The following is a 72089-nucleotide window of genomic DNA, read 5'->3' as shown; positions in this document are numbered from 1 at the left end:
CATATCTACCTCATTCAATGTTATTAAATACTCTACTAATTGCAAAGGCCAGCCTTGTTTCAGTCCTGTAAGCCATTCTTGCACATTTATAATGTTATTGGTAGAATGTGACGAAGCAATTTAAAATCAGATACTGGTTAAAATGCCTGACCACATACTGGGAATATTATTAGTTAGCACAAAGTTTTTTCTACTATGAATCCTTCTGTAGAACTGACTACCTGAAGGTTAGCTGTAGTACATTTTTTTTATCCCAGGCCACCAAAAATGAACTGCAGATGCATTTTCAATCTGTGAATTAATTATCTTGTGGAGACCAGTCAGTTAGTGCTAGAACACGCTATTTAACAACCTTTGGGGAATTGGATCCTTTTTCAAATTCACATTGGCTCTTTATTAACAGGGAGTTTGCAGGGAGGGAGTTTTTATGATAAAGGTCAGAGCTGCTCATTAGAAATCTAAGTGAAAATATGGTTGATTTTTATAGAATTACCACTTATGAAAGGGAAAAAATGCTAACATATATCTACATGGTAGTGAGAGCAGTTGTACAGTATTGTGACTTCATGTTACTTTTAAGAGAATATTTATAAAAATACTCTGGAACAGGCCTTCCAGTAATATCTGTATACCTTGTACCACATGTGGGTTCTCTTCCTCAGACTGGTTTAACTAACCGAAAGAAAATTTTAATTTCTTTCCCCCAAGAAAGCGGGTTCAGACTAGATACTTGATCCAAAGCTATTAGATGAGAAGATATACTTTCCACTCTCAGTGTAAGAACCAGGAAACCATTTGCTCTGAAACATGCTTGAGGAGTGCAGGAAAGAGCAAAGTCAAATAATGCTGATGTATGTATATGTGTGTATATAGACAGATTACATAAACACAGAGTTTCTCAGAGTCCAGGCTGTTACAGCCTTTGAGGACGGGGAGGTAAAAGTTATCAGTGAAATTAGCATTCATAAAAATAATTATTTCTCTGTATTAATTCTGGAGTCCATGAGGATCCAAGTTAGTCTGTTCTGTGTGCTTTCTGGCTATGGATGTAGTTTTGAATATAAAGTCTCTGAAACTGGCTTCACCTGCACAGTAGAGCCTGGACCATAGCACAAGTGGTGCTCAGACTCTGCTCAGAGGAAATTTAGTGTAGTTCTTGACAATAGCTCCAGCCTTCTGTGGTAAAAAGTTAAATTGCTTCTTATATCAGTTTACAGGTTTATGAGGATGTGGCTCATCACTATTTTGCAAGGAAAATGAAGTATTTTATGAGCGGAACACTCTTCCAGATAGGAGTCCTAATAGAGTACCAGGTGAATGCTATTGCAGAGTAGCCACCACCATCTTCTTCCCAATCCCGCCTCTATCAGAAGTATAGACAGTCTCAGTGAAAATATGAAAAAAGAAATACTAAAATATTACAGACATGGAAGACAGGCACATGGAAAATTCAGGGATTTTCAGAATAGAACAATGCCAAAGGAACAAGGGCAAATCCCTGGAAACCCTAGTCATGTGGGTAGCTGTGCTTGGAGGACTGGCTTGAGTGATGGCAATAGAATTCCTCCAAGAAAGATGTATTCACGTATGTAAGAGCTGTGAGAAACAGTCCATTTTGCAGTGCTGATTCTAGTTCTATATACCAGCCCTTCAACCTCTGCTCCCTCTAATTTGTATCAGCATTTGACAGCTTGTTGACAGCTCATTAGGAAAAAAAAATGCATGTGACCAAAGCACTCAGTGCAAGCAGACTGATCTGCTCTCTAATTGTGAACTATCTTGACATCCGAACCAGGTGTGGAAGTACAGGTTGGAAACCAGCACAATTATCATGTTTATTAAAATATTTTAAACTGTATTTCATTAGTAACTAGCATAAGACATAATAGATGTAGCTGGTATTCTGAGAGGCTAAACTATCAAAAGTGGCAGATCTGAGGAAACAGGGCAGGCATTTGGAATTACTTTTTCCTGAAAGAAGATATGGTATTATATCAATGGCTTTAAAACATGTCAGCTCTCATTGAACAGGAGCCATTTGGGGGCAAGGGTCTCCATTCAGTGCCTTCTCATTGCATTTTGCCATCAGCACTGATGTGACTCATTAACCCTTTGCAACAACAACAGCAGACCTTTGCTAAGCACCATTATATTCAGCCACATTCAGGTTTTCGATTTTGTTTTAAGACTGATTAAATTTAAACTTACATTTTAGTTTCATATTTCTAGGTCAGGATTGACAAATCTTTTCATAAATCTCGATCCTCAAAGAGACCTCTTGCATTAAGGATGTCATGGGTCTTCTTAATACAATGCAGAGACTACAAATCTCAAAAAAATCTGACTACAAATCAAAAAAAGTGAAGATTTGAAACTTCTCTGAGGGACTAATGCCTCCATATTCTAAAGGCTTTTTCTGAATTACTTTGCAATATCTGATAATGAGAAAGCTGGGCAGCTCTTTATACAGAGAAAAATTCTCTCCTTTTTTGTTGTTTTACTTTTTGAACTCTTGATGCCCTTACAGTTTATGAGAGTGATAACCTGAACAAAGTCATTCATAACAGGTTACATCCATCTAAGTAAGATGCCATTGGGAGAATCTCCTCACAGTAAAGTATAATATTTTATCAAAACAGCTAACAGCTTTGGATGTGCATACACTATTAGTTTCTTGAATCCAAAATAATAAGTTTGAAATGGATAATCATTTCCTCTGCATCTCATTCTTTTAATCTTTTTACTAGTTCTTGAGTATTATTTTCTTTTCCATTGTAGAATGACTGTAAATGTTCTCATTACGAGTTCTTCAGCTAAAAGCACACTATAAAAACATAGTTTTGTTGCCTCCAGGGTAATTGATTTGTATGGAGCACCTTTCATAAAACGGACTTGAAAAAAATATTCCTACGGCAATTGCATTTATGCTAACAGCCCATGCATTTGGAAAGGTGGGGAATCTTTGCACTTTATTGCTGGCACTTCAGGCTAAACTTGTTGTTCTGTAGATCTATCCCTGCCAGTCTGCCTATAATGAGATGTGGTGTGTTGTTTCCCAGTAACACATACTCAGGTGGCGTTTGAGTGTTTGATTCTCTGAAGCTGCTGTGGCACTTGGCAAAAAAGAGTAACAAGCCCCGAGTGCTCCCAATTACTGAAAGGGAAATGCTCATTACATTTCACTGTCATAGAAGTACTTTCTCTCTGGGCCCCTTTGGAAAAACACCAAAGCCAACAATTTAGGGATGACTCGGAGTTCTCTGTAGCCAGCAGAGTTCTTTTGACATCCCTTGGTGAGCTTTGCAGGTGTCAAGTTCAGAGCTTTACACCTCAGTCTTATTTTAGTTCAGGATTGTCTAGGGTTTTGCTAGGCTTGGATTAAGTCTTTCATTTCTCTGTCTTTCAGGCACCAGCTGCCTCCATTTCTGTACATTTTCAGCTCTGAAATTGTTGCTTATCAGATGACTTTCAGGTATTTGTTGTTAGCAGTGTATAAATGCAAAGATGAGGAGCTATCTTCACATGATGTCTTCTGATTATACAAACACATAAAAAATGTGATGAACTGCACAAAATCTATCTTAATTTTAGAAACTCTGATAATAGACATGTTTTTGCCCTTTGACAAGGATAGCTGAGGAAGGGGAGTGGTGTCCTTTTGTGCTTAGGAGGCTTCACAGTTGCAGCATGGTTGTGGTCAGTATTAGCCTCAGCCTTTTAAGCGGAGCACTTCATTATTTTATTTCATCAATTGGGGTAACAGCCTCATTGTTGCTGCCCAATTATATTCAGTCATTATAACAATCTTAGTTTTATATAAAATTCTTAATTTAATGGTACTCTTCAGATTTGCTAAAGTCCTACTTTTTTCCAGATAGCTCTTGTAGGTATAAGACATCTCTAAGAAGTTGACTTGCTCTCCTAAATGAGTTGAGTGCTTTAGAAAATGTACTAAATGCTGTTCATTCCATTTGATTAATTACTATCCTCGCAATCAACTTTTTGCTTTTTTAACTGGTTTATCTCCATTCCACTATGATGTCTTTGTGTTCTGTTCCCTTTTTTTTTGAACCTCATATTTCTGAGGTTTATTTGTTTCAGTATTTGTTGTGAACAATTAAGCCCCAAATCAGCAGGAAACTTTTGAACAGTTTACTGTCCTGTAATTATAGATATAGTAAGATAAGAATCCTATATGAAATACTATGTAGTGGAATTTTTAACAGTTTTTAAACAATATGCTTGATGCTATGACGATTTTTCTGCTTGGCATTGTAACGGGATAGTCCCCTTGCAGGCTGTGGCCAGTGCTATTGGGTCATAACCCAGTGTTCCTGCACCCTTATTTCTTTTTCTTATCCATAGCATCTTATGAAAGATTTTGTACACTGGTCCAAAGGTACATTATCACGATAATAATGCAAAATACAAATCAGATGTTTATATTGACAAGAAACACCACATGTATATGCTCATACATTGTCTTAATGAGATTTCTTAAGAGATAACTTAGTGAGATGACTTAAACAGACTTATGAATGACCTAACCCAACATGCCAAAGGCCTCGTGTTGTATTCGCTACTGATTAAGATGCCCGAAATCTTCCCTGCACAAAAATTCTACAAAGCTTGGGCGAAAAGGTGAGTTATCAGGGAATCTCTCTGTATTCCCAACAAATGGCAGAGGTCCGGGCAGGCGCTTGAATTTATACCAGATGTGTGGTAGAGCATCCTCAAAAAACTCCATCCTTTCTGAAAGGTACCTCTTAGCCAGACTTTCAGACCGTGCTGAGCTTTCTCCCTTTGAAGCTCCCTGCTCCAGCAGCTTTCGGGGACTGTTTTCTCTACATTCAATTGCTTACCTAAATTGATGGATATTTTTTGCTTGTCAGTAATGTTAAATCAAAGTAGCCCATTTGGATTTTGTCTTAAAAAATAATTTAAAGGAATGGGCTCTCCTGAGACCATAACAAGCATGTCAGAGCAGTAAGCAGAGGTGGTGCCACTTGCAACCAGTATCTTCCCTTTGAAATTTTCATGCCCAGGAACCACATTCCAGACTGTTTTAGTGACAGCGGGGGCGCTTTCACATTTCAGCATGTTCAAAAGTTCAATCAAGAACAGTTTTGAAATTTTAATTGAAACTGAAAATAGAAAGGAGCCCAGCTGCCCTCTGTTGATCACGGCAACAGGGAAGATAAAAGAGAAAAATGATGCTATGAAACAAAAGCAAGCATTGCAGGCATTTTCACTGAACATCTTGCTTTTGCTGCTGCTAAGTGACTACTTTCAATGATAAGCATGATAAGCTGATAGGGTTTAAAGGGGAACTTTAAGTTGAAATTTCCCAGAAATTTTGGGGGTTCCTCACCATCTTTCAATCACTTACATTGCAGGTGCATGGATTTTTATTCACTAAACAGAATCTGGAGGTAAGTTCACCCATGTCACCAAGATACACAGAATACTGGTGGAACCTGAGGGAGATGAAAACTTTGGCTATCAAAGCTAAACTCCTTAGAGTCATGAAGTGACATAAAACTGATGAACTTCACAGGGCTGGGAGAGGGCAAAACCCGCTTTATGAATGAAGATAGGCTTTCAGCCCGCACAAGACTTTTTCATCTCTCATTACATATTACATATTTCGGCTTTTTCTTTTCAAAGTAGTCTTGAAACTAGTGTTACTCAGTCATCAAGATTAAAAGACTCTTTTGCTGGATTCCACTTATGCAACAGGATACTATGGGCACAAACATATTTTTAGGTAGAGAGTCCATTAAAGGGTATTTTAAAAATAAAATTATAATTAGCCACCCGTGAAATATTCAAGATATCTCTGTGCTAGACGTGTTTTTCTTCTCCTTCTGCAAACACATTAGTAAGAAATACCGATAACAAATGGTTCAAAAACAAGAGTCTTGATTATAACAGAATTTGTTAATTGAATGTTGTGATTAAAAACATACTAAAGTTAATGAGAAACTTACTGGAATAGCATGTAGCATAGATAAGATAAATATGCATCAAAATGAGTGCTGATTGACAGCAAAAGATTATATATATACTACCAGTGTAAGCACATTGACTAACAGAAATAAGCACCTTATTTAAGGCTAATGCTAATTTTAAATACAACACAGAGTCATCTCCATGCTTTCATCCCATCTGTTGCCAACAGCAAAATATAAATTATGAATGGCATATTTTTTTCTTTTATTCACTACTTTGCAAATCCAGCAGAAGTTTCATTGAAGACTTTTGTGCCACTGGCAGGTAAAGATGCCTGTGCACAACCAATTACCTCACTCGCTTTCCTTCCATATGGTGAAGCCAAGCAAACTAAGGACAAGACCCCTTACATTCTCATTAAAAAGCCCATAGAGATGCCACATAGTATTTTTACAGTTGATGCTTCATATTTCTCTTCTGGAATGAAGACAAGATTGTATATTGTATTTCTACAGCAGAATTTTCTGAAGTGCCACAACTGAAGCAGTCTGACCTCCACAGCTATGCTAGCCAGCAACTAGTTTTGAACTTCCTTGGATTCCCCTATGCCTGTAAGGAGTCTTGCCTGCAGCTGCAGCCCTGTTCCCCACACCGATGTGACAACAGCAGCTTTGCTAAATCGCCTCCAAGCAGGAGAGAAGGCATTTGACTCCAGGTAATGTTAGCTGCCGGAGCTGCTGTTTCCTTTCTTCTCTGAGAAAAAAAAAGGCAAAAGTTTGACAGAATTTGACATCCGTCAGATGCCGGCCAATCAGCCAACATTTCTTTCATTATATCATGAGGAAATATACAGTATTATCAAAGACACCACATAGTTCTTTGGAGACGTAGACCAGTGCTGTAGCTGGATAAGAAGCATGATGTGGTGATCTCCTGCACTCCCATTAGAGCTAGTGGCTTTGGTTCTGTCTAAAGAAAGCCAAACTCAGCTGTCCAAGCTGAGCTGGTTATGAGATAAGCCTCTTAGCTAGGAGGCTGGCTGGCTTCACAACATAAGTCCTTGGGATATTGGACTCAGTGGGAATTTCTGGTTAAAAAATGTGGTGTATCTTCCAAACTATTTTATTGAAAAAAATCTTTAGATTGGATCTGTTTTGAGAATACATCCTCTTAGTGGTCACGTAAGAGATCCAAAAACTGAAGTCCAGAGCTTTTCTCAACTGTCATTTCTTAGTTCGTCTCCACAAACAGGCTAGCACCCAAAATAAATCCATTTGCATACACCCTAACACATATCAGTAAATCAAGAAGATTCCAATATGTCAATTAGGGTGTTCAGTGCTGTGTTGGTTGCTATATAGTGGAAAAAAATATATTTTTTTTCTTTTGACAGTTCATCTTGTCAGTTCAGCCTGTTGACTTTACCAGCCAGAAACTTTGACATTCTTTAATTTTAAAGTACTATGGCTCTTCTCTGCCTTTGACTATTTCACTGAGTGGGATCAATCTCTGATTCTGCCTCCTCCGCTGATGTGAGGTGCAACAGTTTTCTGTCCCTTTCATCAAATCTGTTTGAGAAGAATGACGGCTATAAACCATCAACCTAATTTTAGGGCAATTGAAAAACATGTCATTCAACATCATCTCAATACTACAGGCTTTTCCACAGTCATTTATATCTGCTGTTTAATTAACATATGTATAGAGTAATTGAAAATAGACGAATGTTATTCTATCAATGTAGTAGCCAACTTTGTGCGCTACGTGACTGCCTTACCACTTATTCCTGGAAAAGAACAATTTTTTTTTTCTATATGAGAATTTTATTTGATTAAATTTTCTGATTCCAGGCTGAAATCTGAGGTGAAAGTTATGCTGAGTAACCCCTGAGGTAGCAGAGAATCCTTCCAAACAGCTGATCAGAAATACAGAGCTAATCTAAACCCCTTTAGGACTAATACAGTCTTTCTAGCACTTTGAACTCACTGAGAATCAAGCCCACGAGCTGCAATCTACATTCCAGGTGCATAAATGCAAACTAAAGCAAGGTAGTGTAAATTCATTGAACTCCTTTCAATTATTTGTTGAAAATGTGCAATTTTAGTGACTCATTTCATGATTTGAAGCCAAGGGAAAGGACTGAATTCTTTCTGCATATGTTTTCATAAAGAGAACAACATATTCCTTTCCTGGCAACAAGATAAAGGTGTTCAGCCAAGAATATTTACAAGTATTTCAATGCCTGTATGCTTCATGAAGATGAAAAGCTCACACCAAATTGTCCAATGAAAGGTATTCTATGCCATGATTTTGATTTTACATGCCTGGATTGTCTTAATGCCACAAAATGTCACTCATGGTGAACTTCTGAAACTAGACACCACTAGAACTAGCAGGATGGAGTACGTGTTCCAGTATGTTCAATGAATATTCTTTACGTAGCATGTATGTGCAACACGCATAGTTCAGGCTAGCTCAGAAAAAAGAGTCTGATTCTGAAGATAAAATTAGATAACAGTGACCATTTAAACTTCCAACTGTTATCACGTTAAATTAAGGCTTTTTTTAATTTAAAATAAAACTCATCAGAAGCACTATTTCTACAAGGAACATCTTCCACATGTCACATTAAATTTGTCCAAGTAACATAGGCAAATTTTAAATCCTGTTCTGAAAATCACAAGATTTCCTCGCATCTAAATCTTCATTTCTTTTTGAGAAATACTGATGATAAAGCTCAGCAATAAAAGGCAAATTCACCATTTTAATCCACACTGAGGATAGCAAAAAAATCTCACTTTAGATGTGTCAGTTTCCAAAACAATAATTCATGACAGACACTGGATTGGAGCAATTTAATTTGGGAAAGTATTACAGAGAAATATTATTATTAGCTTTTTCATTTATTTTTCTTCTCATTCTCTGTGTATACAATATATGTATCAAATTTATCTGCAGAAAGTATATCTTCTTTTCCATATTATCGCCTCATCCCAAATGACCGTTTTGTTGTTTTGTGTTTTTGAAAGTGTTAGTCATGCGAAATGGCACTAAAATAATTTTGCCTTTCCTGACAAAGGAAATGAAAACAAAAAGTAAATTATTTTGCAAGTTGTAAAATTGTATTAATATTGACAGGAAAAAGTTAAAGCAGTAACTCTTTATGATGTAGTAATAAATAATATATACTTTTATATATATAGGGCCACTCCTCCTTTTGCATCACTTTAATCCTGGAGTAGTTTCACTATAGATAACATTTATAAATAAAAGGAGAATCTGGGCTATTATGTGTCTATGAATTATTTATTACAATCAAGCAAAATTTATTCTTTTTGCATACCTCACTGCTCCAGCCTGAGTATGAATGAATAACAGTGAAATGTCACAAAATGAGTATTCTTATTCTTAGAATAATGATAGAACACTTTCTGTGCCAGTCTGAGCCCTGGTACAGTCAGATCCTCCATGACCATGAACGGTGCTGAAGCCAGTAAAGTATTACTTTACCAATTCCAACCACAATTTCTTTCTCGTTTAAGAGATTTGTACAGATTGGAAATGCATCTGAATGCTCTCTCTTTCCTTGAATCTCTTCTTAAGCTAAGAAGTTCATGAGAATAACATAGTTAAGATATGTTAGTATTATGGCCAGCATCATATTCTGATCCATTTGATTTCCTAGCCTGATGAAAATGTATTCAGGCATAGACGTGTTATGATGAACATAACATAGATGACATAGATGTCTAGGGTACGTTTGGTGCTCATGCAGAGTCAGACTCAGATTCAAGAATCTGAATCTTCAAATCATGCAGTTTTTGAATGTTCTCTGCTGGTCCTTCAGGATAGAGGCACCTTCTCCAAACAGGTAGCAACAAAAGTGAGCAGACAGACTTAAGTCTTACCAGTAGTTCTTGCCACCTGGAAAGGTGGTGACTGCTAAAAGAAACCTGAAGATAATGCTATGATGGAGGGCTGGAGCTCCTGAGGAATGGAAGAGGACATCCCAAAGTTGGAAGAAGCCTTGGAGTGGACACCAAAGTGTCACTGAATACTGTAGCTACACCAGAGCAAATAGTATTAGCACTGAATCTATTCTGGCCTAAAAAAAATAGTCAATCAAAAATTCAAGTGTTGTTTCCTGAAGGCAGTTTGTATCTTTAGGTGGATCTTTGAGGATTTGTGTTTACCTTCAGATAATTAAAAACAGTAAGCAAAAAAATACTGCATGCATTGTACTGGCAGTGACCTACCTTTTCTTAAGCCTAAAAGGAATTATGACGTGAAGGTAAGGCAATGAATATAGTAATATTACACAGTTCTTGTTCTGAACTTCTTATGTTTTATTTACAAGCAACAGTTAATTTCTATTAAGGCAATGTATGAACTAAATGCAGCTGCTGTTGCTGAATCTCCCTCAAGAATATCTATATGTGGGCTTGTGCAAGAATAGTTATACATGGATAATTCCAGAGATACAAGCCAGAGTAGAGGGAAATCAAATGGAAGGAAAATTACTTTTTGTTTACTTGCCTTTTCAATTTTTATCTTAAGTAAATTAAATGTTATGTAATTACTTGAAAATCAGACCTCTGATTAACTTTCTTGCTAGTAGAGCATGACAACTGAGTGTATCCAGTAGACCATTATAAAATAGGTAGTTTGCATGAAATATTAAACTCTGAACATTGCTGAGTTCTAATGAACAGTTTTACCAGGTTCCAACTTGGATTATATGAACAGGAATTTGTACTCAGTCTATCATTTCAGAGCTCCTCCGGATTTGCATCCATTTGGTCTAATCCTGCCCTGATTAACACACAAATGATGTAGCTCGCCCCTACAGTCTGCAGTTGTAAACAGCATCTTTTTCTACTTAGATCAAAAAGTTCTGAGTTCATTTTGTCCCTGCTGCAGGCTAGTTTAAGAGTTGAATTTTTGTGCTCTCATTCTTCAACTCTTCCTTCCATTGTTTTTTGCACACACACACACATGCATGCATGCACACACAAAAACAACATTGGGCAACTTTTGTGTTTGCTGATATAAAAGAAAATGTTCCCCGGTAGTCAGGACGCACAATTGCTCATTGATTTACTTCTATGTAATAAGGAATTTTCCATAAGTGCCAGGATAACTGATCTGATTTGCGCATTACAAATCGATCTATTCAGAGCTAGTTTGATTGCTAAGAACTAGTGTAAGGCAAAACTTTCTAAAGTGCACAGGGAGCATTTCACCAGGTTGACACTTCCTATTCCTCACAAATTCTGTGAGACTCCACTTCTTGAATCTAAGTAGCCTAACAAAAACCGGAAAAAAATAGAACAGTGGTTTTAAAATCAAGCAGGAAACAGAGAATCAAGGGATACAGCATTTCCTCCTCTCAGATCTCCCTGATTCAGAACCTGCAAAAATCAATGTGGAAAAATATATTTGTTGTGCATATAAATTTCACATTAATGATGTAAAAAGAGTTACAAAAATTATGCAACTAGATTTTAGACTCTCTCTAAAGGTAAGGTTGGAAAATTGCTATCTAATTAATAGTTAATCCAGCATAAGTCTTTATAGCAGGCACAGGATTTTATGTGCCTGCTCAGGATCCAGCACTACGGTATCACTTACTAAATAATAAGGAAAAGCGTTTTAGAATTTGGATCAAATTTTGAATAATGCCATAAGCTATGTTATAAGTACTACTAAGCACCTCAGACAAACTGAATTTTACATATTAATCTGAAAGGATAAAGAAAGGAAAGAAGATATCATTATCTCCATTTCCAGACAAGGCAACTCAGGCACTGAGCAGATGAATAGTTATATAAAGTTTAAAAGAGCAGAGTAATGGCAGATTCGGAGAAAATTTAGCTCTCCAGCTGTAGCAGAGTAGCCTATCTGTTGGATCACCCTGAAGCCATGGGTTCTCACGGTGTTTTCGTGTTGAGCTATAAACCCCACGTCTCTGGTGCAAGTCTACACAATTTCGTCCTGGAGGAATTGAGAAGAAGATGCAGTAATTTATCAGCAACTCTTCCAGGGGGCTATAAGAGGGAACAAAGCAGGCTGGATAAGCTCTTCAGACAGCCCTTCAAAAATCTCAGGAATTTAAAAATTCTTCAAACACTCAAAAATCTGCATGAGAATCTGTGTTTACTAGGAAGCCCATATCATCCAATTAACTTGTTCTCTCTTTTTATAAAGCCCAATAGTTGCACAAAGCAAGTTACAGCGTCTGGCAGAAATCCTGACTTCTCAGAAGCCGTCTCTGGGGCAGGCAGTCACCAGCTGTAGAAAAGCATCAGGCAAAGCGCAGCTGACAGCCCCAAATCCCACCCTAGCAGCCGATCCATGTGAGGAAGGGGCTGAAGTTCTGCCTGCGTGCCATGGACTGTGCACAGCAGAGAAACAGGGGGGTTATAGCTGATGGAAGAGCCTGCAGCAGACAGGGGAGCCTCCTGTTGAAACCTACCCTCGTTACTGAAAGAGGAAAGAAGGGAAACGTCAAGAAGAAGGCGAGGAGAAAGACGGTAGAAGGATGAGAAAATGTCAGAAATTAGAAAGGGGAAAAAGAAAGAGCCTTTTTATTACATTTTTAATCATCATGCCCTCAAGCAATGCCAAAGTCCAGGATGAGTGGCATTTTTTGGTTCAGCGGGTGTTATTCCAAATGCTGTTTAGTCTGCCACTTTCAAAAATTTCATTTGGGTAACGACTGTAGAGTCGGTAGTAGCTAATACTCAAAAAATGACATAAATCATGTGAGATCCTGAGGTTCTTTGGAGGTATGTGTCTCCCCTGGCATATCCTTTGGGAGTTCAGCAAAACTCAGCACATGTCAGGATTGCTAGCTCATGTGATATTATTGTAGCTCACCCTATTTGACATATTTTTTCCTAGAGCCCAGACTCTTAGAATTATTTGATTATTTTCGATCTTTAGCTTATATCTCAGAAAAACAAATATATTGTCAGCTAGATCCTCTATTTGTATAATATATATTGGAATCAAATACACTCTTCAGTCCTGGAAAGCAAAAAATAAAGGGAGAGGTGTTGGCAACAGAGGAGATAAAACTGTAAATTGAGGGAAAAGAAACAAATTCAAAACCACTGATTCCTAAGCAAATCTCATTACCTTTGCTGGCTTGAATCATGGTTTCTGTAAACCACGAGCTGACAAGACTGAAGCTTGCTTTTTTGTTTTATCTTTAAATTTTTTAATCCCAGTTTTTGAGTCCCGTGGACTTTTCCGACCTTTGACCACAGCTGCTGTTGTCCCGATGGCAGTTCTCCCGCGGTGCTCGGGGAAAGACTCTGGCCCTCTGCGTGGGGACACCGGCTGGCACCACTACCCAGGAAAAGGAAAGAATGGAGGGAACCAGTGATAATCCCTTCTCCCTAGCCCGCAGGGCTGCTCCTACTTCGTATACAGAATAAGCTTTTGTATATGTGCGTGTATGTGTGTGCGTGTTTTGGGTTTGGTTCTGTTTGAGTCCTTAAAGGCTGAGAAAGGAGAGATGTTTGTCTTTTAGGATAAAGGAAGAAAACAACTTGTGGATTTTTCCAAAATCCCTGTGCTTTAGAGCTGCCCACACAAGCTTGGAATAAGCCTGAAAAGCAGAGCGGCTTCAGAGACGGATCAGCTCCACAGAAATGCTGCATTTCTTCCCAACTAATTTAACCGGTGCGTCTCTACTCACGTCCCAACCTACGCAGCACCGGCTATATGTGAGCAAAGGCTCTGTGTGTCTAATATTCCTGCAGCCGGGACAAGTACTGACTAACCTCATTAGCTGCCCTTAGGCATTTTCCTCGGGCGGAGTTCATTATCCCAGTCTTCATCACTCAAAGACAGAGGCTTTTGCGAGGGAGCTTACAGGACCGGCTATGAGAAGCGATAGATAAGGTCAAAGAAAGCCTTCTCAAGCTGTTCCTTCTCTAGCTTAGTGTGTAAGGGTTGCTTCCACTCAATTAATGACCAGTGGGTTTTTTATTAACAACTTTTTTTTCCTAGGCAATAACAGGAATTTTTCTTTACTTACGGTTCTCCTGGTGCTATTTTAGAATATTCCTCTCACCCGCAGGCACATACTGCCACCACCAGATCAAATGAATCCTTATAATAAGTTTTTTTTTTTTTTTTCTTCTTTAAGGCAGGGTTAAGCTGTCAGGTTCACATGATATTTAACAAAATGACAGTTTCTAGGATGCTGCACTATGGTGCTTGCAAAAACTTAACTAGACGTGATTGGGATTTTTCTGTCAAAATGATTTTTTGAGTAAAAATGCAGATATTCAGAGAAAATTCTGATTTTACTGTACCTAACTTTCTGCCAGGAAAATATTTAGAAGGATTTTCATTTGGTCAGGGATATTCTTTTGTTTTTATTTTGTTAAGAGTTGGAATATTTTATTTTGTTGAATTCAATCCACCCAATCTGTTTTAAATTAAGATTATTAGTATATAGAACTGTTTTTCTTTGTCAGAACAAAGATTTACAGGAATTCAAGACCACTTCTGTTTGTGACTGTTCTCTACAGAGGGGTATATCTATGATACCACCTCTAATATGCACTAGCTTTTCATCTTGTCAGGCTATGATGATGCAAAAGAGATGCAGTTCAGTCAGGAAGCCTGACTGCTGTGGAGAAAACAAGCATCAGACCTCTGAAATTTGTGCTCTGATGCTTTTGATAGACTTATTATAGTTACCATGAGATAATATGTTATTATGGAAAAACAACCGTTCAGTATTTAGTCCTCTAGTTAAATATATGGAAATAAAGATTTTCACAATTCCTAAATATGCATATTTATGAATAAATATGAAATTTTTATCTTGTTTTGGAATTAAAAAACAAAAACAAAACTTGGTGAGGTGAAATGCATTTCCAGAAAAAAGGCTAGCCTACCTAAAGGATCATGTCTGGCACTATCTTAGATATTCAACTACTGGATATCAAAAGATGATATATTCCATATATTTATCATAATTAGTCACTGGTCCTATAAGTTAAAGGAAATACAAAGTAGGCAGAACATTCGTCATCTAAGTTCACATGTGAACAATATTCATGCATTTTAGTTGGTTGAGTGTGTTTTCTATTAGAATCATGACTACAGTTGTGGTAAAAACATAATAAACAGTTATTACATTTTTAGCAGATATTAAGAATAACCAATTAGCATGGATCTGGAAAGAAAGCAGTAATTACCAGAAAGCTTAATGTAGTTTTCTAAGTTTCTTATAGAGGAATGTCAGATATAAGGCAGAATGAGGAATAAGGAAATTAAAAGAATTCTGCTCTAGCTCCCAAAACCAAAACACTCAAAGCCTTCTATCGATACAGAGCTGTGAAAGTATGGAAGAATATGACAAGTAGCTGCTTTGGAAGCAGCAAAATTACACCGTACTATTATCCACAGCCTTTCATATAAAGACTTGTTTATGAAAGCAAATTAAATACTATTGTTTTCCAACATTTCCCCACAGCTAAAACGATGCCTCTTGATAGGATAAAAGAATCACGTATTTCCAAAAGCATATTAGAACTCCTTTCAGCTGAGAAAACAACTAAAGGCTTGCTTGAAAAGGGGATTTTTTCAAGTCGTACAAGCTGCAAAGTATTTCTCACTGCTGTTACTTGCTGTGCAATTGAAGAGAGAATCATTCATCACATTCTTGATTATTTTAAAGAAAGAAATTCAGTTGTTTTAGGAATATTTAAGTGTGCTACAGTCAAATTGTTTGAACTTGGACAATGAATCACAATTTCCTGCTGACAGCGTAATGTTAACAATAATAAACGGTACTATATCTACATAGGTATTTGCTTTATTAGTTGGTATGTTCATAATCTTCACAGTATAGTAATACACGCCAAAAGTTATCAATTTATTTTGAAGACTACAAAATTAAAGATTTCCGTCTTTTTCTTTAATCCACTTCAGAATTACAGGAGCTACTTCATTTTGTCAACTTCAAATAGATGAGAATGTTGGACATATCCTTACACTATGTCCAGACTGCCCTGGAAAGAATCTTTGGACATTTTTTGACTATTAACAAATCCTCTATATACTAGGAATGGGCTACCCAGATAAAAGGTTTAAGTTCCTTAAAACTGGGCATGAGGAATCACTTTTCAGTGACTGAATACTATCTATACTTCACAATATGCTAAAGATTTCTATGGCAGTGTCTTAAAATAACAACTCATCTTTTATGTAATGAAATTTATGATGTAAGACATTCACTGATGGATAAAATACGACAAAGAATTGATGACAAATTATCTGGCCGTAAATATGACCCTTACCTGAAAGCATACCTTGGCAACGCAGAACAGACAGGGATGTCATTCAGTGTGGTATGCTTTGGTTCTCAAATACCTGAATTCACATTTTACTTCACCAAAAAAAAAAAAAAAAAAAAAAAAAAAAAAAAAAAAACTGATTCAGATACTTTCAGATAAAAATAAAATAGAACAAAACCTTTTCAGGAAGTCTTAGACCTTTCTAAAGAGTTGGAATTTAGGGAAAAAATCTGAATGTGGGCCGCATAACTTTGTACCTGGGGAACAAGAGACTGAGTAGGGTCTAAACAGATATTTCAGATGTTTGATAACGGAAATGATTTAATATTTTAGTTTCAAGTCCTCGTTTTCTCAGCCTTTAACCTGTGAAAATCAGTGTCAAATCTTTTCTCCAAAACAACACTAAAAGTAACATTTTCTTTGTATCTACAGGACACCTCAAGAATTGGCAAGAATTTACTAATTGCTGATTCTATTAAGACTAAAACTCAAGTTAAAGTCCATTTCAGTTGTCCATTTTAGAATGAGCTGAGTTGAAAACATTAAAGACAGACTAGAATTATGGAACCTGGCCATAAACGTTTTGAACAAGGAATACAAATTAATGACTTTTAGTACTCTATTTGAGCACAGAAGAAACAGAAAATTGAGAATATACTCTTGTGTTTTATTTTGTTGTCTCTTCATCTCAGGCCACCCCTAAGCACAAGGGAGTTGTTGGAGACAGCAACCTTCTAGGGCTGACAAAAAGAGCAAGCCCCAATGCTTGCCTATGCTAGAGACATGCAAGCCTGTTTCTGAATGAGAATGGTATGGGACAGGTATGTCCTGACCGTGAAACCTGGCTTTCTCTCAGCTCTGTCCTTTTCCCCCTCCCTCTCCTTCCCCTGATAGGTGTACAGCAACAGTTCAATTTTATCCATCGTGTAGAGAAGACTTGAACTGACTCTCTTTACTTTTATCCTTTCACTGTATTATTCAAAGACATCTTGAGCAGCAGGATAACATGGATTATAACCTTAGACCCGAGTGTTATGGATCGTGTAGTGAACAACTCAGCCTCTTTTGAAAAGTCTGTCCTGATTGCCTTGTATTAGGAAGCAGAGCAATAACAGTTCTTTTCTTCTGCAAACAACATAATTGAGTGTGTCACAAATTCACTTAGGCAGCACCATTAATACAGCTGCCTCTGAAATTACCAGGCCACGTGCCATGTGCAGAGACACTCTCTTTCAGACCGCGTGTGTCAGATGAGCTTGATGATGTGCTCTGCAACCATCAGCTCATGGAGCCCAGGAATCTGGATTTCTGATCTTCTGCAGCTAACAAATATGTAAATTAGCAAAGTATATCATGAATCTCTTCATGGCATGGTTCACAGAGATGGTGTCCAATATGCTAGATATTAGAGAGCTCTTGGTATCCTGTGTTTGGCAGCCTACAGAGTCCATGTTACAGAAAGACCTTGATCTTGGTGTGTACTTTCTCCCACCCTACATCTTTCTATGGGAAGTCAGAGATCTTGTCCCTGCTCTGTCCATGTCCTTGATCTGAGTAGCTGGGAGACTGAGCCTCCAGGAAGCATTGCAGTGCTTAACCTTCATGCACTAACATGCAACAAGTTCTGCCTTCTACTGCTAATATTTACTACCTTAATGTATGAAACTGATATAAAAAGTGTGCTCTGATCCTAGGGGTTATCATTAGTTTTAAATAGTAACATTTTTCCCCACTTAAATTTTTGTATTTATGTTTCTATTAAAAAAATCAACATGAGAAGAACACCAGGGTTTCAAAGACAAACACTCTAGTGTTAGGAAACATCATATTTAATACTGTCCATGCAACATTAATTTATAGCCTTATGCACATGCATTCTGTTACAGTCTCTAATTATATAATAATTGCCTCATTCTATGTTTTATAGGAATAGTGAGAAGAAAGAAAGTACTACAGGTAGGCTTGCTAAGTTGGAACTTGAGAGAGACTTGAGGCTAAGAATCATTATGTGCTATTGTATAAACTCCATATTAATTCATACATCTGAAATACTGGTGGCAGAGGACATTATCCTCTTGACATTTCCTAACATTTAAATTCTTGACATTGTGCAAGATCCATTGACCAGGGCAGTATGCAAATCAAGTTTGTAGAAATCAGTTACCTCTACCTATTATATGCAGTAAGATAGGCCTGCTAAGTTAAAGTTCTTCTTTTTAGCTTTAGGGTTTTTTTTTTAGTTTTTATTTTTAGTCTTTCCTTTTTTTGTCACTGAGTCTTCCCTTACAACTTTATCATCTTTTTTTTTTCTTTTATTTCAACTGGATGTTTGGCTTTGATCATAGATGATAGAGTTTTTTATGGTTGGAATTACATTTGTCATTGTTGTATCATCACTACCATGTCTCTTAGGACTGGTGTACACTTGTTTTTAAGTGAAAGTACCTGTCTTATAGTCACCCTGACTTAAATTTATGACTGCAAGTATTGAATTGCTTGTGTGTCTCTATTTTATTCACTAGCCTGACTCCCAAAGATCGTGCAACTATTTTTTTCCTACATTCTCAGATCTTTACTTCTGCTTGGGCTTTCTCTATTCTGTTCTCCTACAGTAACCCTAAAGTTATCATGTAACGTAAAGCTTGGAATTAAGGATCAAACGTAGGCCTTTCAAATATATGCCAATACTTTAACAACATCTGTTACATGCAAAGCTGCAATTAGATTTACAGCTCATTGCCCTGCCATCTTCCTTCCGAGAACATTTGGTCAATGGTACTTTTGTGGCAGGGCTCTGGCTGAAAAGGCAATAGCAGTTTTGGCCGCAGGAGAACTTTGGAGCTGCAGTGCCCTGCGGTGGTAATGTGTTTGCTCTTCCATCTGTGGGTGGGTTTCAGGCGTAGGTGGGCTTTGATTTTATATCTGGAGACAGAAAAGAGGAAGGACTGAATCTGTAAATGTTCTATTATAATGTCCAAGTTAATTGGTGTTAGAGAGATATTATGGCTGGAGAGGTGTCCCCAGTACCTCTCACCCATACTCCAGTCCCTGCTTACAGTCCCAGAACTCCTGGTGTTTGAACATGAGGGATGAGTTTCCTACATTTAACCTGCTGTCTTTTGTTTAGAGTTGGCGCTTCCTAACCTGAATTGCCTCTTCTCTGTATGGTAACACATGAAAAGAGGAAGGCTATTTTTATATTTGAGGAGAACTGGTACTGTTGAACCACTGATGAACTTGACCATATTATTTTCAAAATACAAATTTACAGAATTTGATTGCACGCCATACTTATGCTGTGAGATTACCAGCTATTTACAGGCTACAAAGGATATACAGAGTAGTATTTAATGTTAACTACTGCACATGGCAAATGGTACAGTAAATCCTTCATAAAGTCATTAAAACAGCTATTTCTACTTCCCTCAGCCTCCCCACCCCTCAGCATCCTGGGTACACAAATCAGAGCACTCTGCAGAGCTCTGTCATGTCTGCTCTGCAGGGAGAACAGCAAACAGGAGCCATCACACACGTTTAGGAGGCAGGGAACTTCTTAAAAAAAACTGCATGCTCAGGACACTGACTGCTTGTGTCAATAAACCACAAAAAAAAAGAACAGGCCATTGCCTGCCCATCTGGGCCTATACCCCCAAAATACATTCGCTCGCATCCTCTAAAGTAACAAGGGTTATAACAGCAGTGATCTCTTTTTTATCATACTGAGTGTATTGGTCAGGTTGAACCTGAAAAACCTCTCCTCTGGCATTGCATCACCAAGCGATATTTTGATTTTAAATGGCAAGTTTTAAGATCATCTGTTCTGTGCTTTTTCCACTACATAGACAGGAGATATTTGGGTATGAGTAGATTTTGTAGTAGGAGCCAATTCTTCAAAGGTTTTCAGTGCAAAGCTTTAATTCCCTGTTCGCATTCTGCGAGATAATAGAAGCCTCTCACACAACTGTGTGATATACTCAAAAACCACTGAAGATGGCATATTCTCTAATCAACAAGGTTTTAGCTGCACCATTCTTGTCAGTTATAATGGGATACGTGCAGTTAAAATCCCAGGCAATGAATGAGAATACTTCCCCATGTATTATCCTGTTCATGAAAACCTCCAAGCCTAAGAAATAAGATGATAATGGTCCCAGAGAATAACACAGAAGAAAAAGCAGAGATGGAAAGTCTTCTCTGCACAGTTAAATCTATCCTGCTTGGATTACATGTGAAAAATGTTGCTATGTTAACCCACATGTATAGCATTTCAGACCCAATATATCAGTTTAACAGCAGAAAAAAAGTTATTTTGTGTATGCTCAGTAGTTTTTAACCATTTGGAAGTACTTCTAAAGGATGCAGCAAGAACTGAGGCATCTTCTAAGCTTCATTCTGTGCAATTTTCCTTGAAAATGTCCTACAGTTTTGGTGCACTTACATTTGAGGTGTAGTAAAAAGTCGCACTGAGCAATTTGACATAGTTGAAAGTAAGGGATTTGAGAAGTCATTGTGGAGTGGACTGTTTCTGTGAAATAGGAAACAAGAAGTTCTGAACTATTGTTATCCTCAGTTTCTGCTGTAAAAGGCATGGATATTTCAAAAATCAAATATTCTTGCCTTCACTTCATTGGCTTTGGTTGCTATTGTTGTATTTGTTGTTCATAACAAGATCTCCTGGAGAATCAAGGATGTCAGGCACTTTATCCTGCTGTGTCCCACCATGCTTTTGTTTAACAATAGGCAATAGGAGGCATCTCTTTCCCACACATGGTACAGCCTAGTACACCAACTCTTAAACTGGCTTACACAGCTTAAAGGAGCATCTTATTATATTTTGGGCTGATGGCCTCTCCTAGAATGAGCCAATTGCCAGGTTTTAGGTATACGTCACACTAGTAGAATTGAAATGTCCTGTTGTTTGATAGCAATCTTTAGTACAATGTAAGGTAGAAATAGACACAAATACCTAATCATTAGTTCTGGGAGCCTTAAACTCACAGCACAGAGTTTAGGTTTTTCTTGGGAAAGTGTATCTGTATGCTTATTTGGTTTTCCTAGTCTTTTCTAGCCTTTTGTTTTGATCACTGTTCTTATCTGGTTCTTCATAAAGAATTGGCAAAGATTTACTTTTAGGGAAAAATGCAATTAAAAAACAAATTTTCACCAGAATAGTAGACAAGGGTACCACAACTTGGGCCAAAAATGGAAAAAGGATAAGAATCAAAAGGATCAAACAGATTATAAAACTTATTACGAGGGAACTGGAGTGAAGACAAAGCAGAGCACCTCCTGAGGCATATAATTTCTTTGCAGGTATGCACAGAGCTGACAGACTCTGTACTTTGCCCTCCGATGTGAATGTATGAAGGACTGGAAAAAAAGCCGTCCTTGGAAAGCCCCTCTACCAAGCTTCCTCCTGCTCCTGCTGTGAATGGCTAACTTCAGAAGGGCCAGTTGGATGAGGAGCAGGAGATCTTAAGACTTCTCTAAGGCCTGGGGTATAAATAAAAAGGCAAGGAGAAAAGAGACTAGGACCTCGGAGTGAGATAAAGACAACTAGCAGCAGATGAAGTCCTCTCTGTGTGCCTGCTGCAGAAAGGTGAAGTACCAGTGAACTTATGAACTGCGCCATGACAGCCCATACTCACATCTCTTTGACGGCTCTTTGTAAAGACCAGATACAACAGAGGTAACAGGCCCAGATGGCCTGTGCAATTATGCAAATTATGTGCAATTATTACCTTCAGGGTATCCTACCCTGGTAGGATGCAAAGAAGTCCCAGAAGAAAAAAAAAAAAAAAAAGGGGGGGGCAGTATTGTGCTGCAGCATTCAGAAAAGCCTGTGGAGCAGAGAGATCTGGAGGAGACAACCCACAAAAGCAGGAAGGGGATAGAGCTGGCTTCCTAGAGGCATTGCCTACTGCCTGTTGTCAGAGTCAGGATACTGAGCCAAGGCGATGCTATATCAGACCCAGTAGAGCTATTCTTTAGTTCTTATCTTAGGAAAATGCTTATGCTCACACACACATTCTGAATATAGATCATAAAGTTACAATGGCTTTCAAGGCAGTTCTGTGCAAAAATTAAAGAAAATCAGTTACATCTACCTATGCTTACACCAGCTCAGGTTTCTCACTCTCTGGATCAATCAGTTGTCAAGCTGTCAGTGCAATTTACCTCAGGCTGGGGACAAATTTCTGTTTCATGGTCCTCAAGTTTACCTTCATGTAAGAGAATCTAGATCTGGGGATTTATGTTCCCTTTCATAGCCAAGCATCCCAAGGCTTCTGTTAATATTCACACTTTCCCCTGCTCCCTTCTTCAAGGATTTCTTGACAATTAAATTAATCAGGAGACTGGTTTTTAACTCTACTCATAACAGACTGGTATTGAATGCATTTTGTCTTAAGGAATGCCAACAGTTTAGCATAACTTAAAAAAGTAATTTCCTATTCAGACTGAAAATAGATCCTGTTACTGACTGTGCCACAACTTGAGTAATTACAAAAAATTAGAGTCACATAATCAAATATGTTTCAGAGCTTTGGCTCACCATCCCTCACTCAAAACAGGCCAAATTTTGAAGTAACCTCCAGCTTTGGAACTAGATTAGAGCCTTGTCTGCTTCAGATCTGAATAGCTCAAGATGGACTTTACATAACCTCTGTGAGAAACTTGTTCTAGTGTTTGTCCATCCTCATATTCATTTTTTTTCCTAATAATTAACTGAAATTTCACTCTCTACAACTGCTGTCCACTACCTCTTTCCCTTTTGAAGTGCACCTCTAAGAAGCATTTGGTCTCATCTTCTTTAAACCCCACCATTAGGCAGTTGAAGACTATTCAAGGTTATTCAAGACCCTTCGAGTTATCTCCTTTGGATTTTATAAACTAGTTCTTTCAGGCTTTCCTTGTATGTTACACTTTCCATTCCCCTGACCATCTTTGTGGTCCTCCACTGGACTTTGATATAGCAAAATTTTTTTGGTTAGAAAACTCAAAAACAGATACAATACTCCAGGTGAGGTCTCACTGGTGCCGAACAGGGGGAATAATCGTTCACCTCAAGTTGCTCGCTACACTCCTATTAATTCACCTTGATATGTGTTTAACCTTCACTGGTGCAAAGGCACGCTGCTGACTCATATTGTCCAACATTTGTAATAAACGCTTGTTATCTATTAGTACTATCAGGTCCTTTTCTGCAAAACCACTTTCTAGCCATTCTGATCCCCATGCGATTCCAACACTGGTATAGGACTTCACACATGCTTTACTGAACTTCTAGTAGTCCGTTTCTCCAGCCTGAAAAGACTCTTTTGAATGAAATACGTATTCCTGTAATTTGGTGTCACCTGAGATTTTGCTAAGAATGCATCCTGCCTCATCCTCCAAGCTGTTCTTGAAGACTTTACACAATATTAATCAGCATTCAGCCTCTGAGGAGCACTGCTCACAGCTAGCTATCTGCAAGTTGAACTTGGCACTGCTCATCACAACCCTTTCAGCCAGTTTTGCCTTCACTTTGAGGTCCATCCTCCCAGTCTCTATTTCTCCATTTTGCCTATAACGATAGTTAGCAGAAGACTATATTGAAAGCCTTACTAAAATCAAAGAACACAACAACTACTGTCCTCTGTCATCTACCAAGCCAGCCAACTCATCAATCAGATTGGATAGGCATGATCTCCCCTTGGTAAAGTTATGTTATATGTTCCCAAATATGCACCTGTTCTCTGTCTGGTTCTTCATACACTGAGACATGATTTTCAGGAGGATTTGCTCTACAATCTTCTCAAGGACTAAGCTTAGGCTGTGCCATGGATGTGATATATGAGGTATACCTTAAACAAACTGTTTTCAGAGCTGGGAAGTGGTAGGAGACAGCAAGCCTTCAGTAGGCGGGACAGTGCTGTATCCTGCATTGACTCCCCAATTCTGGCTAAAGTTTAAGGGTGCATGCACACAGAAAGGTCATACTGCAGTCATAGCAATAGAGAGGACAAGTCAACCACCAGGAGGACCCTCTACACCCGCAGACCTGTTTCAAGAACTTTCTGAACAGCACGGTAGGGCTGCTCAGACCTTCTCACAAAACTCCGCCTGACGAGAGGATCTTGGAAAACGAGAAACTATAAAAGGCACAGGATGTAGGCAGCTGCCAGCCCACCATACAGAAACCTCGAGTCAGGGACAATGCAGGACAAGACATCGCTGGAACCTAGGGTGGTGATCTCTCTCTTTCCTATCATACCTATTTCTCTTCCTTTTCTCTTCTTCAGCCTTCCCTCACTGATAAGATTGGATAAAGTTCCGTCTTGCTTGTGTAGTATAACGTACAGTATAAAATAGTTAGGATTGTACTCCCGACTGCTTAGTCATTCCTCTTGTGTAATCAGTAAACAGGTCAAATTGGATTTATCAGTCGCTTCGTGTTGACTTCACCTTTATTTGTCCACAAAACCTAGCACAATCCATTTTGAGACCCAGGGTCGGAGTATTGAAATTGTGACAGCCTGTAGTTTCCTAGATCCTCTTTCCTCTTCTTTCTAAAGATGAGTGTGATATTTGCCTTCTCCAGTCATCAGGAAGCTTCCCCAGTTGCTGTGATGTTCCAAAGGCGATAGGGAGCAGGCTTGCAGTGACATAGGCCATATCGCTGGGGACCCCTGAGATAGAGTTGATTTCCCTGCTAGAGACTTTTTTTTTGTATTGATTCCTTTTTAATGGTAGAGTTCCATAATTTATTTGCATAAAATAAATATGATCACATGATTATCATCTCTAGTACTTAGGTAACCACTAACTTTCAGGTAAGTGATTAATTCTTTTCCTACCAGAACATCCACCAACTTGAATTCAATATTTGGTTACCTCATACAGGCCTCAGAACATCCTGTATTAGAAGATTACTATTTATGTGTGTGTTTTAATCAACAAAGATGCTGTAGGTTGAAGTGCATGGAATTCAGATTTTTTCCTATTCATTATATTTGGTCACTTACAGAGCAGTTCATTCTCTTCTCTTGAGGGATTAGGTAGTCAGTAACAGATGCCCCTTAACCCTGTTCTATTTGTTAAAATGTTAATCCTTAAAAAATTGGAGACTCGTGGTCTGAACTGCCCAGGACAGGTAACAGTATATTGAAAATGATGAAAAGGAAAAAAAAATCCATCCAGTTAAACCACTCTGTCCTTCTGCAACAAGCTGTAGCCATTAAATTTAGTATTCTGATCACATTTCCATTCCAGCAGACTTCAGTCAGCAGTAATATCTCTTATATTCCTCATTTCTCACTTTGTATTTCAAATCTTCTTATTAATTACCTGGCTCTTTAGTACATAAACAATTAATTAAAGTTTTCTTGTATGCCCTCTTGTGCTTGTAAAGCATATTCTTAGTGAGGATTTTCACTGAGTCTAGCTATTATTTTTCGTTTATCTCTTCTCGTTGCTATAAATTCTTAGCAAGTTTTAAACATTTTTAGTTATCAGTACTACTTTTAAACACAGCTAAGACATAAAGGATGAAGAAATAGTGTTATTATTATCATTCTTTTGTGACTTGAAAAAATGAATTCATCTGATGGCAATGTGGAACAGTGAAATCTTCCATACTATGTAACACTCAGTGTTCTTTGTCATGTAACCAGATTCTTTTAATCGCTTCTTTGTTAGTATGAAACATTTTTGATTGAGTATTTCTACTTGGGCATTTGATTTGATTTAGATACTATTTTCAAACACCTGTATTTTTTCAGGGAAGCTGATTTCTCAGCAGTGTCAAGGCCTGTGTACAGACTGCATTGTGCATGTATAGGGTGTGCAGTCTCTCTCCCCCTCTCTCTTAAGATCAGTTCTAGTACAGTAAAATAGGTATTACAGAAAACGGAAAAAGGACATGATATCATGGCAGGTGACAGCTGCACACATGATGCCCAGTTCTTCAAAAGAGCACTTTTTTAATGCAATTTTTACCGAAAGAATTAATACATAATGGTTTTTTTACAAAGGCCAACCTGGGCAAGTACTCCTCAGACCAGGATTATACACCCTGGGAGAACCTCTGAAAGGCTGCAAAGGTGATTGTGTCCAAGCATCGTAGGTTGATGCAGTGTCCCTTTTCCACTGGCAATTATGTGGAAAAAATCTACACCTTTCCTGTAAAGGGGTGGATTAGCCTTTAGCCTGTTAGATGTCACTGTCCTAGATAATAGGTGCAGTAGCTACCAGTTTCTTTCACCCAGGCAACATGAGACTACCACAGTGCTAAAGGCCAAAGACTGTCTAGTTTATCCGTACTATTATTCTGTCCAACAGAGAATTCAGATCTATCTGATTTCTTTCTTCAAAAGTGGTAGTTTTTCAGATACTATCAATGCTCTCTATGGAAACAGAGTTCTGTTTACCTATACTGTATACGTTCACTAGCTTCACCATTTGCATACTCTGCTGTGTATTTCTTCTGGAACTCTTTATTTCTAGAAATCTTCTAGTCTGGCCAGATGTTTCTTCCTAGCAAAAGACTTGTTATTTCTTTTCTTCTTTTTCATCTTTCTTCTTCCTTTCTTTCTTTATTTATGTAATTCTTCTTTCTTTTTTCCTCTTCCTTTCTTTGCTGCATTTCTTCTTTCCTTTTCCCTTCCTTTCCTTTCCTTCCCTTTTCCCTTGCCTTTCTTGCCTTGCGTTTTCCCTTGCTTTCCCTTCTGTCTTAAGCCTTCACATTGTAGAAGATACTTAAATCTCAGCCTTGCTCTGAGAATAGAAAATACTGTTTTCATGCTCTGATGCATCTCAAACATTCACTTATCATTTGCTCAGTATTAATGTAGCCCAGAAAATAAATCTATATTGAAATCTTGATATTTCACTGCCTGTGTTATAGTTAAGTAAATGTCTTCAAGATGATCCTGCACACAGACTAACAATGAAAATGATGACTGTAGTGATGACAAGTAATTCTGGAGATGCTCATTTTTAACTTGCTGCTATATGAGAATGTTTTTGGAATAAGTTCTTCATTGTCTGAAAGGTCAGCAGACAGCATTTTTATCCACAGAATTGCTGAGAAAGTGATATCATGAGTCTAAGTATCTCCAGAATCTAAAATTTAAAATTCCAAATAGGTTAAATTAGAATCAAAAATACCAAACAAGCAAATGCAAAGCTGGAAAACTGATTTGTTGTAAGTCTGAATAGTTTAAAGTATTGCTTGCCTTTTGATGTGTACTGAAAAATATTTAAGATAGAAAGAAAAGCTAGATCTAGACCAAGACACTACTACCTACACTGTAAGGATCAAACCAGGATCAAACATGAAAAAAAGATTGTACATACAATCTTCTGTCTTTTATTTTCCAAATGATGTGAGGACAAGAGAAACTTACTAGTGCCATATTTCATACAAAAACTTAAAGATCTATATTCCTTTTTAAATTGTTTTAAGCTCCTTCTTCTGTTTGAATTTGTCATGGGAAAGACAATGACGAAGTTTCCTTTTATTTATGGCTTCTCTGCCATTCTATTCATTTGAGCTTTCAAATGACATTTTATACATATTTTTACATTTATATGATAAAACACTAAATTTATAAGTTTTCTTTTACAGCACTCTTTTGGAGTGCTTATTAAAAAATCCTTTTTGCCAAGTACATCTTTAAGGGCAGACTTGTTTGCTTTTTGTGAATCAGGCAAACAGAGTTACGTTCACACGCTAGGTCCAGTTCATGCACACTTGCCTGGATGTGAGAACAGACATGAGTTTTGGTAATGGTAAGTACATTCAAAAGTACGATACCAAAATAAAATGAAATGTTCCACAGGGAACAATTTTGTCCTAGAGAGAATATTCACTAAATGACCAAAGACTTCCCTTCCATTTCTGATTTCTGTAATGTCCTAGCTCCAAGGAGCAGGTCCTTTCTGTAATGCCATGGTGGCTAAGTCTTTTAAAGAAGGTGTAGGTGGAGTTTGGGGAACAATGGATAAGTAAATAAGTTTCTCTCTCTTCCATCACTGACCTTCTTTCTCAGACAGCCTACCCTTTTTCAGGAGGGGCAAGTACTTGCCTTGGAGAACTTTTCTCCAAGTTCTGCAATACAGTGCAGTACTGAAAAGTTGGAGCTTTGTCTCTTCCACAGAGCCCTCGAGAGTAAGGGACTGCTGACCCTGGCATAATACCCTCTCTCCTCTCCCTCCCCTCATCTCCCAGACCCACCAGCACCACACACTGTGTTGGTCTAGCACCTTGCTCGGAAGACGGGGAAGGTGCTTATGGAGGGGAAAGCAGAGAATATGACCCAGTTTTAGATATTTCCTCTCCATACCGCTGGAGCAGAGAGGATGTGTGTAGAGGATATGGCAGGGGAAGCTGGCTAATAGGAGGAGGAATGGAGAGAAAAGCAATGGATAACACCAGTCAAGCCAAACTGCATAGAGTGGCACAGGTAGGCACAAGTCAGCTATCTCAAGCACTTCAGTGGGATATGCACCTGCATACTTAGCATCGCTCAGGGCTACAGTTCTCCAAAGAAATTCATACATCTTTCATCCCTGAATTGCGGTTATCTGATGGCCACTGACAACACAATGTCCCCATGACAACAAATACCAGTCCTGAAGCTTTCTCATTGCTTGGAGAATGAGAACTGTGGTCTCTCTTAGCTGAGGATATAGACAAATTTTCAAATTATATCACAATAATACAGTTATGTCAATATATTGGATGATATTCAATTATATTTAAAATATTGGTATACTTTAAACAGTATGTCTATAAATAATTTGTACTAGATTCCTCCATTCTTCACTTTATATTAAGCAGACTTTATATTAGGGACAGAAAGCTATTTTCACTTATGACAACTGCCTTCAGAAATGTTTTTCAAAGGTTTATATATTTTAAGCTCCTTGTTAAAAATCTAAAAATTATAAAATTTCTTCCTAAATTGCTTCCATAATATAAGAAGTGCACATAATTTCCTGTTTTATAAATTAAGTTTCCTACTCACAGTTTCTCTATTTTTATAGTCCTACTTTAAGTATGACTATATCGAAAAATGAATTCCTTTTGTAGATTTTCCTCATTGTTCTGTGACTTATATTTAGTTAAATATGAATTAAATTATATTGAAGGGGCAAAGATAAATTCATTCCCTATTAAAAAAAAATAAAACAGAATAAGAAAAATGCCTTTCTGCTACATTTACTTACGTCAAGCAGATTTTTTAATAGTGTGAAAAATGTTATTCAGAACAGGTAGAAGAATATCCTTCACTGTGAATACAATTGTGAAAAGAATTTTAAGAGAAAATATTGCCCAGGTCACAGAGACAAAAGGAATTCTAATCTTTTCTAATCTTTCTAATAAGAATGACAAGGAGAGAGTGAGAAAATTTCCAAAAAAATATGTAAATGTATATAGGAAGACATTAATTATTATTAACTAGAACTTTTTCAAATGTTTTGATTTTCTGTGGAGAAAAAGAGAGAGAGAGAGAGAGAGAGAGAGAGAACACAGCCTGGAAAAGTTTTGTCAGTATTTACTCCCAGGGCTGGCTTTTCTCTCTTCCTTCACAGTATAGGGATATGCTGCCACCCTGCAGAAAAGTCATAACCGTTCAGTGCTTGGGTTGTGTTACCCTACCTGCTGCATCATGGAAAGGCCTTAGTTCTTGTGCTCTTTCTACTGACATTGATAAACATAAGTGTTCCCAGGGTTGCTAGTTGTATTTATCCAACTAATTGTTTAGTTCTACTGTTTCCCCCAACTCTCCTCAATTTAAGCTCTGACTGGCATCCATTCAGACAAAAAGAAGAGAGGGAAATCCTGAGATGATTCAAATATTGACTGAGAGCAATCATGTTTTTGCATGCAGTCAATACTGACCTTTTCCATTTGGAAAAATTGAAAGGGAAAATAAATAATAGCTGTCTTTTCCATACTGGTTTAACTAATGAATTAATAGTACATCAGGTAAAACAATATAAGCGTAAGAGAGAAAACCCAGCTCGGGAGTAAAAGCTGACAAAACTCTTCAAGGTTGTGGGTTTTTTCTTTTCTTTCACAGAAAATCAAAACATTTTAAAGCATTCCAGGGAATAAAGATCCTGCCATTTCAATCCATGAATGACTGAGAGTCTTAATACTTCTCTTCTTCAGAACACTCACCATGTGGTCAGGAGGCATGACTACAGTAGAGGGAGGAACAATAAATTATATATAATCTGGCTGCTTTACATTTTTCTTTCACTTGCCTAGCACTTTGTGCTGCAAAGTGTCATTTCTGGCTGCCACAAAGATGTATCTTTTACTTCCCTAGCTCCTTTTTGTCTACAATATTTCCCATTCCAGTTATTTTTTTGTATCTTTTTTTTTTCTTCCAATTTAGCCACTGTATTTTCCTTTTTTATTTTGTCTTTTCTCTCTATTTGTCTCCCCCTTCCCTCCACCTCCCCAAGCTGCATCCTACTATGCTTGACCAGATGTGACAATGTTATCATTTTATTCAATAGAGAAGACTGTAACAACAATCCTATGTGCAACTCCATAAATGGCAAAAAGTTCATTTCTTTATTAGAGTATTTTGTCTATTAAATTTATACTCTTAAATTTAGTAATAAAAAATCAAAACTGGTTTGTTCTGCAAAATGCAGATATTGGTCTGCAAAACTGCAAAATCTTATTGCTAAAGTTATGCTTCCTAACTGCAAATTTTGAAAAGCCTGAACTGAAGTCTTGCATTTGCAGTTGCCTAAGTATTTAATGTGCCAAGTTCACTTTTGTCAAGCGACATGCATCAACCTGCAGAGTCCAGAAAATCAGTCTTGAAGAACCTTTGAATTTAATGAGTCATTTTTTAAAAAAGATATGTCTCACAAAGGGAGGCCTAGGTAATTTGTTCTGGAAAAAGAGCAGCTAATAATCTTCCTGTGACAGCCTGGTTCAAATGAACCTGGAACTGGTGAACCTGGAATCTGGTAGGCAAGAAAGGAATGAAATATTTCCATGTGATCACTTCATGTGTTTTCAGTGATATCTGAATCTAACTACAGCAGCACAGATAAGTGTAGCAAAAGAAAGAATAAGGTCAGTATCTCAGTATGACAATCAGGTCCTACCAGGCAAAGACAAAAGCAACATATTTGTCCATAGCTACAGCATGAGCTTCCCTGAACAATAATACATGCAACAAGACGCTAAAGTAACACACGTCTTTGAAAATCAACATCCAAACACCTTCCACTGAGGGCTGCTCACAGTTCCTGTTAGTTTGTCTACGTGCTTCCCCCCACAGCTATTATCATCTCAGTTGTATCTCAGTAGAGCACAAGATAAGGGCTTGCAAGGCTCTCTCTCTCTTCACAGTTTGTCTCAGAATTTGTGACAGCATGTGATAAGAAGGGCAATTTATATTTTTTATGTTAAATATAAGATCAGGTTTTGTGGGTTTTCTGGCTCTAGAGTGCAGCCTTCACATGTTTTTTCATGAGTGTTCTCCAAATCCTGAGCCGCAGTCATCCACCCCATACTGGCTTACAAATGCATTCCTGTACAGAGCTGTGAAAAAAAGGAGTTATTACTGCATTAAAAATGAAAAAAAGTTCATGTTAGCAGGTTGCGGAGGTGAAAGTCATTTCTAGCTTTCAGTAGGAATATTTCAAAAAACAAAAGATAGTTTTCAAAGGCGGAAAAGTGTCAACCTCACACCTCACATGTGAATATTCTCAGAAAAGATCTTAGATTCCAGCATAGTCCTCTTGCATACAACTGATATACTTTGCTACAACTCACACAGTATCTGTGGATCCAGATTCACACAGTCTACCTAATTCTGAGCTGAGTTTCCAAAACCTCTGAGTATTTCCTGTGTTTTTTTCCAACTGTGTTATTGCTGTTGTTATTGTGGCAGCCCCTTTTTTATGGGCCTTGACCCCAAGGCACATAGAGGTAGATTTTGACCCACGAAGCTGGCACCTTTGCAAAGTTCTAATAGTGACTTTCTATCACTAAAAAGCATAATGCAATGGTTAAGTATTTTGATCCAGAACTTCTTTTCAACCTTGGATGCTCCTCCTGATTTTTTCTCTCTCTCCCTCTTCAGTCCCATCTGACATGGATCTGGCATTGAGTAGACTTTCTCTCCTGAAAACTGATTAGGAATGGGAAGGACACATGCACAATGTTTTCTCCTCATCTGTGTAATATTAGAGATTACAGAATCAATAGAGTTTCAACTGAGATTAGATCATGTTCACTGTATTTTTGCTATAAGAGGGAAGGCCTATGGCACGTGTGTCTTGATGTCAGCCACAGTATAAATGTAAAGTGCCATGCATAGTCATCTGTCTTTGCTTAATCTTAGAGTTATAACACACGATCAGGTTTACAGCCAGGCAGAAAGCAGCAGTCTCAGCCTAAGCAAGCTGTCTTATTGGAAAGATAGGGAAAGGGCCCAGCAGTAGGTGAAGAAGGAGTTGGATGGAGTGCATGATTTCACAAAGTGCCTTACCACCAGGACTGATGTGACAGCATAAGGAGCAGTAGGCAGTCTCAGCCTTCCCTGTCACGGACAAACTTGTCTTCAAGGCTGGATAACAAAGGACCAACAGTTATGAAACAGTTCCAGTTAGAAAGTCTCTGTGAAACGGGATCAAAGACTGAGAGGAATATTAAAATGTATAAATAGCAGAGAATTAAAATTTCTGCTCCTATATTGGCTTTGTAGGAGGGAGGAAAAAAAAGTCATGAGGATGTTGCATAGACATTAATTATGTGAAATGTAAAAGTGGTATCACGTTGCCAGCCTGTCACTTCAGCAGTGCTACAGGGAGAGCCTCAGCTGGTGTCATGCAACAGAACATCTTTGAATGAAAATTTGGCCTTACTCTGCGCTGAGTAGTCTGGAAAGTTCACAGCTGGCTACGTCTGGAAGAAATTCAGCAAATTTTGTCTGATACTTATTTCCTGACAAAGACTGGAAGGATTATTTTTCAGTCTGTTATGATTCTTAGAGAATGGTTGAGGGGAGGAAGGGTGAAAGAATGAAATTTCAAAGAAAAGACTTCCCAAGTCATCCCAAGTAGGAATCTCAAATATCTGTTGGGATTATTATACCACACACCGTCTCCATGTGGAATATAACATTGCTGAAAGACAGCACATCCAAGGAATTCACTCTCTTTCTCTTGCCTATCCAACAGTAATTTGGATTTATATTCCATTGTGAAATAATCAGGCAGATGAAATTTTATTATTTGTGACAGGACGATTGTTTATCTTACTATAACCTCCAAGAAGAAAAAGACTGTTACTTTTGCGCTCTCTACATATCTTCCTCTATAGATTCATTTATAACCTTCATCCATAGAATTATCCTAAGGCATTCTTCAGAAAAAGAGAGAAGATAAAGTATATAGGTCTTTTCATTTTTTTCCTTTTTATTTATGGGTACAGCTGAGAACTAATGAATTGTTATGGAGAAGTAGATGGTATTTTTTTCTTTTTTTAATGCTTTAGTAGTAGACTAATTTATTGGACATCTTTATCTCTGAAAATTATTGTTAAGTTTATTTCATTACTATTTGTGGTCTTGGATTTAGCTTCCATTTTGGGGGGAGCGGGGATTTTTGCTATTCGTAATGTGCTAGTCATTGGTTCAGTGGTATTTTTTATATATCTCAAGCAATGGAATGACAAATCTTGCTGCTGAATCTTTCCCTTTTGAATATTTTAGCATTTTATTTTAAAACTATGCTCAGAGTTTGGAGGAAAATGAATAGAAAACAGTTGTGAAAAAAAGCATACAGGACATTTACACCATTTGTTTGATTCTGCACTTGGAATCCTGTTCAAAAGAAACAGGCAAAAGTAGGTCTTAGAGGAAATGAAAATGTGTCCATTATTGTAAATGTTCATAAAATAGTAATCAGAAGTAAAAATTCTCCCCATGCCTAAGATCAACCCTTTCTTCTTCCGCAGGTGCAGATGCACCCAGGTTGTGCTTCACCTTTCATCAGAGGGATGCTTATGAGACACTTGTTGGGTAGATGCTTCCTAAGAATACTGCGACAGACACTTTATTGTGACCTATGCTGATCCTGTGAGTAAAACACAGCTTAAGTGCTCCTGAATACACTGTAAAATAAAATTATTGTGTTAGTTTGGACAATTTCCATTTGGCGTATGCTGAAGGTCTCACACTGTAAGTACTAAAACATTCTCTGGATTTCTAAAAATTCTGGATGAAAAATTTCTGCTTCAGAAGAAGTGGTATTCAACCTTGTGGTCTTCTTTAGGACAGAGAAAAAGGAATTAATCAGAGAAATGGTTAGATCACTGGGTACATTAATTATACTGCAAACGGACTAAAGTATCAACCAGTAACATATATACTTGTTTTTTTAAAACTAAGATTTGCAAAGCTAAAAGCAATTATGAGCCTAATCAGCTCATATAAATAATATACATAGAAAATTTTGAATTTTGGCAGTAAAAGCTGAAGAATGTTTTACTCAATGTTCAGAAAAGTCAATTTATCTGAGATTTCATGAGTAATGTTACACTGGTTGAAAACAAACAAATAAAACAAAAAAATTACAGGAAAAGTGAAAGCAACTATGAAAATAAATGTATATAGAATGTGGGACTGACAAGAAAATTTTCAATAATGTTATAATTTAGAAATGGAAAAATCAATAAAAGAAGCCAAAGGATGCATGGTAACATACCTGATCTTCAGAATTAAGGCTAGCTAGAGATCTTTGACTCTGTGTTTTTGCTGTTTTGTTTGGTCTTTCAAATGTATTTGAGAAAAAAAGGAATCCAGGACTGGAGTTCTTTGGGAAGCTGAACTCATTGCCCCTGGGAAAGCAGTACAGATCCATTAGGAGAAGAAAATGATAAAACCAATCAATAATCACTCAGAAAAGATGGAAGTATTCAGCAAATATTTCTCTCCTGAATGTATGAGGGGAAAAGATTACGACTCTAATGTACCAGATCATGATGACGAAATGCATCCCTTTTCAACGAGAACATGCTCAAATGCTAAACAGATAGTAAAACTGTGGTAGTCTGAAGAGTCTTCTCATAGATGGGCATAGTTAACTTGAAACCTATTTAGAAAGCTGATCAAGCTCTCTGGGCTAGTAAGGTCAATTTTCAAGGTGGATTGGTGGATGTCCCAGAAAGCTGCAAGAAAGAAAATGTGACAACATTGTAAAAAGGACAAAGGACATGATCTGTCCTGAAGCTGATCACAAGCTAAATAATAGAACAGTTACTCAGCAGACTCAATTAATAAAGAATTAGTGTATGACAATATAATTAATATCAATCAACATGGGCTTAGGGAAAATAGATATCATCAAATTAATTTGATTTTTTTTAACAAAATTGACCTAGTATGACATGATGTTTGACTAGGAATAGAACACACCTAATGGATTAAAATCTGGCTATCTGCTCAGTACCGAAACATCATTATTAATAAGCAGTCATCACTGAATGACCATGTTGCTACTAGAATCCAGCAGGACTAAACTAAATGTGATTTACATTCTACCATACAAACTTTATTTCTCCAATATCTGATTAGCACAGACAAAATTCTACAGTCTCTCCTCACAGTACTCCAGTGACACTCACCTGCAATTTTTTACTGCTCCACAGACTACACCATATACTATATATCGTGTATTAGACCATATAGTACAGTGGTGACTGGAAGAGAGATCACGGAGAGATTTTTCCAACATTTCTTGAAGTTCCTTCCAAATTATGAATTAAATGAATTATAATACTATTTCACTTGGCTAAACCAGAGAGTGAGGTATAGACAAAAAAAAAATGACTAGATAACAAGAAAGAAATAATCACTTGTTTGTTGTTTGGGTATATGTGATTTCATTTCAGGAGACTCAGTAATACAAGCAAAGCCATAAGTAATACAGAAGACAGACATCTGAATATATGAACCAGGTGAAGTACATTGCAGTTCAAAGCCATTTAACTGGCACTACGTTATTCCCACCTATGTGTATGCTTTTAGAGTATTTTATGGGACTGCAATTCACAACCTTTCCCTCTAGAATGGAGCATTAGATACTGAAAATCAGGTTAACCAGGGAACAAATCATTTGGGCAGAACTGAAAAACATAATCCAAAAGGGCTTGTCTGCTAATTCTAAAACATTAAAGTATTAGTAGAAAACTCTTTTGAAAAGGTGTTTTCTAAATGAATGTTAAACTCTAAGGGGATTTCCAGGGAGCTATATATTACACTGACATTAACACCAAATGGGTTCATCTTGGTTAATGTTCTTATAGTGAATGCCAAAGCAATTCATCACGAGTGGCTACATATGGCAAAGTATTAACACATTTCATCAGGAAAACATCTTCTGAATGTCATGCTTCCAGCACCTGGGACCTGAGAGGAGTTCAAGATGTGTGAAACAAACCACTATCATTTTTAAATGCTATCTTACAAGTGAATGATTAACCTGGTGCCTGTTGAATAGTTAGCCAAATATTTGATTACCTGACAGAAGTTCACAGTGTATTGAGTGTGATCAAGCAAATGAATATAGAGGTAAGTAATTAAAAAAAAATGAAAAGACCACTTTTCTCCCAGAAATCACATTTGGAAGAAGTTTGTTAACCCCCCCATCAGATATTCTCAGATTGTCTAGATTTTAGCACTGTTGTTTAAAGTGAGGAAGAAACTTATTTCAGAAGCGTTAAATACAGAACTGAAGTGAGCAGCTGTTGTGGGCGAACTCAGAAGCAAAGTGCATTCCAGTGCAGTGGATCAGTGGTCCCCACAGGGGCTCGGGCTGAGGGTGGCACTGAACTCCAGTGCTGGCCTCCAGCAGATGTGGGAGCTGGGCTGGAGAGGCACACAAAGACACTGGAAGCCTACAAGCCTTGCTGTGAATGCAGTAGATAGTGACCTCACTTGGGACCTCTGGCCAAAAATACAGGCTTCTTACTGCACCAAACCATGTATAAGAATACATATGTCAGGGCTGGCTGAAGGAAGTTGTGGAAGGAAGGCACATCTGAGATGTGGGGAGAAAGGAGGGAGAAGCTATTAACAGCCATCCTTTTTGCCCAGAATTTTCACTCATGCGCACTGCCCAATTTTTGGTGAGCCATCTTCTCCCATTCACAAATGTATCAGCAGCAAGAGGAGGACCAGGGAAAATGTGGGCCTGCTACTGAGTGGTTCAGGGGCCCTGGTGACAAGGGATACAGAGAAGGCAGAATTACTGAATGCCGCCTTTGCTTCAGTCTTCACTGCTAAGGGCAGCCCTCATGAATCCCATAGCCTGGACACAGGACTCGAGATGGGGTCTCCCCAGGGCTGAGTAGACGGGCAGGATCAGCTCCCTTGACCTGCTGGCAATACTCTTCCTAATGCACCCCAGGAGACCATTGGCCTTCTTGGCCACAAGGGCACATTGCTGGCTCATGGTCAGTCTGTCATCCACCAGCACTCCCAGGTCCTTCTCTGCAGAGCTGCTCTCCAGAAGGTCAGCCCCCAGCTTGTACTGGTGCCTAGGGTTATTTTTCCCTACGTGCAGGACTCTGCACCTGCCCTTGTTGAACCTCACGAGGTTGCTCTCTGCCCAGCTCTCCAGCCTGTCCAGGTCTCTCTGAATGGCAGCACAGCCCTCAGGTGTCTCAGCCACTCCTCCCAGCTTGGTATCATCCGCAAACTTGCTGAGGAGGCACTCTGTCCCCTCATCCAGGTCGCTGATGAAGAATTGAACAGGATGAAACCCAGTACTGAGTCCTGAGGGACACCACTAGCCACAGGCCTCCCATTGGCCAAGGGCAAGTGCAGAGTAATAAAGGAGGGTAACCTTTTTAGTGCATGCCCCTGAGATTGACTTTCAGCATTAGTCAAGAGTTCAAGATGAAAGAAATATTTTTTTCGGATGCTGCAGAAGCATCATCTGTTGATTCTGCAACTTTTCTCTTTAATTACCTTGTCTGAATTGTTATTTCACAGGGCTTACCCCAATCCAATGCACACATTTGTCAAGTTCCCTTTTCCGTGATAGAGGGTTAAGTCAAGAGAGACACCACATGTCACAAACAATCTTTATTAGAACACCTTTAATTAACCAAGCTGTTACCTTTAATAGAACTAGGCAGTTATAATTAATATCAGATAAATATTCACACAGTTTATTCACTTATTCCCTCACGCAGTTCACACAAACATTCACACTGTCAGTCATAGTAATGCAGCTGCAGCTATAGCTGGAGGGCAATCCCAGATGTTTTCTCAGAAGCAGAGGAACAGAAAATCCTTCATGGGGTCCCTTGTTTCATCAGGTGTGTATATAATCCTGTAGTCTTTCTCTGCATGGAGCAGATAAAATCTTTCTTAGATGTGGTATGAAGTTGTTTGTGAAGCTGATATGGTGACCTGGTGCAGATTTGGCCAACTATTGGTGTCCTGAGTTTGTCAGCCCTGATGAATCCACAAGGAGATTTGTCTCTAGAGCTTGATAGTTCTTGGGAGACTTTCACATGCTACCTCTCAACACACACTTTTTCTCTCTCTGATCTGCTGTTTTCTGGTAATTATTTCTCCATCTGCACCCTATACCTGTAGAGCCCATTTATACAAACTCTCAAAGGGGGTTTTAGGACACAAAGCTCTCATTTCAGGTGCTGAGTCACAGAATTTTCAAACAACACAACCTTTTTCTGTATGATTTTTACTAAAAATTAATATGTCTACACAGTAAAAAAATAGAGAAAACAAATGATGTAAGTAATTAGCAAATAAAGTGCATTATTGGCTCAGAAACATTTGATTTTATACTCTTTTATCGTCACTACTGAGGCTATCTACCAGGTTTGTTTTGCGCCCATCATCCTGACATTACCCATAAATGCAGGGAGGAGGGAGGAAGAAAGGGAGGAAGGGAAGTAAACCTCATAGAGATTTTTTCCCCATTCTTGAGCTTCAATTCATGCTTTTATTCCTTGTTTTAAGAATACTCGAGATAGTGCTAACCTTTTGTACTCTAGAAAAGGGAAAAAAAAAAAAAAATCTAAACCACTCTCAAGCCCTGAATCTCACTAAATAGGAAAAGCTAAAGCTAGCCTCCTTTCAGGACTTTCTAGGACAGCATGCTGACTTTGGCAACCCAGAAAACAGTGTCTTCTTTCAGAGACACAACCATCCCTGAGTCTTCTCTTCCAGCCTAAAGTCACCAGTAAATGTAAGTTTAGAGTTGTAAATCAAAAGAGGGCAAAATCATAGCATATTTTCCATGAAGGAGTGTTCCCCGAAGCCCAGCTCAACTGTGTAATGCAGATACACACCTCTAAAAACACGTCATGCATCAATGCCTCTTCCCTTTCCAACATCTCCGATTCCTGTGATCATGACACACAGGCCATGGTGTAAAGAAAACAGAAGGGGAACAGAGGTGGCTGTCCTTTATCGTCCACATCTCAGAAGGAGGGAATTGATATCAAAGGGTTCTTCTATGTATATAACTTTCTATTTAGGAATGACTTTACACGTAAGCTGTCCTTGGATAATGAAACAGTGGTGAGAAGTTAGATATATGATGCACATTTTGTATGACAGGCAAACAGCTAATATCCAGCTTTTTCTTGTCATGCAAGGTTTGAAGGAACAATGAGGGACACCAAAGAATGAAAACTTTTCCCATTACCTTTTAGCTAAGACAGATTTGATTTTATGGCTTCATAAATTATGCAAGACAACAGACACTGACATTCACCCATCGTAGCCCATGATTAAACTATTGTTTTTTCAAGTTGTCTCATCAGTGCTTGGCATCAAACTCTGCAAAACAGCTCATATGCACATGGCTCACAAATCTTCATCTGATCACAGGATGGATTCATTAGCACCAACAGTTCAAAGTGCTACTGTTCTCCATTTTAGCTTAAAACACTTTATGAACAAGTTAAGAGGAAAACTTGAATAAGCTTGGATAATTTTCTCCCTTTCTTTCCCATGAGCAAAACAACAATCCCTCAGCCTTTTCAAAAGCAGAAGTTCTCCCAGGGGTCACTCCTTGGGACCTCACACCTTCAGAACAGAAGCACCATAACAATAAACGGCAGAAGTTGTACGACCAGCACAAATTCAGTATTTAGAAAAAGTCTAGGAGCCCCATCCATGGACTAATGGTACCAATGATTCCTCTGGTCTGGAAGCTCTAGCCGGAAGCAAGGCTTCATTTCCTTTGCATTTAGTTTAAGCTGCAGTAGCCAAAACTTAAAGGTTTCCCTATGTTTTTTTCCCCAACTTGACCTCTCATCCTTGTACTTTGTCATTATATCTGGGAAAAACAGTTACCAGGGATCACCAGCTATCACAGCTATGCTGGGAAAGGATGTGCAAACTCTGCGAAGAGCTGACAGAGCAATCATCTCAACTGCTTATTTTATGGTCAACTTATTGCATTGAAAATGCTCTATATTTTGACTAGCAGGAACTGAGTGTTTACATCATGCAGAGGTACCAGAACTAGCTCTGACCAGGCTGGTATGTCTAGACAGTGCTGTGTCACGCTGGTGTATTAGATCAGGACACAGAAGTGTTACAACTGCTTTAGCCTGGCACTGTGCCTGAGGCAATTAATCTTTCTTTATAGCTGAACTAATTAGCCAGGGAAAGCACAAGGCCAACCATTAATGCAAGGACCAGAGCTAGCTTATTCAAGACCTTTGCAAGTGTCTGTACAGTGCTGCACTGAGCAGCATTAGCACATCTAGCATAAACAGCATGAAAAGTTTTTAAGGGATAAGGCTGTGGGCCTGAATTCTATTTGCATTAAGGTCCTACAGTAATATGGCCTTAGTGTAGGTGTGAAGGTAATTGTCTTTGGGAGAGGAAGAGGTTAACTGCTAGGATGATGCGAAGGAGCCTTGGAGCTGCGCCTAAAGCCCTCGGATCTTTGCCCATAAAATTTACAGAGCTGATGAAGTTTTTCTGCAATACAGAGATAATGAACAGCAAAAGAAAAATTTAGCTGTGCACTTCTTATATTGGGCATTTTCAAAAGCTCATCAGGCTGAAAATTTACCCCACATTAAAAAATATTAAAAATCCAATATTAGTTTATTAGTCAGATCAAGAAACTGACCCAACTGACTGTTCAACCATGGGATTGCTGGTACTGCTGTAGAGGAGTGAGCTGGGAAGATAGCATGTCGAGCAGAGCTGCCCTTTGGGCACAGCCTGTAGTTAGACCAAGACAACGTGATTAATAGTCATCGTACATAGATCTGCAAGTGACATAAAAAAAAACAAAAACGAGCAACTGGAGGTGAACAGCTTTATTTACAAGCCTCCTACAAGCTGAAAAGCAAGCAGGATTTTCTGATAGAAATTACTTTCTCACCATTTAACACTAGTACTTAGGACTTTTCTGCTTTCTCATCTGACTTCTATTATCTTGTAAGTAAACTCTGATGTGTTTATTTCAAACAGTGACCCCAAACTCTTTCCCACTGAGACTTCTAGACTTCCATAATAATTTTTAAAGTAGTGACATGTAAGGAGGTTCTTTAAAAAAAAAAGAAAAAAAAAAACAGAGATGTACAAAAGATCAAGGAGGGCCACTGCAGCTGAACATAATGGATTCAGTGAAATCGTAGTTAATCCTGCTGAGGTAAATGAGAGCTGACTTTGATTCAGAGAGCTGCTGCGTCATAATAAGGCTGAATGAACCTAGGTTTCAATTTCTATAGAGAGTTTGAGGCGAAACTAAGCAAGACAAAAGAGTTTTATTGAGAGTACAGGGTGTGCAAAGTATGTACACATAGAAACAAATAGTATCTCTCCTCTTTTATGAATAACGTTTCAACACATTTTTGGAAAATTAATAGCTTTGAAATGGTAAAGCCACATGAATTTTCACAAATCAGCTAAGTGAGAGAGATGGAAACTTTAAAATATTTGGCATCTTACCATTTTATTATTTGTATGCAGATATATTTATAGCACAATCAATGTTCTAAAGAAATAGGAAAATATATATATATTGTGTGTTCTGTAGACAATATTTTTCAATGGCGCTCTATCAGTGTTCCTGGAGTACTCATAAATGGGTCCTTTTCAGAGTGGTGAGCTTAATTATGACTTTTCTTACCATTTGTGCAAATTTTAGAAGATTTCTAGAGTTTTTTTCTTTACTTTCCTTAGAAGCACTGGACAAAGACCACAGCTGAAAAAGAAAGCCACAGTAAGCCATAGAGGGAAGCCACATGCCTCTCACGACATTAACCTCTATCAGATGCCTGCGTAGTCCACATGGTCAAAGCTAAGCCGATTGGTTTGGGAGCAGCAATATCAGAATAACAAGCACTGTTGGCATTTTCTGACCTTCCCTGAAAGCACAAGGCGATATCCATTTTCTCTCAGCACCTAAGAATTTCATCTCATACATCTCTTTCACGTGCAGGGACCATTGACAGTGATAGACACGATCCCATTTTTCTGTGGTGCATCATAGCCATGGCCCTCTGTACCTTTTACAATATCTGTAGTTTGTTATAGTGTGTTAGTTATAGCCTGTGGTGAAAGAGGATTTGGTGCTTTGATAGCAAATCCTTGATCAAACATCTACCACATGATAATCTGAGATGTAGGAAGACTAGGCTTATCCTTCAGATGTCCCTTTGGATCCTGTGCTCAAATAAAGTGAACACAAAGAAGACAAGCTAGCATTTATGTGGTCTTTTCATTTTCTTTATTCACCAAGCTCCTGTGCTATCCTGTAGTTTCACAAGCTCCTGGAGAAGAACCACATGCAAGACTTAAACAATTCTGAAATCAAAATTCATTCTACAGCTATGTCTACCCTCTCAATATGTGTCAAAAACATCTGTGCTTCCTTACTGCTGGAAGCTTTGTTCTACTGGGATCCTTGTGGACCCCAGGGCTGGCACAGTAGGTGATGGAAATGAGGTGTCCTCACCTTTGAGTGCTGAACTGTTTGAAACTGTAATTGCAGGGTATAGTATGATCCAGAAGGTGTTCTGAATAACCACTACGAATCACACCATTCTGGATGGAGAGAAGGGCTTATTCCTGCAGATGGAGGTTGTTCCATGTCACTTGTCCTTAGGGGCAAAGGATGACCCTGGTCCATTTCACTTCCTAGAAGAAATGTAACTGAACTGAAAACTCTGCTGCCTACAAGGTTTTAGAGGGGACTCACAGCTAATTCATGTTTCAAATCCTCAGAGCAGTTTAGAGGTGTATCTCCCTCAACCCATCTATATGAACACGGATTGCTGTGGCTGCCCTTAAACCCTCTGGCTGTGCTGATGCCTCCACTGGGAACAAGGGCCTGGATGGTCTCTTGCTGTGGGAAGGAGAGAGCAGTAATGGCCTTACAGCTGCTCTTCCTTGGGAATTCATGTCTGACACATTGCTTGTACTTTCAGAATTACAGAACTTCTAAAAAGTGGCATAGGAGATGGAGAACAGAGTGAGTTGCAACAGCAAGTGTAACCCATGAGGACATTTGCTTCTACGGACATGAATTCTGACACAGCACAAAGGAAGATTTATCTGTCATCTGAGTAACTGCAGAATGCTGATGGAAGATTTAAAAGATTCTGATAGTGCCTCGTGAATAGGCTGGATGTCAGTAAACCAGTATTAATTGTGTTGTCACTTGCTACACTTTGATTATTTGTGAAATAAAAAGAGAAATATTACAGTCAGTGAGCTAGAATAGACCAGAAGGATGCTGGTTTTGTAACAGCTGACTTAGTGGTAATTACAGAAGAACACTTTGGTGCTGTATGACTAAGGCAAGCCATTAAGAGCACACTGCGACAGTGTACTGTTGTCAGAGTGTGCTGCTTTGGGTCTGCTTGTGTCAGTTCATGAGTAAACTGTACTTGACTTCAGTATGAGTTTTAAATGAGTTGTTAATGCCCTTTATGAATCTTGGGAGGGGAGCTTAATTTAGGAGGTTCCGCAAGACAAACAAACAAGTCCTGATTTTTTCATAAAATGGAGTGTCACTGAGTAGTAATAAGCAACAATAAAAAAATCTGAGTTTACAAAGTCCTATCAACTCTCTTTTCTGCTGAAGAGACACTACTGCAGGGTACACTTATATCTTGTCAGAGAGTCAAGTATCTACATAGCTTTTGGGGCAAGACAGTTTGCTCCTGAACTACTAGTGTGTTTGCTTGCTTTCTGGCAATGCAGTTATCCGGTTTGCTTTCATATGCACCTGTTGGTATTTTTGCTTCCTTCAAGCATTTGTTCCTTACCATTCCCAACTTCTCAGCTACAGGAAGTAGCTGAACACAGAATATTGACAGAAGATCTGAACACATACTTTCTCTTCTCTACTATTCCTCTTCAGCAGAGTCAGTTCCTTAATAGTTGTGAAGAAAATGTCTCTCAAACTCTGCTCAGGATATCCCTAAAAATAGTGAAGGATCGTTAGACTTAAAGGATGACTCAAAATATTCTATCATAACCCTTAATATATTTCAGGATATATCATAACCCATGCATGGTCTCAGAAGGCTAGATTTGCTTCCAAATGACCCTCAGGAAAATTCATTAGCTCCCAGCAGAGTGAGACGATGAAGGCATTTAGCTAAAGTTTGTTCCCATGGTGACTGTACCAGGGAAAGAGAAATATATCATCAAGTAGCATCAAAATAAATAGTTTAGTGATATTTGCTATATTTGATACAGGAACAGGTAATTTTTGCTAGCATAACATTTTTGAAGGGGCTGAATTTCCACAAAAAGCAGTTGCTGTGGAAAGAATCCTATTTGCCTTTGAACCCTTGTGTGGTTTCCTTCTTCCAAATAGCAGTGAAGGTGTCATTCCTGTGTCTGGAAAACAAAATCTTTGCTAAAAGAGTTACCTCTTAGAATTTGTGAAGATTATGTCTGGCACCAGAAGGGTCTTTCATGCTGTCTCAATCCCATGCTCTACAAAAGGGAAAAATTGCTATAACTACAAACTAACAGTTCAGAGCAAAGTTTCATCCTTCTTCCTAAGGACTTTGCTTAAAACTGATAAAATATTTATTTTGTCTATTTTCCTTTTGCAATAAAAATGACATCATCTGAATGATCAGCTACTGCTTGTTTGTAAAGGTTATTTTAATTTTTTTCTGTGGATTTCATTCAAATGTTCTGGCATCTGTTTCAGTGCATTTCTCTTTCTCTTCACAATGTATTGATTCATCCCTCTGGAAAATGTGCTTGCCTGCAAGCCTTGGGTATTTTTGTGTTACTTATACTCTTCTCTTATTTCATCTGACTGCCAGAATGCGTTGTTAAAGTAAACCAGCTATGTTAAAAGGCAATTTCTTTGTTCCCACAAAGCCATCATCTCAAAAAGGAGGGAAGGTACAGCTAAGAATGAGACAGCTAGAGATGACATAGGTGGGAACAGCTTTTAGAGCCCAGGAAGAAACTAAGCAAAGGGGGTGGGGGGGGGAACACAAGTTAAAGTAAACCAGGTGCAACAGTTCCTCTTCCCGTCCTGACTGGGTTCTGTCTTGGGGATCAGCAGGGCTAGCAGAGGCCAAAAAGTAGTCTGCAGATGCTATTCCTGCCTCCACCTTTACCCACTATCCCCTTCTGTGTGCTCAAGGCAAGCTGCAAATCTGGCTCCATCCTTCCTCTGGGCACTACAAACATCCCTGCTCAGCTTCTCATCCTGCTCTGCAATGGGCTGAGACAAGCAGGGGGCTGTGGTCACAATTTCTATGGCAGCTTTCTGTGACGGTTGGCAGGACTTGACTCATTTCCTCCCACTTCATTCTGCTGCTTATGTTAACATAGATAAAATAGGGTCCACATGAGAGTGGTGCCTGTGCGAAAGAGTCTTTAGAAGGCTTGGATCTTTAAACAGTAGGTTAATTTGATTGGCATCCACTCAAAATCATACCTACAGGACAAAAAATTTGAATGTGATGCATGCAAGGATGTGTGAACATAAGGCAAGTTTTGCAAGTAGGAATGTGTCACAAGACACGAGTGATTCTGGTGACAGATGATTTTAGTAAATTACAAGGCCTCCCATGCATTCCCAGTGGTAAACATAACATGATTACAACAGGACTTCTGTTGCAAAGATCAAACAAAAAAAAAAGAAAATCACTACTGTGCAAACATTGTTATGTCCTGTCCTCCTCTGACCTCTAGTAGGCAGAACAGTTCTTAAGTGTTCTCCATGGAACAAGTTTGCAACCATCTCGAGAAATTAAGAAGATCAGAAGCAAATAATAGAGGGATTTGCTAATGTTTTAAGTTGTTGGTGTGAAGTGAAGACATTAACAGGACCCTACCATAATGATTTTGTAAACATATTATCTGCACAGGACAGCTGATATCGCATAGTGTGTTATCCATCATTCCCATCCTCTTATGCAGATGATCTTCTACAAAAAATTATTTTTATATTGGCATTATTCTTTTACACTGCATTTGAAATTCCCAAATTGATATTCAGCCTTTGCTTTTTTGGAGTGAGGGGGGACAAACTGGTTGTTTCAGCCCATTATAGATTAAACATAGTAACACAGTAGTAAATCTGATTCAAATCAATGGCTTGTAAATTGCAGACCCTAATGATCCAATCTCTTGTAAATATTCATGAAGGAAGCTGGGATAATACACACTCCTCTTCTTTCTAATGGATGTAAAGGAACCAACTGCATTTCATGGATTAATCATGTGCATTTCCTTATTACAAAGGAGTATCATAAGACAAGATTTAAAGCACCAAAAGCCTCTACATTTGAAGCTCTTACTACAGTCTAAAGCTTTTATTCACTATTAATAGAAAAAAGCCAACATAATTTCCTTTTACATATATATATATGTATATACATATACATATACATATATGTGTGTATATATATATATGGAAGTATATTAATGGTAAACATACCTATTCTTTATAGCAGCTTTTCAGTTGGAATCTGTAGAATAAAAGCCATAACAAAAAGAAGGATCCACAGACATAAACCTCTGACAGCCATGAATTCTACAGCTCATGATGATTTCTGGGTAAAGACTCAAGGGCAACATCTGCATACAGAAATAATGCAAGTCCATACCTTACCAAAATCCCAAGGAAAAGACACTGACCAATAAGAAACATTAGGTATTTGTTGAGCTGATTTAAGATTTTGTAAGGAAAGGCTATATAAGAAGATATACACTTTTGCCCACATAATTTTCTTTCCTCAGACAAATACATGTCCTTTTAGATTTAAAGCTGAAAGAAAATATTTACCAATGTAAAGAAGCTCAGCAAATCCTAGCAAGTGACCTTTGCCATGAAGTGCTATTTGGAATATCAACTCCCCTGCAATGCCAGGAGGCTTGTGAGTCTCTGCAAACACTGAGAAATGTAATTAAGTGAACAGTCATCTTCTTCTGTCTTCCTATGCAAAATATTTTTTCAAGTATATTCATTTCAAGTCATCGCTTTTAAAGCAAGTCAATCCAGAAAAAAAAAGCCCTCAAAAGTGACCAAGTTTACAAGCAATTAAAGTATCTTCCCACACTTTCCAAACTAGCTGCTAGATAAAATAACTAAATTTTAGAAGCTAGGCTGACTCAGCACTCAAAATGGACCTGATCCGGAAGTTGTTATGCAAGCAATGATGTCCCGCTGAGATCAATCAAAGTATTGCCTGTGCACATCCTCTGAGATCAGGACTCATCTATGACTCAGAGTCATTCTCACTCCCCACTTTCTTCTCTTACCTCAAAAGATCCTAAATTTGTTCCAGCCATAATGTCATTAGATTTAATCTATTTTGGAACATGTAACCAAAATTTAACAGCTCTCCGCATATACTGCTGTGCTATCCTGTCTAAAAGAAGTTTCATTACAGCAGCCGCTTTTATTTTTGTTCTTTCATATACTTATTTCATAGATCAGTACCAAACAAAAGCTTCACTCCTGCCAAATGATAGTTTCTAACAAGGTGATAAAAGAGGGCATCCTTTGCTTTCCTGCAAACCAGGAGGCAGCTGAATTGTGACTCCTGCAGAAAATGGAGCAGACATCTGGAGTGTTTTGCAGTGCATGCTCTAACCTCCTTGCTCCTTTTGATTTGCAAAGGACAGGCAGTTTAGCATTACAAAGTAGAGCCAGAACGATTTCACAGGAAGGAGTTTGTCTCAATATATGCAGGTAGAGTCTTTTATCTGGACTTGGCTGTGGTGAGCAAGGAGCTGCTGTTTTATAATCTAATAATATTGATATTCAACAATTTTATGAATAGTGAATGCAGTATAACCAGGGAGGTGACGCTACTGCATGAGAAGTTATTAATCTTTCCTGAAAGTATAGACTGCCTTAATAGGGCGTAGTCAGAAAAATATAAGTGAGGATAACTCCTTTTACCTTGGCAATAACATAAATGCCATCTAAATAAATGGGCAGGGAAGAAGCACTTGCAGAAGAACAGCCTCCTTCCAAGCTGTGACACAGATGTTTTGCCACTGCAGAGAACAGTTCAGATGTCACTAAACAGTTCAGAAGTGACTGGCACTCCTGAAGGGGAGGGGAGCTTATACAAGGGTCCTGTACAACCGAGAGACCTTTTCCTTGACACCAGGCAAGACAGAAGGGTGAGTGAGTGTGCGAGTGCCACCTGCATGCCAGGCGCTGCCCAAGTGCTCTAGGTCACTGAGAACCTGCATGATCACCACATGGAAGACAGACATACGCTACACAGGCTAGACATAATTACAGACAGTTTATTGAACCATTTTCTTTTAAGTGTTTTTGATCTAAACGAATTGTACCTTGCTTGAAGCAGGTTGCTTGTTCACATCAGGTCTTTGTATATCCCCATTATTTTGTAATTCCTGCTCATTTAGAAATGGCTGCATTGGTTTTAAACTAACCTGCTATCGGGGCTAGTTTGGCGCTACGTGTGAAGCATGGAGCTAAGTGAAGGCTAGGAAGCCTGCCTGATAAAACGGCTAGGTTTTGAGGCTTTTAGCCCTTTGTGGGGTCCATGCCCCTGGAGGTACTGCCTTTAACTGCAGTGCAGTCATGCTTTCTGCCAGCACCTCTTCTCAGACTAAACACAGACCCAGGCATTGAGGTCCCCCAGCCCCAAGCGCAGGCTCTAGACTAGGCAGAAAAGGCAGGGACAGCTGGAGTTAAATAGCCCTCCTGCAGAAAATCTGATGGGGGGAGGGAATTGTTGGAGGTGTTACAGACCCTCTCTTGGGTCCACTTGCTTGGACAGCTTTAGCTGGGCAAAACTTTAGCCAGGACACATGCAACTTAAAAGTTTAAAGCAACTGCTATCTTCCACCATGTCCAACTTGACAGGACCTGACAATCTGAGGATTCGTGACCAGCCTCCCTTTTTTCTCTTTAGGATTTCATATCTTTTCATATTGCTGTTTCTCCTTTTGAATCCTTGAGCTACTAGTGATCCTATCTCAACAATCCTACCCTCTGTCTCCAACTTGTTCACCTTCCTTTTCTCTCTGCTGACTTTCCTCACAACTCTTTCCCAGCAGTTCTAGTGATGATTACACAGTTGTGCCACATCACAGCTGGGACCTAGATATTTGGCAGCTTTGGAGCAGAGGAAGCCTGTATAGCAGAGGTTACAAAGAGAGGCTGCAGAGACTCAAGACTTGAAAGCAGATGTGCTTCAACAAGGTTAGCAAAGGGTTAGCCCAGCGACTGTGGCAGTATCTGCGGTGGTTTTGGCAGTGATCTCCCTAAAACCTGCATCACCAGCAATCTATTAATATATCAACTGTTTTTTGCAATGGATTACACAGCTGGAGAGTGGGAGTGCTGGTACAAGTTAATGTTCTTGCTAAGATGTCATTTGCAAGGTGTTCTTGCCTTCAGACTGCCAGTCTACTACTGAGTCTCAAGGCAAATGAGGAAGTGGGGAAAAACAGCAGAGAGTTTGTGATCACAGTGCCTGTGATAACACTCATTCCTGATCATCCTGTGTTTTTTATAATGTCACTAATATTTAACAGAAAGGGACATTTGATTTTATTATAGTTTCCTTTGCTTCTGTAATAGAAGTTTCTGATGTCACGGCATTATCAAGAATAGTCACATCAGCTTCCAGTTTTGTCAAATAGATAAAAATAGCATAAAGCCTCTTAGTAGCCTTTGCTACAACTATTAGCATTGGATAATCTTCTCTAGACTTCCCAAGAACTGAAGAACAGCTACGTACAATTGTACATAGTTGTATTGAAGAACATTTATGCATCAGTTTTAAGTCTCCTCTTTCAGCTTGCCAAAGTCATCACTGAGATCAGCAAAATGAACAAAACAGGGTTCATCTGAATGCTTCATAATCTCTGTTGCTCTAATTTTAGCTAAAAAAAAAAGGAACTATTCTGTAAAGATGAGGCCAAGACCATGATAGTGAGTAATAAATATGATGGATATTTTAATGAGCAGTTGCCAAAACTCCTTACTTGAAGAAACAGACATATTTCCTGCTACTATAAATATATGAATTGTTCAAGGGTTACATATGTGATTAGAAAATCCCAAATAGCAATGCTGAGTTGTGTAGACACAGATCTTGTCTATATTTGTGTACAGACAAGAGTTGTTGCATTCCATTATGTAATTTGTAGTATAATGTTAAATCATATTGATTTAGGCCTGTCGGTATAGATGAACTGGTAAAACCCTCAGTATGGAAATGGCTGCTTCAGTCTAAATCTGTCTGCATCAGTGAAGCTTATTCCCATATGGACACAAGGAATAGGCTACCTCAGAACAGCCAGCTCTGATTTCTCATTTTAAGAAAATAACTTCTAAAACACAGGTCTACGAAGGTATATATGGAGTGGGCTCAAATTTCCCAATTTTCTCTATTTGCCTCCACTTTCATGCAGAACCAAAGCAATAATACTCTTTGTCCAGCCCCAAATTTGACATATTTCAGGTTATCATTTAATAGTAAGCTGCCAGCGTAAGCCAGAGAATATTTAATAAGTCAAATTCTTATATTAATCAGAGCACTGGAAAGACAGCCCATTTCATCTCCAAAGATAAAGTATAAATTTATTTTCACTAATCTATTTACTTTTAAAGAACAATTGTACATTACAAATTCTTTTACATGCTACGTGTCTTTAAAAACAGGCCCCAGGTTCTATAATTCTATAACTCTATCAGTAGGCACTGTTATGCAAAGAACCTCTCAAATTTAACAAAAGGCAACCTATTTTTAAGAGCTACAAAACATATATTTTGCTTACAGGAAGATCTTTTTCATTTACTGTGTTAAGACAGCTATTTTAAGAATCTCAAAATAGTAGAGAATATTGAAGTGTGGTCAGATCATCATAAGGCCGAGAGGTTTAGCTCTGCAATTGCTGAAGAGCCCCGTTTCTATAGGCCAAGGGATGCAAGGAGTCTCCAGCATTAAATCTGGCCACGAATTCTCCCAAGCCTGAAGAGCTCAGTCCCCGTTCATAGCTAGGTTAACAGAGGGTAGTTTTGGTTTGATTTTGAACCAAGGCTTTCTTAGGATCTAGTGTGAGATTTCTTAGCTCTACCACATGCACTTTAAAAGAACAGTGTATATAGTTTACCTGGATTAATAAAATGCCTTCAGAATAAGAACTGTGCTTATAATAAGCCAAGGGGAGTAAGCTTACCAGTATAACCATAACATATACCAGCATGTTTCCTTGTATAACTGTTCTTAAACTTAATGGAAGATATGACAACTGGTAAAAGCTATAAACTCTTAGTTAAAATGTGAACTCAGATCTGATTCACTGCTGGAAATGCCACAGTCCAGCTGCTTTCTATAAGCTATCGTTGAATATTGGACTTGAGTAAAAACGGTATTTCCTCCTCCATTTGTTTTCCATAGATCTAATAAAATGACATGCCTAATTTTTGTCACAAAAAAAATTACTATTTTAAAAAACAAGATATAGCCTTATTTGTGCTAAAATTGTTTACTTGTCTATTTTAAAAAGTGTTTGTAGGCTTGGAGACATTCAATTACATGAAAGAAGCGCCAGAAAGGCACTTCAGTGACCAGCTGTCCAGTGCAAGCAGCAAATGAGGAACAGTGAGCACTCCAAGCGGTAATACCTCTCGAATCTGACTGAGCAATTTAAAAGCTGAAAACAATTGAGATTAATGATATTTTTGAAAAAAAAATTAAAATGAAAGCCTAATTTACACAGTGCTAAAATGTAGTCATATGCAGCTAATGAAAACAGAAGATAATTCCATGCATAAACCATTCCCTGTGAAAGCAGGGGCCAGGCTTATTTATTTTAGCAACCATTTTTAGCGACTGCATCATTGTTAAAAGAACAGCTGTCAAACTCGTGGAGAGTTGAATATTGAAACAGTTACCAGCGAGATGGCCTAATGGGAAAGAAAGGATCGAAAATGGCTGAAACATATACAGTTGAGTTAAAGCAGCCAGCAGACAGACTCTCAAGAGATTTTGATTAACAGTCTGGAGTGGATGAAACTATTGCTAACTATCTAACTTTGATATGCGTGTTTCTTTTAATTCTATTGCCTTGGTTTGCCACACGTGCAAGCCATGCAATTAGAGGCCTTGTACCAGTAAGAAACCAATGTCGAGGGACACTGGACTCATTTATCAGGCCTGAGTCAATAGGCCAAGCAGGTCTTTAACCTTTATCCGTACAGAAGTTAAGGCGCAGCACAGCAGCTGATGCCTGACATTCAGAATACTTGGAGGAAATACATTTCTAAATAAATGCCACATGGGAATATAGGATTCAAAACAATTTCCAAACAATAATAAAGAGCGGAGCTTTTTGCATCAAAGCAGCCTTTGCTAAAACTTTAAATTTTACTTACATGCAGTTTCCTATACATATCTGCCATAGGGAATAAGTATGTGGGAATGCAAAGATCTGTTTCTTTCTGAAAGGCGACATAATTTACTTTTCTTCGTTATTTTTAAGTGTTTGGGGGTTAACAGTTGAACTAATTAAATTTCTTTTTTCAGCCACCATTTGAGAATGACTGTAGGAGAGAAAACAAAACCTTTTTGGATAAAATGACATTGAAATTTCATCTGCACAGTTTTCTGTTAGACTGCTAAATGAATAATCCATTTTCTATCTTTTAGTGATATGAAAATGTAATCCATTTTTGGATATGGGAAAGTAGATGTGGGAAGGTCTCATGTCATTTTATCTCATACACTCAGGGCTTGATCCTATTGTCACAGAGGCAACGTCAAAGCTTCCACCGACTTGTAAGAGTGCAGGAACAGAGCCTAGAATTACAAACCCCTGGGAAACTACAGGGTTGGCATACTCATGATTACTGCCACAGACTAGCCAGTAGGTTTTGTTCATGATAAAAGTTAGCAAATATTTTGCTGAATTGACCATAAGCAAATATAGGGAACCAAAAATAGTTTGTATTTCTTTCATATAACATTATGGAGATTGTGTGTTAATCGGTCATATCCTGTTAATGTTCTTTTCATCTCATCAAATTTCCAAAATGCAATGCAGAGTAAAGCATATTAGAAAAGTTAGGAGCTCAGAGGTGAGTTCTCTTGGTTTGACTACAGGTATGTCATAGGAAATCCTAGACTATTTTACGTATATATTTTTTTTTTACTGATTTTACATTACGCACTGTTAGAGACCCAAATTCTTCACATATTAATCTGAAATAATGCCTATATCACGTTACACTATCCTCAGAAATAATAACCAATATTATAAGGTAGGTAAAAGAAGCAACTATAAAATATAAATTTATTTCTGTCCTGATTACCACAGTGATCAACAGCCTTTCTGTTTTCAAAAGCAGTGCTCGTGTCATTGAGTCTACAATTCACACTCCCTACTTTTCCTAAGAGAAAAGAACAGCAAGTTAAATGTGAATTATATAGCTCAACAACTGTTGATGAATACATAAGCAATCTAGCTTACTAACTTTCATACAGATTTGGAGTAAAAATAAAGGTAAGATGCAATCAGATAGGCCCACAAGCAATAAGAAAAGATGTTACAGATATGTTGAGGTCCTCTATTTTGCTTGTTATATATAAATATAAAAAGATATAAAAAGAAACACTGATCTCAAAGTAGTAAGACTTCTAAACTGAAAGAATTCTTAGAGCATATGAGTGTTCAAAACTGATCACAACCAACAACTCTAATACTGTATTCATCTCTCTGTGCCATTTTTTGTTCCCATCAATAACAATAAAATAAAAATTAAAGTTTTATTCTTAAAGTAAAGCTGAACTATTGTGTTTACAATTAATTAACATTTAATGATAGCATTAGAAAATTCATAACAGGAAGCTATGTCACCTCATCAATTTAAGGCTGAAGAATTCTTTGTTAGAGAAAGCAAAGTAAAACTGGATAGGAACAGGGAAAAAGATCATGAGAAGACCCAGGGAGTAGCACAATGTAAGTCCTAAAGAAATCCTAACAGAATTTTTTTTGAGAACCTGAGTGCACTGAGACTGAGAATAACCATAGAGCAAAAAATGAATGTTCCTGTTAAAAGTCCATGCCTATTCTCAGAGCAAAAATAGTTAATTTGGGTGCTAGCTCTCACCTGCAGCTTTAGCAAGAAGAGAAAAAGAAGGAAAAAAAATCAAGATCAAAAGGGATAAATTGCCATTTCTATCAGAGAGAGATTAATTGAAGGTAAAGGCCCTTAAGTACCAGCTGAGGAGGATGCTAGAAGAACAGAAGGTATTTCAAAATAACCTGCCACAAAGATTCCAGGTGGTGGTTATATCTGAAATATATCACCTTTGAAAACGTAAGACTTTTTTTTATCAAAGACTCAAGAAGAATCTACTAATTTATCCTGAATCTCACTTTACAGAAAATTAATTGTAGAGGAAAGACAGGTTCCAAACTTAAAGATCTGTAGCCTTTACTAAAATAACCTACAATGATTTCAGCTGTGACTAGCTCACAGCTCTGATTTCTGTGAGGTGTGTTTATGTCCTAGACTCTGTGGGGATGCAAGCAGTGAGTTAGATATTCATCGATACACAAGATCCTTCTGCATTTCAAATATGCCTGCAAATTTGCCCTGACTTCTGAACTTAAGTCAGCATATCCTTTTTTAATTAATCCAGATTTCTTTTCTTTCTCATAAATTTGCATAATGAGGAAAACCTTTGTCATGTACTTGGAAAATTCCTCTTGGTTTTATGCTATGTGAGCTCTGTACCAAACTAGAAATGTCTTTTTGTTCCTCTAAATTCTGTAGTTTAGAATAGATATAGATTTTTTGTACAGGGTATTGAGTTATTGACCTAGCATTAGCCACACATGATCTCTCTTTTTTAAAACAATATTTAGATTTATTCATTTAACAATTGACAAATTTTATCATACATATTTTGAAATTGGAGATCATTATTCAAACACAATGCTACTGATGAACAGACTTTTCTCAGATGTTAAATCCTAATAAGCACATGAGCCAATTTAACTGAACAATCCTCCCACCAGAGGCAAATCAAATCACATCAGTATCAACTACCTGTCATCAATTCATTGCTCCTCTTTTGACTTTGAAGCTACCTCTTGCAGAGAAAACACTTCATATGCAGTAATTTCCCTTTCTATACCTTTAAGGTCACAGGAAACTTTTCTCTTCTTGGGTCATCTGCTTGTATCTGGCTCAGGCTGATATAGGACTTCACATATGCATAGACAGCATTCCCATGCAGCGATATTTAGCTAGTTATAAACAGCAGGAAAATAGAAATGGTTTGCAAGGAGTCTGAGCCTAGTCATCTTTGGCCCATGGAGGCTACACTCTGATGTTCTCCCCATGCCTGCCCTATGTGTGCCTCTTTGAGACTGAGAGTCCTGGTCTGCCAAGGGATCAGCATCTCACTAAAACTACCCCTGTATTGCTGGAGGAAGGTGAGACCTCTTACATGGACAAGAAGATAAAGCCAGGCAGCATGGCGAGAACTTCAGAAACCGACGGCTAAGTGGAGTCAAAGTCAACGCGTGGCCAGAAGCAGGCAGGTGAGAAGTGGGGGACTAGAAGAGGGGAAACAGCCACGTCTATGAACAGCTTTGAAATGACGTGGGCCTCCATATGTCTGATGTTTCTAACAAGGATCTCTTGGGTTATAGGAGAGCAGGTGCATGATAATGTACTGCAGAGTAGGACCGGACACGCGCTGAGCAGAAACCCAAACAGTGAGCTGAGGAAACTCATCACAGCCATCAGCTGCAAGACAGAGAGCTCTCAGGGAGAAGAGTGCAGATAGGGCCATAGTCTGGGGTTTCTGCTGCAGGCAAAATGTCAGCCCAAGCTTCCCTTTTGGTGCTTACCGACACAGTGTGCCACTGGAGGTATGTATTGATGCTAGCTATTCCTCTCACTAAAGCAGCGATGATAAAGGTGAGCTTACTGAAATTTGATTTAGAACTAGTCGTACAGCAGTCGCAGAGACTGTGCCAAGCAGAAGAAAACCCTAGCCAAATAAGATTTAAAAGCTCAGTGTGGGGAAACCACAAGAACACAAAAATGCTTTTTTAGGGTCTAACTAGGTATAATTCTTGCCCCAGCCTGCAAGAGTTCAGCCCTGTGTTTTCAGAAAACATTATGACCTAGAACACATTATCTACTACACCCCTGCATGATGTTTTCTCAGTCACTGTGAAGAAACAAGTGTCACACATGATTTACTCTGCAGACAGCTATATGTAGTACTGCATGTCATTTTAAACATTTACAGAAAGCTTTCCATCTCTAGCCCAGCTAATACAGAGTTGTAGTTTTTCTCTTCTGCTTATACTTAGAATACAAGCATGATCAATACCGTTTAATCACACTTACATACGACTGCTTTTGAACTGTTCCAGAGATGATTTCCTGGATAACATCTTCCTAAGTGGTGCACTGCTCCTCTGACTCTCCAGAAACTAAAATGAAATTGCAGTGTGTGTGAATCTACCAACAAAAACTTCTACTCTGACAGGAAATAAGAAAAATACTTCCAGACAATACTCAGACTTTTACAGCCACATCATTCACTCATCCCACTCAATCTCCATGAGAGGAACTTTGCCTTTAAAATCGGTAAAGATTTTGATACAAAAGTAGGTAACATAGTCCACAGTCTGAACTTAGATCACATTCCTAGCTTCACAGCAAAGCTTCCTCATTCATACAAAGTCCTTACAATCTAATGTAAGATTTATCCTCAGCCTTTCCTACTGAGACCATCCTGTTGTGGTACTTTATCTGTTGCAATCCATGTTAAATAATTTGCTTGCAAGAGTTGAATTTCCTCCTCTTAGGATTGCTAACATCCACACATAAACCTGAGCTATATCAGAAGAAGGTGCCTGTCTTGTTGGCTGAAAAAATCATGTTTGTGAGTGACACAGAACCACTGGCACAATGTATTACTAGCATCTGTTTCCACAGATCTCCATGGGACTCCCCTGTGATCTGAGTTTTTTAGTGGTCATTTCCAATGCAGTTGCAAATTCCACTGGCTGAGAAGTGAAATCTAAAAGTATTTTGGGAACTCCTCTTCTCATGTTTCCAAGACGCATTTAATTTCACCTGCAAAAGGAAAAGCTATAATCTAAAATACATCTGCTGTTTTCCAGAGCTGGAGGGAATTTGTAGATCTCCCCAGCTGGTAGGAGTCGCACTAGGTACAGAGCGAATTCAGGAACAGCAGTACTTTTCCCACAGCAATATTGCAATGGGCTGCAAACCGTGGAGGGCAATATACAGAAGAAGTATTACAGATACAGTGATGAAGAATCCTGCATGCCCCAAAGTGCAGCTAAATGTAGCGGTGGTTGCACTGCTTGCCCTCTCTATAAGTACGGCTCCCACATTTGTTAGAGACCAACTTCCACCTGAGGTACTCTGTGACACCTTAAGTGCAAACACAGTTTTCCCCATTTAAATGTGATAATTTCAAGCAGCCGGGGACAAAAGTAATCATATTTTGTATAATAAGATAAAAGTATTGTCCATCAGCAGAATTTTAACTGTAACACATTAAAAAGCCATTTCACTGCAAACACTTTTAGAAAGAACATCACTACAGTACACCACAGCATATTGAAGTAAACCTTATGAGAATAGAAAATAGTCCTTTTAAGTGTATTAGCATTTGTTCAGTGGGAAGCACTGCATTTGTCAGTGCATTTGGGAGGGGGGGAGACGGAAGAGAAAAAATGTAAGCACATTAACAAAAGCAACATCCCCAGTTTGGATGAGTTACACTCACATTTGCCTTAAGTATAGGTAAAAAAAAAGACATACTGATTCTACCTCAGGGGTTTTGCTTTCCTTTCTTTTTCGAGATTGTCTTCATATAATTCACTGGCCTTCAGCCAAACACAATCCCAGGTGATGAAGATACAGAGTAAGAGCCTAAATCCTGGAATAGATTTTGGCAGTGCTATTTTCTCCTGTACATATGACCTCACACAGTATTGTGTTAATTAATGCCTAAAGAAACTTTGTAAAGTACCATGTCACTGTCTTTTGAGATTAAATATTTTTCCTCTCTTTTGGGTGTATTTACATGCATATGTTAAGCACACATGCAGTTAGAGCCAATTGTTGCAAAAGATGCAATTGCCAAACAGATCACTCAAACATCCTCCAGCACAAAATGATATCCAGACAATCCAACAATTTCCATTTATGCCAGCTGAGATGGAATGCTGATGAAGGAGTAGCTTCATTTTACGGTTGCATTTTGTTGAACTGACTTTCTCACTAATCACAGTTAGAGTTATGCAGGTAGCATTGAAAGCAATATTGGCCCATGCTCCATAAAATGAGAAAGCATTTCAGGAGCACAGGAAAGATGAAAGAGCAACTGGTGCAACAGATTTTTTTCTGCTCTGTTAGCAGAGCAGAAGTAGCAGCTGCTTGAACAATACTTGCTTCTCTTCTCCCAGCAAGTGTTTCCCAGCAGTGGGAGTAGCAGTAGTTCTGCGACTCAAGCCTTCGCAGTCATCAGCCTTAGGAGAAATCTGTCTTAGATAACTTCAATGCCAATTCAGCCATAGCCTTGATTATCAGCTCTTATCACAGTGCTTCTCTTTATAGTAAATATCTTCCAGATAGGACTTTTTCACTAAGCAGAGTGAGAAGAGGGAAAGATTCTACTGTCTCGGTTTTGCCAGTTTATGCTTTGCATTGCTATGTTGCCAACCGGCAAATACTTTTTCAGGCTGGATGCTATTCAGGGAAATCCCGTGACTGACCAGTAATTAAGGTTGCAATCAAAGATGGCAGAGCATATTTAATTTGCCAAAGTGAGCCTCACAGGACATAATTACCCACATGAGGGGAATCTTTGTGAAGGTACTGACATTGTGTGTCTCACTGTTAATACAAGTGGGATCTCAGCTTGTTGCAGACAATCTCTTGGGAGTGTCTCACTGCAGAGAGCTCCATTAGGTTCAGCTTTATGGCTTCTTTGATGGTTTCTACCCTTGTTGCTGGCATACAGAAAAGGGATAGGAGCAGAAAATCTCTCTTCACTAGCTCCTCAAGCAAGCTAGAACAGCATTTAGGTAGCTGCCTCTTGTTGCCACAAAGAGACCGGACCCATTCTGACCTGTGCAATTGCAAAGGTAGCGTGCAAAGCAGAATTTGTGCCTTGCACTTTACCATTACTTTCTCCCTAGCTTCAGCTGGAACATAAGAAGAGAATATTAATATGGTAATATGGTAATGTGAACCAGGATGTCCTTTACAATCCTGCTTCATATTCGTAACTTAGAGGCTCATGTTCTCTGTCTATACAAGTCTTTTGTGGTTGACAGCAGCACAGGGTATGAAGTAAGGGCTTGGTCACTCCAGTCGGATGCCCTCCTCACCATACTTTATGACAGTTCTCTCATTTCAAACAACTAAATCATCAGAAATATTTGAGGTGTGTCGCTTAGGTAGATTTAGCTCAAACTAGTACTTGCGACTGTCGTTGCCTGTCCATTCTCTCCTTTAGCTTGTGAGGAAATGTGTCTTGAAGATGAATGCTGCTTGGATCAGTTGAACACAGCACTGGTTCGAGCTAAGCAGTGGCATGGATACCTGGACGTGACAAAAGCTGCAGAAGCTCATGCTCAATGACATAAGCAGCAGCAATTCCGCCACAGTCAGACATTTTACAAGAGTTGGTGTCCACCACAGCTTTGAATAATGCTGCTTTAGGACAATCTGCGGATCATTATGGTGCCACATGGGCTGGCTTCTCCACACAGGATGGGGGCCAAAACTGAGGTTATCACTGTAGGCAGGGCAGGGGCCTCGTCAGCCAACCCCACAGTACCACGCAGACAGGCACGGCAAGGGTGACCAGGGCCAGGCCTGGGTCTTCTTGAGGAAAGACATCCAGCACGGAAGCTCTGGCTTCTCAGGACAGGCATGGCCAGCATGGGTTATAAAAAGAAGGGTTTTTTAATTACATTTGTTGGGAGCTGTTAGTTACAGGCTGGACATGTAACGGAGAGAGGCCAGCAGATGTTTCCTGGAAACTCTACAAAGGGAGGCAAAGACCCTTTCTGCAGCTGTTTCAGCCAACCCAGCTGAGTGCCTGAAGCATAGAGGGAAGGGATGGCTCAAACACCCCCTGTTCCAGCCAGCACCATCACTATGTCAGAGCAGGGTGACGCAGGGAGCATGCCAGGGGCTGGCAAGGGGGCAGCAGGATCTTCAGATGCCACTGTTATTCTCAGCGTGAACATCTGTCCACAGTCTCATTTGTTACAAATGAAACACTTCAAGACGCAAGAAAAAAAAATCACAGTATTCAAACAAGAAGAGTTAACTCTCAAGCATTTCACTGTATATTTTATCAACGGCACAGTTATTTCCAGTGCATTCAGAGCACCACTCTTATTTTTCCGCATTTAGTCATTTGTATTGCTTTATGTTTCCATGTGGAAAAATTGTAGTAGACAAAATAATATATATGGGTTTCTCCACTCTTTGCATAATTCAATCTTTACACATTGAAAAAAAAATGAATCCTCCTTGAAAATATATCAGCAAGAGACCATCCAGATAGCTCCACTGATTTTATTTTCTGAAGATCTGGTCCCTTTTATTTCATTTATGAAATAAAAAGTATCATGAGGCTCCAGGTGTCTTGCAAATTTGCCAAGAGCTTGTGAAGCTCACAAAACTTTAAACTCCTCTGGATTTCCTAACTTATTAATGTTTGTTTCAGACATGAAGAAAAATCATTGCTATTTTGTTTGGCTTATGTGAGCCTAGTTTTGTTCAATATTAAAAAGTTTAAATTGGAAAATATCGAGAGAGTGGATTGTTGTTTGAGATTTTAATATAAACTGGATTAGTTATGGAACTAATAAATATAAGTACTTTGTGGCTGTGTTGAATTTTAAGTAGGTGATTGTATGTCATCTGAGAATTATTCTGAAAATATGGAATTATTTGTTAGGATTTATATCGAGGTTGGAGAGGTTTGGGGTTAAACTCAATTTAGAGATTGATCAGACCAGCCTACTCTTTACAGTTGCTGCTAAGAAACCTTAATCTCAATGGCAGTACCAGTGAGACTCATTAAACTGTCTTCAAACATCTCTAATCCTTTGCACTTTTGTTGAATTCCACTTTTAACCAGTATCATAGAACTTAGCAGGAATTGACACAGTACTTTGAAAATAGTAAGTGTTAGAATCCAGAAGGTATTCAGAAATTCACAGCAAAATATGAATTAAATAGAAACTTCTAGCGTTCACCTACAATCAGAGCACACTGTTAAACACCGAATATAGTGAGATATTAAGATTGTGTGATTATGTTGATAATTTCTAATGCTTTAGGGCAAATATTCACCCTGAACTCAGTTTGGGAAATAGTCTGGTATCTGGGAGAAAAACAGTCAAGAAAAGTTCAGCTCCTTCTCTCTACATCCAAAGAACAACACTCACAGAAAATGCAAGGCTGAAGTGCTCTTTCTGCCTCGCAGTTTTATACTTTCTAAGTTGTGTTGCATTTACTTATGTATGTTTTCAAGGTGATGATCATACTGTGCAATAGTTTGACCCTGGAGATCTGGTCCCTTCCTTTTCATAACAGAACTCCATAGCCCTGTTTCCTGGAAAACTTCTCCTGCCATGCAGATGGGATTTGAAATTATTCCTCAATACCTGCATGGAAAGTCACCATAGTATTGCTACTGGGCACATGCAAAGCTATCTTGACCCTCACATGCTGCTTTTCACTTAGGCTTGGGATGAGACTGCTCTTTGCAGTACTGCAGAAAAATGAGGAGGAAATATGCCAGCTTACCCACCCCTAGACACTCATACCTGCTGTGCTTTCAGAGACTAAGAACTCAGAGATCTTAGTAACCTGGTAATCTTGCTTTGCATCAGCAGATCTGACTCTCACCTCCATCTGCCAATCTGGAGTCTTACGTGATCTGCTCAGACAAAAGCAGTAACATTTATGGGGAGCAGGGTAGAGGGCTGGATAACATACGCGGGTACTGGACACACAGCTCCCATCCCAAAGCATCATGGAGTTCCTGGTCATATAATAGCTTTTAGACTTTTCAGCGAAATAAATGTGGCTTGTCCCTGATTATAATGCGAAACGTGCATCTCAACATAAAAAAGACAAAGAAAGATTAGTACTTTCTGTATGTTTTTGTCTGATGAGAAGAGCACAATTATGGAGAAGCTGTTTTAAATAAATGGTCTTACTCCTGAAGAGCTAATCAGTGTAAGAGTTGTGAAACTTCCTGCATTTAGAGTTAAAATGATCAAGACTGTATATATTATATTCGATGAGGCGCCCTGAATGTATATGTATTTTCTCCTGAGGTTTATCGTTTTCCCCAGGCTTACATAGTGGTTCAAGTTCTCCATAGCTTTGATTCTGCATTCTCCATTGCAATGTCATCTGGTTCTTCTACTTGCAAGAGTTCATATTTAATAATATTTACACTTTAAGGGAAAAAAATGAGAGAGGCATTTATTCCCTCTTGCAGCAGCAATACAAGTTAATATCTTCAAGTGCATCCGCTTGGGAACACACTAGATCGTATGCTTCACTGTGCACGTGCCTCAGTTTCCTGTACAATTAATACATCCATTTGAATAGGGGGCCCCAGGGTAACATAAAGTAAAAATGGGAAATATGACATAGAATGTTGTTGTAGCAAAACAAAAAGAAAGGCTAGCATTGTTTTGGTGACATTTTACAGTGACAAAAGAAACATACTGCTCAGACCATGAGGAACACAGATAAGAGTTCAGAGTGCTCACAAACATGGTTATGCCCCTGGTGTTTTCCTGTGGTTCACCTACCAGCATTATCAGTTATGAAATAGTCATGAGTTGGAAGAGAATCAGCATTCAGAGGAGCTCAGCAAGAGTGTACCTTCAGATACTATAAGCAGTTTATTTTTTTAAGCCAAGCAGCAGCCTGAAAAGAATTAAAGGTGTTAAATCTTTAATTATAACAACGAAACTGCTAAAGTAAAAGCAAAGGTTCAGTCTAAACCTGAGCCCACAATGAAGAAAGATTGAGTTTGATTTGTCTGATGAGGCAAGCCAAAGCCCATCTGGAGCTGAATCTGGCAAAGGATATGAAGAGAAACAAGAAAGGCTTCTACAAGTGTATCAACGGCAGGAGGAAGAGTAAGGAAAATGTTGGCATGATGCTGAATGGGGCAGGGGACCTGGTGACAAAGGACAAGGTACTCAGTGCCTTCTTTGCCTTGGTCTTTATTGGTAATACCTGCCTTCAGGAATCCCAGGCCTCTGAGACTAGTGAGACAATCTGGAGCAATGAAGTCTTATCTTCAGTGAAGAAGGATCATGTTAGGGAACATTTAAACAAACTGAAGACACAAAGGTCCATGGGACCTGATGGGACCTGGTGGGGTGGGTTACACCCACAAGTTCTGAGGGAGCTGTCAGTGTCATTGAAAGGCCACACGCAATTATCTTTGAAAGCTCATGGCAGTCCAGGGAGGTCCATGAGGACTGAAAGAAAGAAAATAACAGTCCTATCTTCAATCAAGGCAAGAATGACGATTCAGGAAACTACAGGCTGGTACGCCTCATCTTGATCCTTGGAAAGGTGACAGAGTGGGTATTCCAGGAAACCATTTCCAAACACATGAAGGGCAAGAAGGGCCTATTCAGCCTGAAGAAGGCTCAGACAGGAGGAAGGGGGTCTTATCAATATGTAAATACCTGTTGGGAGGATACAAAGAAGATGGAGACAGACTCATCTCAGTGGTGCCCAGTAACAGGAAAAAGAGGCAATGGCCACAGAGAAATACAGGAATTCTTTTCTTGTAAGGGTGGTCAAACACTGGAACAGGTTGCCCAGGGAGTTGTGGAGTCTCCATCCTTGGAGATATTCAGAACCCAGTTGGACATAGCCCTGGGTAAAATGCTCTAGGTGACTCTGTTTTGACTAGATGAGATTTGTTTGGACTAGGTGATGCCCATATCGCCTTTCCAATCTCATGTGTTGTGTGATTTTGTGATTCTGTGGTATCTGCAGAGAAAAAATTGCACTTCAAGAGTTAAGCAAGCTCCAAAAGTGGGAGACCAGTTAAGGAGGCTAAACAAGCACAGGAGAAACGAAGTCCACTATGCAACAATAAGAGCTATATGTTGGCCCAGTTTCAGTGAGGCCAAAGTTGCATGTTTTGCTTGTTTATAGACTAGTGGGAATATGGACACTGGCACACATGAGTACAAGGTTGCCAAAAGTCAAGTTTGGTCTAGTAAGTGATCAAAACTAAATATCAGTGACAGTTAAGGGAGAAGGGAATGACATTCAAGGTGAAGAAAAGAATGAAGCACAGGAAGACAAGTAGAAGGCTGAAAAGGTTTGCAACTACCTAATCTTTTTTTGGTGAATACTCCTGCTTATATATTCCCTGTTGGACATTCCTTTGGTACTCGAGCATAAGGTTACGCTTATTTTATTTACAATATTACTATCTTGCTTATATTCATGTACTCATCTTGTTTTCTGCTTCTCTCAGCAGAGATTAGGCCTATCTACTGCCAGCTGAGATGCCTCAGGGAAGTAAACTTGCTGCAGATTTAGTGTTCCGTGTTTGTAGCCGACTACTTCTTGATTTAACAGATTCACTTCTGATAAAGTAGGGATTTGCAATTTCTAAGAGTACTGTTGTCTTAAAGTGATTCAGATACAAAAACTCCCCTAAACACTTAGCAGCTTTGCCATATTCATTGTATTTATTTCTTTCACTCTTCTACAAAGCTAAAATCAGCCATAAAAAATTCTGCTTGCATTTGTCAATCAACTCGATGAGCACTGATAAATAACTAGAACCATCTATCCTTCCAAGTAACCTCATATAAGGTATAACAGTGCAAGGGATCCCCCTGAGGCTTTATACTTTGCACTGCCCAGCCTTGCCCAGGATCTCCCAGGAAAACTTATACTGGCCAAAGAAGGGAAGTAGTCTCAGGAGGATGTTATTATAGATTTACTGTAGTGCAAGTCATTGACTGATCAACTAGAATGTAAATGAAGATAAAGCAAAACAATTATTTTTACTAAAGACGATGCATTATTTAAATTGCTTATCAACACCTTAAAATGAAAATCTCTGAGTGCTTAGAATTAAAAAAGGTCTTTACCAATTCCATAACTCAAGAGAAAACAATACCTGCAAAAATCAATATTAAGCTGCTGACTCAATATTTAAGTGATATTTAAGAAGACTGTGATTTTTTTTAATGTGCCAAACAGCCTCTGATATGTACACAATTTCAAAGATAAAAGCATTTCAAAAGATGGCTGAGAGGGACAAATTCTACATTTCCTTGTAGAACTGTCTTCCCCCCCACACTTGCAACTGTGTAATTTCCTTCATTGTTAATGAAAGCAGCTGCGCACACCAGAGAATACAGCTATGAAAAACCTACTAAACCCAGTGGAAATATTTCTCTTCTGCCAACATCATAACTGCTGGGAGGAAGAAAAGCCTTCCCCTTTTAAAATCTGTTACCATCAGAAACTCTTGCACGTAAACAGGATCTTATTTTGTTAAGAGATTCTCTGCTCCTACTGCTTGTTGATATTCACGATCCTTTCTCTGTGACCTCTGACTCACAGCTACAGAAGTTACTTTAATGTCATCAGCAAATAGTTGCTTCACAAAAAAAAGAAATAGCACAAGAGAGGCCACCCTTAGAAACAAGTTGTGTTTTCCTACTGATGTTCCTCAAATTCCTTGTATAATGTTGACTATCCCTTTGAAAAGCTTGCCTCCTTGATCCTTTAAATGTCCCAAGAGATTTAGGCTTCATCAGTGTTTTAGACTTTCATGAGTGAAAAACTGTGTGTATTATCATTTCAGATCCTAGCACTGTGCTGGATGCCTTGGGTCCTTCGCCACTGCTGCAGTCCCACTCGGACCTTCCTCTCTGTCCTGTCGCAGTAACTTGGGTTGTCATCCTCAGAACAGCACATGGCACTGCACTGCATGGTGCCACACCAGCGTCCAAAATGAGCTGTTTCTTTTAGGAGAACCAATTTATTTGGGACAACAGTGGTGCTATAAGACCATTTTAGAAAGGCTTTTGGAGAAATACATGTTGTGGTCAAAGCTAGTGAATTGGCTATTTTATATATTCGTATTCTTAGTGCCGCTTAGTGATTTTGGTCGGTTTATTTATTTAGGGGTTGCTGCTGAATAATTTTACATAATTTATTATACTTTTAATTATTACTATATTTAACATAGAAACATTCTTCTTGTATTACACTTTAAGAGAAATAAGTACATTCAAGATTTATATTACACATTGTCTTAAATTATAAAAGCACATATTCTTCAAGAAACTGATACTAACACTAACAACTCTTTCACTATTACATTTTTACCTGGTTGTCAGCATATTTGTATGCTCTTTTTCCTCCTTAAATTCCACTTCCATGAAACACCACACTGGTTTGCCATGTGACCTGCAGCAATAACCCCCTTCCTTTTGCCTCTTAATAGAGAAATAAATCTAAAGCATAAAAAGGCAGTTTTGAGGTCTGGCCTAGCCCGGGCAATTTAATCAAAGTCATGAATTAGCATTTTCTAGTTGCTAGGAAATGGCACCTCTGGACATCTGACAAGCAGATGCACTTAGGCTTGCTCTCTAAGACAAGAGAGGTTAATTTGATTCCAACCACTTTCCAATAAAAGGTGAATCTGTTTGTACTGCTATGGCCAGCAACAGCAACACAGACATTTCTCTTGGCATTTCTTCTCAGATGCATGGCTTTATTATCATGAATGATCTATTAAATGCAGGTATTACTTAGTATTTAAAATGTACTGCCACCATCTTTAAAATGGAGAGAGGTGCCCTGAAATGGGATCACCATTAATTAATCTGTTTGTCAAAGAGACTAGCACTCTCCAACCATTCTACACCTACAAGTGCTGATTGGCTTTCCTCTGTATTTGCTTAAAATCAGATTTTTCATAATGCTTTAAAATAAATCACCTGAATGATCTGGGTGCATTCCTTCTGTTAAATTATATTTAATCGTTGTTACTCTATTACAAAACTGCATTAGAATGTATCTTTCCTTTTATTAGAGCATTAAAGTAAATAAAGTTTCAAGCTTTTGAGAAATGAAAGCCTGTCTAAGACCATCTAATGAATTCACCTGAGGCAATACAACTTCCCAAGGAATTATTAGCCTTATTTTTAAAAAATGAGTCTAGATGTTATTAAACCAAGAAATTGATGTAATAAAGTTGCCTGCTATATTTCCTCTAGGGCAAGACTGTATGTGTGTGTATATACATATATATGTAAAACTGTAAATATATATATATAACCTGTATGAAAAATATTCTAAGTGTTGGTTACACCTGTGCTAAATATGTTTACTAAAATCCAGAAAATTCCAGTACCTTCCCGTAGAAAATAACCCGGATACTGAAGGCTGGCACAAAAACATCCTCTTAAAAAATTAAAATTCCTAATGGAAATTATTTGGAACTTCAGAAAGGCTAACTAGAAAAAAAATGTATTTCAAAATTAAAAGGTGAAATACAGATTCACAAATATCTAATGAAAAGCTAGTAAGGCAACGATTTATTGGTAGGATGATTGGATTTTTTCCTTCTACATCTCTGCTTGAAAAGAATCCTTTTTACAGATTAGAGGTGACCTATAAATAATGTCCTTTGGCTGTATTTTTATGTCATTTTCAAGGTTTAATTATATCAGCTGTCCTTTACCAATTATACATCAGTACCAAAACACTGCTTTCTCATAAATGTAAGGTACAATGTCACAAATGTGACTTCTGATACAAAAAGCAACTCAAACTTCAATTCTGTTTTGCCAGTGAATGAACATTTCATTTAAACTCAGGAGTAGGCATGGTTTGGGCCTGCTATAGTTAGCCAAAAATTTGGACTGCTCATTTCAATACATGGAGATTTTGCCCATTAATTAATTTTGCAGTCTCTTGGGTTAGAGTGTTAGCTTCCATTTCCATCAAGGAGAAAGAAACAGAGAGAGAGAAAGAAAAAGAGCAAGAGAAAGAGAGTGAGAGAGGAAGGCAGGGAGGGAGGGAGTTAGAGGCTGGACAGGACTTTTGGAGGTCATCTAATCCAACCCCCTGCTCTGACCAGGGCCAGCTTCAAATCTAGATGAGGTTGCCCGTGGCCTTGTCCTGGTGAGTTTTGAATACATCCAGTGGTGGAGATCGCACAGGCTCTCTGGGTCCTTTCCCTAGCACTTGACCACTCTTAACCACTCCCAAGGTGAAGCACCTGACAGCTCCCCAAAGGGAGTGGGGGTACACTGGGTGAGCCCCTGCTCCACCCCATGCTCCTTCCTACCTTAGCTGCTTAGGTGTTAGCACACGCACTACTGCCCCATGCATTCAGCACAGCCTGTGTCCTTCAGTAAGAGCAGCAACAAGCGGCAGGAATATTCAGGAGCAACTAGGACAAGCAAGACTGGAGAAAATAATGAATGCAAAATAGAATAAAGAAATTTACACTTAAGGGGGAAATTAGAACAGATCCATAGACAGACAAGAAGTCTGTGGGAAGAAAGAGAGAGTTGTCTAAGAAAATGATGCCGCAGTAGGATTTGTGCCAATACCTGAAAAGTTGCACACAGCCTATATAGCACTCACCGATTCATGTACAGGACAAAGAAGCTTATCTGGGTGCAGCAGTCACACTGTCAGTCATCCCACATACTCTCATTTCAATTTAAAACTTAAAGTGTCTGTTAGCCAGAATTCATGAACTAGAGACCTAAATTCTGACACAAAAAGAACATGATCTTCAACTAATGTAACCTGGTGTAATTCCTGAATTACCTGCAGATAGGTAAGAATCCAAAATCATGGTTAAAAATGACCTGATGGGGATAATCCAAAGCTGGTGTAAATTCACCTATGCAAAATAACATGATCTTCATCACATCATACCAAAAAAGCTCTGGGAGAAGACAATGCTTTAAACATGTTGGTCTTCCCCAACTCAGCCAAATATTATATAGCAGGCTGTAAAGATCTTCATTAGTGTTTTAAATGTCAGCTTTATCTGTCTAGGGTAGTTGCTCAACAGGGACAAAGAATGTCAGATACGAATTGCTCTCACCATCCAGAGAAAATTTCATTTTATCTTTTGCTATGACAATCTGATTATACGCAAGAGATTTGGGAGAAAGACATTATTTTCTCAAGTTTTCCCAAGGACTGACAGTTTTACAGTCCTGTGAAATGGTTCCCTACTGTCTGTCAGTGAAGTCTATCTCATGCTATTAACACAAGTAGTGAATGGGCATCCTGAAAGTTTATTGCAAATAATTAAAGGATTTTTTAAATATCTGCAGGTTCTGTAGTGTTATTCATTTACAGTGCCAATCTAATTCTATGAAAAATTATTCTCTGAAGTAATCATCTGTCATAAATCAACAATCTCTTCTGCAGGAGTCACAGAAGCCTAACATTCACGTTACACAAGCAGAGGGACACTAACCAAGAGGGAGCAAGTCAAATAAAAACAGAAAAGCAATGTTATGCTTCCTTGTAGGTTCTATAGACTCTTGAAAACCCTTAATTTAATACTAAAAAGCAATGGACATTTTGTCAAGCTGGAAAACATCACTGGATCAGATTTTAAATTCCAATGGGAAGACAACTGACAAATCAGACACAGCATCTGATGCTGCAGTAAACAGAAGTGATGGAACAAAGCCCTAGCATAAAACCAAAGTGCTACTTCCAAAGAGAAGTTATCAAATGCAAATAGAATGACTTTCTCATAACAAATGGCCTGGAAATTAACTGAGACCTCAGCAGTGTCCAGCCTGTGCTTTCTGCCGCATTTTCAGGAAATGGAATGCTTTTGTGAGAAGAAAAATAGATGAAAAGACAATAAACCTGTAAAGGAGCAAAGCTTGTATACCTTTCCCTAGATAAGACTGCAGCAACAAGGACGAGAATTTGAGCAACTCACTCATCAAAAAAAAAAAAAAAAAAAAAAAATCAAATTATGTCTAGCATCAGGAACGGTAAACTGAACACCGCTGAAGCCCTTAACTGAACATCACCTGAACATGAACAAGATGACTGTGATACTCGCAAGATTACAGTGAACAGTTTAGAGAGAAAAGGTGGAAAGCAGAGAGGAATGCAAGCTTTAAATTAGGCACTGAAAAAAACCTATCTACCATGGATATCTGTGGAAGAAACACCAAGGTCAAGCAAAATCTAAAACAATGCAGTTTGTCATTTTTAAAAGTGAGTATCACTGAAGGAATGCAAACATGCGTGAACTAAGTTCCCTGGTGGGAATTTTCCCTAGAAGAACAAAGACCTACATACATAGAGAGAAAGGAAGTATATAAAGAAAAAGCAAAAGTAAAATACAGAAAAAGTAAGGAAAAAAAGATCTGAGCAATTAGAAGTTATTCAAATTATTCATAAGGTTTAAACATATTGATAAAGACATTTTTTTTCTAAAGCAACATGATAAAGTAGTACTTGCCAAACAAGAACTAAGACCAGAGCCTGCTATTGCTCATGGGAATATTCCTGAGAAAAGATACCTAATAAAAATTCATCAGTTGTTGTTTATCCTGCAAAAACGTATATTGATTCTGGACTATTTCAGAAAAAAATATTGTTAGAGAATATAACTGTCTTCTATTATATTCATTATTTATATATATATAGCTATAAGTTCCAGCACAGAACCAAGACCAACCATTTAAAAATAATACAACAATCCTTGTAATATTCTTCATATGCACAGCAGTATAATGCACCAACCCTAAATAAAATACTGCTGTTTTGATAGAATGGACAGATTTTGTGCTGTTGCTCATTGATGAAAACAATATAATTGTAAAGTATAATGAGATAAATTCTTCTTTTTCATATAGTGGTGGTGAAAAAGGGTATCCATATGTCATATATCTACCTTTCCAAAGACACTGGTAATTTAGCTCATATGGTCACCACTTAGCCTACTGGTGCCTTTTGGTTAGCTGCTGGCAGCTCTCTATTCACTGGCCTGGGCCAATGTGACTACAGTTTCCATGGTATGGCACTGGCACTGGTGTGGCACTTGTAGACTGAAACTCAACACGCTGCTGCTAAGGCAGAAGTCTGGGCTGGCACTGTTTATAACATCTCTTTCTTTATTAATTAAATCAAGTGATTTAGATATACAGCCAATCATACCACAAATAGACTTGTAACATGCAGAAATCTTTGCAA

This window comes from Rhea pennata, chromosome 2 (genome assembly GCF_028389875.1).
Source record: "Rhea pennata isolate bPtePen1 chromosome 2, bPtePen1.pri, whole genome shotgun sequence".
Lineage (NCBI taxonomy): Eukaryota > Metazoa > Chordata > Aves > Rheiformes > Rheidae > Rhea > Rhea pennata.
This window is presented reverse-complemented; position numbering follows the sequence as displayed.